General features: G+C 37.9%; 3 protein-coding genes and 1 long non-coding RNA gene across 5 annotated transcripts; 3 read left to right on the top strand and 1 right to left on the bottom strand.

Annotated features, from left to right (window-relative positions):
• Positions 1-16,347: 16,347 nt before the first annotated feature.
• On the top strand, positions 16,348-44,181 carry LOC117304878 (orexin receptor type 2-like). Of its 2 annotated transcripts, none has more exons than XM_033789516.1 (8): positions 16,348-16,408; positions 31,729-32,352; positions 34,876-35,394; positions 37,029-37,262; positions 37,922-38,023; positions 38,500-38,720; positions 39,775-39,911; positions 42,122-44,181. In XM_033789516.1, the coding sequence occupies exons 3-8, from the start codon at positions 35,023-35,025 to the stop codon at positions 42,322-42,324; spliced, it is 1,269 nt and encodes a 422-aa protein (XP_033645407.1). In that variant the 5' UTR covers positions 16,348-16,408; positions 31,729-32,352; positions 34,876-35,022; the 3' UTR covers positions 42,325-44,181. The 2 variants fall into 2 exon arrangements, with proteins under 2 accessions (XP_033645407.1, XP_033645406.1); XM_033789515.1 differs by having other exon boundaries at positions 16,367-16,408; positions 31,726-32,352.
• Positions 44,182-46,792: 2,611 nt separating this feature from the next.
• LOC117304561 (choline dehydrogenase, mitochondrial-like) lies at positions 46,793-54,237 on the top strand. The gene is made up of 2 exons (XM_033789087.1): positions 46,793-46,936; positions 50,847-54,237. The coding sequence occupies exon 2, from the start codon at positions 50,868-50,870 to the stop codon at positions 52,671-52,673; it is 1,806 nt and encodes a 601-aa protein (XP_033644978.1). The 5' UTR covers positions 46,793-46,936; positions 50,847-50,867; the 3' UTR covers positions 52,674-54,237.
• A 3,816-nt stretch (positions 54,238-58,053) lies between these two features.
• Positions 58,054-59,010, bottom strand: LOC117304282 (snaclec macrovipecetin subunit beta-like). The gene is made up of 2 exons (XM_033788656.1): positions 58,682-59,010; positions 58,054-58,498 (listed from the first exon to the last, which is right to left on the bottom strand). Exons 1-2 carry the CDS (start codon positions 58,947-58,949, stop codon positions 58,323-58,325), a joined length of 444 nt encoding a protein of 147 aa, XP_033644547.1. The 5' UTR covers positions 58,950-59,010; the 3' UTR covers positions 58,054-58,322.
• Positions 59,011-59,473: 463 nt separating this feature from the next.
• LOC117304894 lies at positions 59,474-70,742 on the top strand. The gene is made up of 7 exons (XR_004520627.1): positions 59,474-59,574; positions 61,130-61,238; positions 66,866-67,209; positions 68,087-68,234; positions 68,871-68,947; positions 69,609-69,685; positions 70,492-70,742. It is a non-coding gene; the product is annotated as an uncharacterized LOC117304894 (long non-coding RNA).
• Positions 70,743-72,089: the final 1,347 nt, after the last annotated feature.

Here is a 72,089-nt window from a genome sequence, read left to right as displayed (position 1 = left end):
GTTATCTAGATGTTCTTTAAATTACAGCATGGTGTACTTCATAGGGTAAAGTGAGTGAGTTGCTGTTTCCCACTTTCTACTGATACCTACCCACCGAATCGCTTTTTAAATTAGAATGTAATGACTTGAAATGTGGCGCAGAAGTGGGTGGTTGATTTAGGTTGGATCAAGATTTCTCGTCGGTCTTTGACCGTTTTGACTGTAGAAACAACGAAGTATTGATCTCACATCCAGGTTTCTTTTTGTCAAAGCCGTTGTAGGTGATGTTGCGAAAGCCCCTAGCTTGGCTCACCCAAATAACGGATTTGAACTCCAAGCATTTTAACGTCCCATTAGGAAGAGAAAAAAAAACCTCTATAATTTTCTAGCCGCCTGCTTCGTTGCTGTTGTTCTACTCGCTTCACTTCACTGCTCGACTGCTCTTGAAAAAATGCCGACAAAAATATCACTCCAAATGAAAAGTGTCTTGCAATGCACTTAACCGCTTCTTGGTGTCACACTGTCTAAAGGGAAAGATCAAACAAGGTGTAAAATAAATTTCCAGTGGAAACAACGATAAAATCGTTTATTTTTTGGAAGGATGCATTAGTTCATATATGGCTGATTTTGATCGCGGATATTGAAATAAGCGTGCTGTGCTATACGTTTTAAATGTTACTTCCTTGGCTTTTGATGTTGTAATATTTCCGATATAATGTTTTTCAGTGGAGGATTGACACTGATGTGGACGTAATAATTATTCAGATCGAAGCTCAATACAATTTCTTATACTTTGATTATACTATGAAAAACTATCACTGTGAACTAAAGAAGATAATTCTGCACTGTAAATCAAAAATCAAGTCTGAATGGCAGTTAGAAACAAAAAAACTTAAAACAAAAAGCACAAAGATGCCTTATCGCACACTTCTATTGGATGATTTAACCTGAATTTTTGAAATACTGGCTAGAAGAATTCGGAACAAAGCGCTATCTATCGATGGCGAGTAGCACTGTATATTATACAAATATTGACTGCTTCGTCTGCTATGGTTAAAACTATGACTCCCGATGTGATCCCGGAGCGTTCTATTTTCCCGAGGCGAAGCTAGTGTGCTAGTCTTTGGACTAGCGCGCTAGTCTTTGGACTAGCGCACGGAAAACCGACGCACTATCACACGGCAAACCGATGCACTAAAACTAAGACATATCATGTGACGCGCTCTAAACCAATGAAAAGGCAGAATATTGCTAAGGGGTGTTATAAACTAAAATAGCGAACTAGACATAGGCAACATGTATATAAATTTTAAAAAAACTTGTTCATTTTCTAAAACTAATGATAAAATATGCATAAATCTTAATTATTTTATATTTGCATTTTAAACATATTTTCACATGATAAAATATGCATAAATCTTAATTATTTTATATTTGCATTTTAAACATATTTTCACGTGATAAGTGCTACATAATTGTCTTCAATGGAAAGGTTCAATAACCCCTTATAAACAAGCACGTGACTGCCTGAAACACTTCGACAGAACAGTCGTGTGACATTTTTCAACGCTTCAGTTTTTTCCCATACATTTATTGTCACGAATAAAAAGCGTATGCCTACTATACAAAATTGCAGCCACCAGAATACGAATAAACCGAACTTCGTGGACCCTTAACCTGGTCGAGTACTGCGTTATTAGTTATAATCTCCACGGACTCGAGTCGCACATCATCACCGGGTCATCACAAGGAATCACCGGGGTGTGCTCCAACCAAGAGCCCACCCCCTAGTAATGAGAAATTCTCGCTCCCTCGCCGTAGACCGTCTCACCACTTAATAACATCAGCGGTGATCGGGAACACAGAGAAAAAAACCGCGCCTGATTATTCCCCCTTATCGATTTGGGAGGCAATTTGAAGTGTATGATTATTACCGTGGACGGGGTACGGACCGCGCGGTACCCGACTCGGCATCCAGGGGAAGGAGGAAACGGGGACAACTGTAACAAACAATATACACCTGTTCAAGTGGGTACTTTACCAACACCAGAATAGAGTTCAAATCTCTATGTCCCCAGTGCATACAAATAGAGGAAGGCAAAATACTCTTAGCTATTTCATGAGTGAATATTCTTTGCGTAAAAACAAAAATGCATGAAAATGCAGTCGGCTGATCAGATGCAGTTGATTTGAGTCAAATTTTTAGCTACGTTTTCTGAAGTTTTAAATATCTTATTCGATGTGATGACGTCAATTGTTTCTTTAAACTTCTCGTTATATGATACGAAACGTGCACAATCCCAAAGAACTTACCCTAACGCCTTTAATATCATGATCACCTGCATAACACAAAGGGGCTTTCCGTAATCGTACCGCGAACTTATAAGAAAGTACCGTAGTATGTTTCAGGTGGAGTAAGATGCCAGGGGCTCAGACTCAATCCAAATGGGGTTTACACGTTCACTTTCCCTGAGTCGCGGGGACGGTTCAACAAAATTACACTCGTTTATATTTTTGACAAAGTGTATTCGAGCAAAGTGATCTGTAATTTTTGTCAAATTAATGAGTGAATGTATAAATGGGACTTTTGGGACGCTTACCAGGAAATTACATAGTTCTCGGTAAAATGCGCATAAGAACAACGTAAACAATGGAAATTTACCTGGTAATAAGCACTGGTAATAAGTAAAGCCGTACATGCTATCCAAAGTCCCCTAGCCTAGATTGTTCAGTTTTGGTAGAGCGCCAGCACGTGAATCAGGAGGTCATTGGTTCAACCCCAAATCATTTGAGAACATGGTAACAGCACTGTTTCACAACAAATCCTGAGTGGTGTGGTTATTTAATATTGCAGATTTGGCGTGTCTCAGAACCGTAAGCTTAACGTATTGATGGGTAGAAATGTTTAACGACGAAAATTGTATAATAAAAATATAAAAAAAACTACAGCCCATTATTATTCGTAAAATACTCTGTACAGTGGATGATCTCAAATTAAAACGCCGACAAAGGCTAATGATATGAAAAGTAGAAAAGAGAAAATCCTCGCTAATTCTCTTTTCGAAGAATCATGGCAGAACCTTATTCCTGAGCATATATCATTAAAAGGTTTTGACTTGTCACTTTTTATTCATGCGTCATACGAAAGACAAGTTCACGCAACCTTTTTGGTCACTTTGAAATATGGTTTAAACTTTAGACTTTTTAATCGAGTTGCCAAGGACATTGTAATAACAAATCTTAGCTGAAAACAACTTTTGAATACAAATGTTGTTTTCCGAGGGGTCAATAACCTTAAACTAAAATTGTCGCAACGGACTTTCCGGAAAACCGGAAAAGACTAGAAAAATATCTAAGTGGTCACAATGACCGAAACGTTGAGTTTTGGAACAATTCGTTCTTTTAAGAACCACTTGCGTAGAAAGTTTCTCACACAAAACGCGTCGTTAAATAGCCGTCTGTTTTTCTCTCTCTTCAAACCAAACATTTGCCGACGGCTGCGGCGTGAGATGCTTTCAGGATGTACTCCGTATGTAGAAGGAGGAGGTACACGCGGCCAGGCGTGCGACTAGAGTAACCACGCACACGATACCAAAGCCGTCACACTGAGCGGTTAGTAGCATTCGACAGTAAACCTCGGTCAGTGAAGGTCTCTTTAATGATGAAAGAGTTGAGGGAATTCTGTCGCTCACAACGTGCTCATCAGCTGATGACCAGTTGAAATATTTGAAGTTGAAGAGCAGCTGGATGCCGCGTGCTGTTTTGTTTTTCCTAGGAATGGATGGACACCTTCGAGCAATGTAAGTTATCGTATTCCGTTTTAATGACCTGCCTATGGTTTTGAACAATGAAAATCTTAAAATATTGCGGTCATACAGCAAGTTCACACACTCAATCATGTTCTCAAGGTTCTAAAGTTCACATCTTACGTTACCTGTGATTTCTGCTCTCCCAAACCTAACCATCTTGGAAAGATGATTACAGTTCTTTGTGAACTGCACTTGTTACAATGAGGGACCATTTTAGTTTTTTTTTACACAGTTGACTTCCAAACAGAGATGAATTTAATTCACGAAAATTCATTTGATACTTCATCTCTAAGTTAGTTTTGATGGCCCTGTTATTGGTACTAGCTCGAAATTGTACAGTTTAAATTAATGTCTTTCATTCGGGACATTTTGTCTTTTCGTTATGGAGAACACAACAACACAAATTCTTCCCACTGCCTGTCCTCTTGTCCCATCTCTCGCATTTTATTATTTCAATCCTCACAACTCTGTCTTGTCATCCGTTCTCAAAGCCATCAACATGGTGACTCAGAGATTTTTCTGAGTCGTCCACAAAGTAGAAGGATTACGAAAGTAACATTTGTGCCGTTTAATTCTGTTTCGCTCTATATAGTATAAAGATACTGTAAATTGGTCACTCAGTACCTATGAATAACCTAAAAAGCTAATTTCTGCCACGAGGCTGACCCCCTGAATTGCTTGTAGGATCCCAAGATACTATACAATCATTCGGAAAAGTAATGGACGGTCAGAGAGGAGATACCCGGACAATCTGAACCAAAGCCTACTGGCTCTTTCTGTGTGTATCATGACCTGCGTTTGTATAAGGAGTAATTGCATCTAAACCAAATTGACGCGTTTGAAAGTACTTTTGTGTTAAATTGAATAAACGGACTTGGGGATATTACTGTAAGAACATAATACAGGGTTTTTAAATTAGGTCACTCCGGTCAGAGAGAGGCGCAAGATTCTGGCTAGAGTTGTATTTACAAAACTGGGTCCCTGCTTGTTATTTACTCTAGTAAATATAAACGATGGCTGACACAACTTGTATATTCACTTGCTTACAAAAAAACATATACTGCACTCGGGCTCGTGTCCTCTTGGTCCTAATCCATTTCTGTGTCAATGAATGACCCGAGATCTGTGCCAAAAAACACACGATTGGGTCAAACTGACGCAGAATCCGGGTTAAAATCTTCTTTTTTTTTGGGGGGGGGATAACTGTCCAGCCGTCGATGTCACCAAACTCTTCCTAACTTAGGATTAATCTTAGGACTTGGGACGTCCTAATTCGAGTTAGGATTAATCCTAGCGTTTCATGAAATCGGCCGCTGGGCAGCCTGACACGTTTATATGAGATTCATGATTGGGTAAATTCTTACCTGGAAGTTTTTAAAGTGTATGTTAAAGATCAGCATGCAATTCCACACAGAAGAGTGTTAGAAAATGTGGTTGGTTGGTTGCTTGCCTGATAGCTTTCGATTGTTTTACGTACTGAAATTATGGTTGCCACAGTTTGTCTAGTTGAATAAAACACGTGCTTCCTTTCCTGCTATCTGCTGTTGCTTGTTTAGAGTCAACCATGCAGGACATAAACCTCAACCAATCGTAACCGATAAGTAGAGTATTGTCGTACACCGGTCCACACTTAACCCTCTAAAACAACAAGAATGGATCAATCGTTTTTAAAGTCTTTTGTCCGATTGTTTAGCCTTTTTGCAATATCATTTCTAAGCAGGTGCCTAATAATTAATTCTTATGTTCCGCTGAAGTAGATGCATGAAAATGTGTCAGAATTAATTAGATTCCTCCGTTGTTATGCTTGTTGGTGTTCAATACGGTTTCTCTTTCGACCCCCCCCCCCCCCCTCTTTTAATCACACTTTATGCATGTGAAGAGTGCAAACAAAGCGTACTTTTTTCAACCATTTTTCTGAAGTTTTTGTGCTAGTAATTTCAAACAACATCACACGTTTGGGACTTGATGAACACGCAGAGGAGCGCTGTATAATATAACGCGACCGAATGTTCGTTTTCCATCGTTCAAACAATTCTTTGTCAATCATTATTGTAGTAATACTTAATAGATTTTGTTTAACAGCATTTACTTATTCTACACTGCGGCAAGGAAATATATTTTTTGAAAAACGGTTGACGCTAGCTGTCAATTATTGTTGCGGCTAACATTGGTGTCTACATAATGGATTCGGCTTCGGCTTCACCCTCGGACGGTTACCTTACACTAGAACCGGAAGTACGTGAATCGAAAATGGACGAATTCAAGAAGTTTGACGTACAAACCAATCAAGGCCATTGTGTCTTTACCCTACTTATTTATGGCATGTGCTATGTTTGAAAGACATCTTGGGTATGTCATATCTATACGCGGTATCTATATAACGATGAAATTCGGCCAAAATGGGAATTTTAAGTAAAAAAAATTCCTTTTGTCTGAAGCGAAGGTCGAGCCTTTTTAATCCCTTCAAGGATCTTTCATTTACAATCTTAGAAGAATAGCCATATTTTAAAAGATTGAGACCGCTGTGGCGACATTGTTTGGTGGTGTTCCTTTTTCATTTTTCTGTCAACGTGAAAAGTATCGGGGGGGGGGGGTGTAGAGAAATCGAGAGAAAAATGCAGTCGCAGCATCGATGAGCCTCTTGATATTGTTTTAAGAGGAGAACCTCCTGGGACTGGAGAGGGTCTTCGTGGAGTGGTAGTGTCTGTGTGGATTAGCCATTCGGATGAGATCGTGTTGAAATCAACGGCACACCATCGAATTAGGGGTATTGTAAGCCGTGCTTTATGGGATACAGACGGGCAAACCTTCAATGCCGAAGGTCTCTCACTTGTTTTCTCTATCTACAAACATAAACAATATTTGAACTTGAGATCTTATAAGCGTATTTGAAGTTAAGCTTAAAAGGAATATTGGTAAATACTCCAGAAAAGTTACCATACACTATGCAGATGTTGTCAGTATAAATTATTCTGAAAAAAAAGATTCTCTTCGAAAACGTTTAATGCATGAATCGTTCCCAAATTTCTGAGGGTTGGTGTCCGTTGGCGATCGCTATAACGAGATAAACTTTTACTGTTTCCCCATCAGGAAAAAGACACTGTGTTCAACTGAAACTTTCACATAATTTATTACTTTATATATACCTTTCATTATAATTTTGTTTATAAACCAGCAGTGCGTTGACACAAACCTTTACCCTGCCTTCATTTGCAGCGAAAATGATGACACTACACACGAATTGTTGATATATTCCATTTATCAAGCCTCTTTGTTTATAGAGTTCACTTAATTAAATCCCACAGTCTTTGAAAACATCAATTACCTGTTAATATATCACAAAAAGGGAGACGGTAGGAGTTTAATCTATTCTTGGAGATGAGCGCATGCTCAGAATTACATAAACAGCTAGAAACTTTACTGCTATTTTGCTGCTGCCACCCGAACGTAAGAAATGTACTTGTACGTTTGTCAAATAATATGTATTTTCGGCTTTTAAATTTAAAACAAGAGCAACAATTTTACCCCGAAAAGTGTACAATAATAACCAGAAGGTGAACACTGAAGACGAAGCAGGAATGTGTTACTGGTTAGTTTTGTTAAGGAATACGACGACAATTCATTTACTCTAGAGACTGCCAAATATAATTCTTCATTCACACAAGGTTAGTGAATGAAATTGAGAAATTAGTGAAAAAATTCCAAACCTCATGATGCGTTTTTTTGCCTGTACCATTATAATACTTGTATTGGCTGACTTAATTAACTCAATCCAAACCAAACCCAAATCGAGCTCCATATTCACTTAAAGCCATTTTACACTTTTGGAATTGTCCAAGTCCCACACTTCGTGTATCACAACTTATATATAAAATAACAAACCTGTGAAAATTTAGGCTCAATCGGTCATCGGAGTCGGGAGAAAATAACGGGAAAGCCTCCTCTTGTTTCCGCGCGTTTCGTCGTGTCATGACATGTGTTTAAAATAAATCCGTAATTCTCGCTATCGAGAATTGATATTGTTTTATTGTTTTCTCAAAAAGTAAAGCACTTCATGGAACAATAGTTTAAGAGAAGTCTTTCACCATTACCTTCTGTAAACCCTGTAAATTATTTGTAAATCTGTGAACTTTTTTTTGTCTGTACCGAAAGTGTATAATGGCTTTAAAGCATTGTGCCAGTCAACTTTTTTTATTGATGACTCATTAAACAATAAGAAGAAGACGTGATGCAAGACAAGACAATCGCAGTATCTAGAAGGAAGAAGGGTGAAGCAGGCCAAGGCCACAATTGATTAATTGAGAATTAGTTAATCGTCTTACCTTCATTCTTATCATGTGGTCTTCAAGTTATTAAATGGAGCCATTCAAGTCTCTATATTGCTGACGTACAAAACGGGTACTCGCAATTTTTTTTCCAAAACATATACTTGAATTAGCCTTAAACGGCTTCGTGTCTCGTGGGTGTATCTGACCTCGGCACATTGAAATGAAAGACTTTCAACAATCATTTTTATTTCATCTGAAACGAGCCACATTGAAGACTGAAATATGCTTAACTTAACACTCGAAAAATAATTTGTATAAAAATCTTAAAAACATGAAAATCAAACTGTTTAACTTGTTTAACTGAAACAAACTTCTAAACAACTTGTTCCCAAGAATGTGTCCACTGACTGATAAAACCTCCAAAATGTCTTTTAAAAAAATTAAGGGGAAAGGGTTGTAAACATATGTTTCATTACTGAATCTGATGTTAATTTGCTATGATGACTAATACAATTATTGGGCCTTTGTTAAGGATACCACCGTATGGCATATAGACACGCGTAAACTTGTCAACCAGATGATTTGTAATCGCTAAGTTTCTGTGGCGTAAAGTCGAATGATATTAATCTGCATTGAAGTCAATTAAGTTTTTCATTATGTCGTAATTAATCTCGTGTAAATAGTCCGCTTAGCAACACATTTTGAACCCTGGTGGTGTTCTTGGAAAACTGGATATCTATGTGTGGAATGGACGTGGTTATCATAATTTCTATAGGTAGTCATCAGGTTGGGTAATCATTTGTACTTGGGTAATCATTTGGACTGACCAAAATATGAAAATACAAATTCGTGAAGTGTTGTCATCATTGTATAAGTAGAAATGGGTGTCATTTTTAATTAGGTCCTACCCTACAATAGAATATTACAACATACAATATGGCTGTTTTGTGTAAAGAAAATGAATGATCATCCGATATTTTTATAGATTTGGCAAGAACTTTATGAAAAGGTTCGTGTATATCATTAGCATCGATGACGCCTAAAAGCCTTTAGGAAAACCTGTTAAATCAATGCTGAACGTAAAAGCTTGTTTGATTAGTGATATGTCAACTGTCCAGTCATCTGATTTTCATTAAGGTGTTTATATAATGTTAGATTTGTCTTATGGATTTAATTCTCCTTCACTTATAAGCGGCACTGGCTGTAAAAGTACTCTAACCTACCTGTGACGACATGGCTATTGAACACAGTTTGTTGATATTGCAAACTGCATCCGATTTGTCAAATGCTGAAAGTGCATTGTGCATGTCAGTTAGAAAGGGTTATTTGCGATGGTCGTATGAGGAGTGTTTATTGCGTTATATACGATCGGGACAGATGAAGTAATACATTAAAATGTCACATTCATTGTACGGTTTTGAATCATGAGGCTTAGCCAATTTAAATAATTTCTTTCCAAACGGTAAAGCGGAGAGGTGATTATTGTGATAAATGGCATTATGAAGTAAAAAGTGCACCCTTTTGGTTTTTGAAAACAGCATATTTACATCTTTATTTGACGCGAATAGAAAACAACATCCATGAGACGAAAGACACTTAAGCTCCAAGGATGGCAGTTCATTTTTAGCACTTAATTTTAATAACAGCATAATGATTTGAAATGTTTTGAAAAAGTAAAGTGCGGAACCATTTTCATGTTCTTCGTTTGGCAAGGGTGAGATATCATATTGTAATGTATGCATGAACTACTTCTGTCGAGACCCGTTTAACGGCTCGAGGACCCCGGCTAGAAAGCAGCGGCGCCACGACAATCGGTAGCGGAACGGTAGGAACTTATCGGAACGGTTACGGGACGATCATCACAACGAATCCCAATGAACAAAAAGGAATCCTTTCGGCCACAGGTTGTCACGACGGGCACTTAAAACACTCAAGTCTCTACTTAAACGCGAGTATGTGTTTCAAGGGTTCGAAGTCGAAAATGGATTTCTATAATATTCTTGTTGCGTAGGCTCAGGGGTATTTTCTTTATTATACTTTCAATCATCTGAGACCCAGTTTTCAGTGGCTGCCATAGGGTTCCACCACTTAACATCAGCTGACAATATCAGAGCCGCACCATAAATGTATTTGTTTCTGAGAAGGAGGCTGGGAAGTCCCTCAGCTTTCTGTCTTCCTTCAAATATTAGGCGTTGGAATAGAAGCATTGGGGTCGAGGCTATTTTGCAGGGATCAAATTGTAGCAATTCGAGGTCTGGCCATTTGGGGTTGTGTTAAAACAATAAAATAAAATAAAAACAATTCAGAAAGCAATTATGTGTAAGTCCATATGCAATCACATACTCCAAAATGGACACGGATTCTGTGGTTCATAAATAGGATATTAACTCCTTTGGGTAATTTTTACCCATATTCTGGATCATTGAACCAGAAACGCAGGGTGATTAAAAACAAACAATTTTCATTCAAGTTTAAGTTTGGTTGAGTATGCAATCATACTTTGTAAACCATTTTCCGGAATATGACTATCCGGAACCACCTCAGAAACACATGTCAACCTTTACTCCACCTTAAACCCCGTGCCATCTCCCCTGCAACCGTGCATCCCTTACCCTTTCCCAATCAACCGCTCCTCCCCCATCAAACCCCTTGGCAGCCGTCGTACCTTTAACTTCTACCCCACCACACTTCACGCTAACCCGGTACCGAAAGCGCCGACGGAAGACACGAGATTCAGATCATAAAATTAGAGAGATAGGGCAATCCATTTACAATCGACAGTGTAGACGGCTGTGTAGTTTACACAACCAGTTACACCTCATCGCCAACACTACACAAGCAGGAGTGTAATAAACGGCGTGGGGTAATAAAGTGGTTTGGATTTGCAGAGGCGGGCGCCTGACGTGCGTAGGAATACTTTGAATTCAAATTAAGGCAGTGATAAACAGTGATGCATAAAGAGGAGGTTGGAATACGAGAGGTGGAGTAAAGTTTATGATGGGAGAATCAATTTGTTACTTTTGTGTTTATTCTTAAAGTGTGCGTTCTGTCGGTACGGAGATTTAAAATGACGAACGATCTGTGACCATGACCCAGACTATCAAATGTCATCAACATTAGTTCAATATCCACAAACTGGATTGTTTTTATATTGACTAGTCATGGGTGCAGACATTTCACTTTGTTTCACTTTACCGAATCTCAATAAACCACAAGGGAAACTTACTGGATTGTTAAGTAATTTTGGAGCAATGACAAATTTTACTAAGGCGGGATTTGAACCTGCGACCTCCGGATCTAAGTGTCTTTAATCGGGATGTCAGTCAGAAGCTATGTTAAACTTGTAACTACCGTATAACTAAGGATGCCACCCACGTTTTAAATGTATTGTACTTCACGTCCAAGGGAAGTAAAAGTTGTACCCCTCAATGAATATCAGTACTCCTACATTGTTGAAGACAGGAAACAAGACACAAAGATGTATATTAAGAACAACCTCGGATGGCAACGAACTGTATCGTCCCCTCAGGTCTAATTACAAATTGCCGTACTTTGCCAGTTTTAAATTTGAAAATTTCAAGAGGCTGTGATGAAGCGAGGCACTGAGAGCCCGCACACCCATGGGGTCTGAGTTTCGATGAACAATGTTGGTTTGCACTGAAAGTAAAAATAGTAATAAAAAAAACCATGACCTAAAAAATTTGACTCGGCCAGTAACTGGTCTCTGACCTAGACATGAGTTGGCATCACAGATCGGGTTCTGGGTCGAATTCTGACAAGGAGTTTTCACACTTCCCATTTCAGGTTAAATTTTATTAACATAATTACTACTTATTGGTATGATAAGTCCCAGTTTGCATCTTTCCATTTCTTGTCCTCGATTTTGAATTTCTCAGAATGACTCTGAGAATCAATCAAAACTGTCCAACTCTGTTTTAATCAAATCAAAGTTTGCGCAGGAATTGGTTACATGCCAATTCTTCTGGCATTAGGCACTAAATTCAAAAATTACACATTTTTCTTTTGAAAGGAGGTTAAAATAACAATATTCTTAAATCATTATTTGATTTGATATCAAAACAACCAGCGGTGATGATGTAAGAAGCTGTATAAATACCTTGCCAGGGCCTTTGGTGTCTTTGTTCGAGTGCAATATGGTTACACTCCACAAAAGCCGTAATTCATTAAAGAGGTACTTTATCATCAATCTCTTTACGGTCAACGCTTACAGTTAATACAGACTCGGTAATTAAACCAAAATTCGCAAACCGACTTCTCGTTTGAAAGCGATAGGAGCTGACGTTTGTCCATATGGAAAAGTCGTTTTCTTTGATAAATCGCACGCCCTTTTGATCCGCCGGGCATAGAGAGTAGAGAAACGTTCCCACTCCTGAGATTTTTGGAAAAATACTGCCTTATTGCCTCCAACCATCAGGTTTACAGATTGTATATTGTTATTTGTCTATAAATATTTCTTTAGTTTTGATATTAGCTGTGAAGCCAGTGGTGTGGCTCGAAGGATGAACTTGGCACACGCCGCGGCATAGGAGCGAAACACTTTGAGAAAAGAACTTTTACAAGAACTTAATGTACCCTATTTTTGTTATAGAATGAACATATTGCCTGGCCTGTTCTTTCATGTTTTGGTGATCCTTTCAAAATTGTTTAATAATGTTCGAATGAAAGACATGAAACTAATAATGTTTTGGCAATCAGGGCATCATCCGGTCACTGTTTAATAGGACCGAAATAGAACTCGGCAAAATGATATCCCTATTTCCATTAAAAAGTAAGCTCATACCCGGTCCCCAATTGAGTGTTTTACCCTTTGGGAACCATCACTTTCTGAATTGGGATTTCTTAAAGGGTCTACGAGAATACCTGTATAAGTCTTAAAGACCAATATCAAATATAAGAAGCTATAAATTTACTATTAAAACAAAAATATATATATTATGTGGAAAGAAAGAAAAAGTAGATAATTTAACTGGATTGAACATTGTTGGTGCTGCTTTTAGTCTCGAAAAGCGTTGTCGCTATTGTGTTGTTTTCCAACACTTTATTTGTAAGTAAAGGCTTAGTGTACACCATGCTCTAGAGACTTTTGGAGATACATAGGACTATGGTACCAAGAACACCATCAAACTTGTATCGTGATACCACTATTATGACGTGAGATTGTATCTTCGAACTCTTTATTTTTTAAGTGTGGGTACTGTTCATTATGTGTACACGATGCTTGCGACTTGTGGATGTGAGACTATATAGTTACAAGAACGTCATAAGCGATGAAACGTGATACCACTAATATGATGTGAAATTTTGTATAGAGTTCACTTGACAGATGAGGATTTCTGATTTAAATTTCACTATTTTGAGCTGAAATATTGACTGGTCACCAAATCCATCGTCGTTTATAGTGGACCTCAGTATAAGCAGAGGGTCCCTGAATTATATTTTGGGAATCCAAAGAAATTGTCCCCACAGAGAATTTACAGGTCGAAGTTATTCAAGAGCGGGGAAGCTCGTTCAGCACCGGGAAGAATGAAGTGTTCTCACGCCGTTTAAAATGCGTCGTGGACAGCGGCACGTGCGTACGAGTCGGTCCTTTTGCCCGTCAAACTATTCCACTCGTTTTGTTTATGAGGCGTGGAAATACGTTCACAACCAGTCGATGTGCTTTATATACAAACTCAAGTGTAAGAAAGATGGAGTGTTCCTTAAAGTCAAGTTGCCGAAATGACTTGCGCATTAAGTTCGTTCAACGTGAGAGCATAAAATATTTCGGCTTTACCAAAAGTGTACCAAATAGCATGGTCTTTAGCAATTAATTTTACACTGCGTCTTTAACCCTTCCTATAGATGAAGATACAGCCTTAAATATACAATATTTGATCCAGGGGTTCTCTACGAAATACCCTGGAAAAATAAACTAGACACAAGTTGTTGTTTTAACACTCCAAGTTTAACAGGTCTTTCACTATCGGCCGTGTGCATTGACTTCCCAAGCATCTAATTCTGTTCGGGTTATGGTTTACTTTATATTCAAACAACGTATACACATCTTTTTTTAGATTCGACTGTTCACTTCTCAAACACTTTACCTTAATAACTATCGATCTTTCAAACTGAATCGTAGAAAAAAATTGTAATGATAACATACTTCGTGTCGACCCAGGGATAAGATAAGGCAACATCTTTGCCAAAAGAATCATGTATACGTGCAGGCGTTTGGCCTAAGAAGCATTCAGGAATCAGACCGGAAATGGAAAAACATACGTGCTCGGCCTGCTTATAATACAGAAATTGCAAAGTCTCTGATTTATTTCCAGTTGTCAGCAGAAGAAAAAATATTCGATGGGTCAAGATATTGCTGAATGTCTCCCACAAAGCCTCGAATGGTGACATTATGCCAAGTAAATGTTCCCCTCTAACGTGCGAATACAAGTTTATTAAATTTAAAATGTCTAACAATCTCCTCTTTTAACTTAGGCTGCCACACAATTTGTTTGCGGCTTTTAGGGACATCTTCATAGTCGGAGGGCAGCCAAATTTGTATAGAAAATTTGAAATGTCGACTGAAAGGTGAACTTGTTGTGCCTTTGCCGCCCTAAATGGGAAGCTCCCGAACTTTCAAAAAATACGCGAATTGTGTAACCGAAAAAACCCTTAATGGATGGCGGATAAGAAAACCACATGTATTTAATAAGATTTAAATGGTTATAAATTAAGTTAAATTCTTGCAAAGTACGATTAAAATCGAAGCTTTCGTACTGGCAGCAGTTTAAATTGTCGTAATGGAATACTTTGGTCATTTTGTATATGGTTCGTTTCACATTTCATGGAGCCCTTGAACAGTTTCTCTTTATCCTTATCTGTCTGAGTGAGATAATGACGTCAACGGTCCAGGGTTTTTAAATCTGTGGGATTATTGGACCTTAGGGGGTAGCAATGAGTGAGGTTGGGCATCAATCATAAGTGGTAAAGTCAGTGGCTTTATTGCCATTGACCCCTCTATCACTTGCAGCTACTACCTACACAAAGCTCGCAATCTTGGGGCTTTGCACGTTAGAAATACGCCCTAAGTGAACAAAATGGAGACATGGGGTGAATTTGTATAGATTTATTGAAAAATGGTTAATATGCATTTTTAATCCTTGTCATGTCTTGTTGTAATGTTTTACATACGATACGAAGTGTGGAACCGTTTACATACGAAGTGTGGAACTGTTTACATGCGAAGTGTGGAACCGTTTACTTACGAAGTGTGGAACCGTTTACGTACGAAGTGTGGAACTGTTTACATGCGAAGTGTGGAACCGTTTACTTACGAAGTGTGGAACCGTTTACGTACGAAGTGTGGAACCGTTTACTTACGAAGTGTGGAACCGTTTACATGCGAAGTGTGGAACCGAGAACAAGGTCCACATAATGTAAAAACCTGAAACATTTTTTGAAGAAAGATATTGTACAAACCAAGGAATGTCCACAGAGCAGCTGTATCACACAAGTGTTTGTGTCTGTTGGTGTTACTTATCTTTTTTGTAAAGAAAGTTAACAACATTGGTACTCTCTGAATCTGATGAAGATCACACTATTCTGATCGAAACGTCGAGTAAATGGACTCTTTTCAGAACAGATTAACAAAACGTAGGCAGCTGTTTACTTCCCTAATGCTTCCGCGAACCTCTTTACATCTTGTAGGCTATGCTCGTCTCTTTCGGAATTGGCTCATTTTCCTTATCTTCTTTTTCATGTACAAATTGAGTCCTAACATAAATTGAAGTCTTGGAACTCCCCAACTAACCCGCAGGGGAACACCCGTTTACTCTCGCTTCTAATTTACGCAGACAGCTCACATTCACATTTCCAACGGCCAATGTATGATAGTGATATGCGCGAACTCGCGAAGCTCTATTGTAAAAGGCGAGAATTTGTGTTGAAATTCATACGCGGTCCATTGCTTTCGGAATATAATATGGAATAATGGAACATCTCATTATAAGGCGTTCATATAGGTTCTGTCTGAGTAAATACATACGTTCCTTTGTACGCTATTCCTCCGTGTGATTCACATTATCTTGGCTAATAAAAAGGAATAGCTCAATGCGGCTTGGTTGACAATCGCAGCTAACAATGGTTTTTTTTTCTATAAGACTTCGTAATTTATCAATATCTTTATGCTCTATTTAGCTCTAATGGAATCCAATCTCAAATCACAACTTCCTCGATAATGTTTATAGCGTCCTTTTTCTAATAAATCTGGAACATTGTTTTGTCTTTGTTTACATAGATAGAACAAGAGCACAAGATAGAACATCGTTTTAGCAAAGGAAAAACTGCATCACTAAGGTAAGCCTTATTGTTAAATAAAAGACATACATAATTTATGTTAGAGAATACAAACCTAGGTAATATATTTATTTTGTTGCCAGAGTGACACGTTGATCAGGACGAATCAAAATAATCCATGGATTTTTCTATTTTCAAATCCTACTTAATAAGTTATTGTATAGTGAGAGAGCATGAATGATCTTATAAGGCCCGGTGTCTGACAGAGCCGTCAAGAACCTAAAGCTGGGTCAGAGAGTTCGGCTTCCTTGGCGGGTTGGTTTAGAGGGAATATGGATGAGCTCGGTCGCGGAGAATGTGGAGTATCCATAATCTAAACCAGATATACAACAATATACCTAGGAGATGATTTGAAATGACTCGAAAACACTGGACCGAGAAAGCTAAATGGCGGGAGCAGTGAATTAAGATGTTATTGAAGAAACTGCAGGGGACATACAGAATCATCTGAATGGTTAGAATAACTTTGGCAAGAGCCGATTTAGTGTAGAGATATATTTTAAAGGTGGCAGCTGAGACGAGGTGGCAGTAAGGGATTACATCCCAATTTGAGAAACGTAAACCTTAAAAAATCTGGTTTTAAAATGATTATCTTTGTATGTATAGATTGACAACACCGACACGGTGTTAATTTCACTAATTATATCAAAAATAGTTAAATGTCGATGTTGTCACATCTGAGTTTTATGCTTCGCATAAATGAGAAGGTACCAGTCCCAAACTCTCCGTGCCTCTCTATTGTTTGTACCTCAACTTTCTGTTGAAACAGCTCCCATTACAGCTTCTGTTGACCAATTACGGAAAGTCCCTTCTGGTTTCACACGATACATCGTGTGGTTGTGGTCTTCCTGTAACCTTCCAAGGTTGGCAATTTTAGCCGAATCATTGTTTATTTATGCACAATAACAGTTTCCATTACCTCACCATGTGTTCATTTGTTCAGCATGAACTAAGTAGTATCAAGTTTGTTTAATGTACAACTACATAGTGATAATATTTCCCTTTACTTCGTGTATCAACCAATTTACTTTCTTTATTTCGCGGACACGTAGAGCACGATTCTTTCCAAAGATTGTCCAACTCGACTTTGCCTTGCAAAATCCCACTCTCCGAACATTCCGAAAGCTATAAGAAACACAACATTCATTCTTTAAATTTTCTTAAAGAGCTATTCGATCTGTTTGACCAACGATGCTATGAAATGTGTTAGGTCGGTACCCCCGACAAGCTGGTCTACTATTTCGTAAAATTATTAGGTTTTATATAACAAAGGAATTATTAAGAATGCTGATCGACTTTTACCACCAAAAGTGTCAATTGCATCAACTCTTTTGGAAACATTGGAGGTCATTAGTGAAAACTTTCTGTTGAATTATTGCTAAACCTAGTGTCTGGCTTTAGAATATCAAAGTGAACAAAACTTATGCAAAATGCCGACAAACGGCAACATTTCAAGATGTTGTTCAAAAACAGAAGACGGATGAATAACAAACAAGTAGCATCAAATTAACGTCAAGTAAATCATCAGAATTTCCTTGATGTAGACCGTGTTAAATGTGACATCCTTGTAAGGACAAAGTGGGAACGCTTCACAAGAAAAACAAGTCTAAGAGTTTGAGGTTTGTGCTTTTTTCTTTAATTATGCACTATTCAAGAGGGAGATTGCTTTACTACGAAATCTGTTACGTCACATTAGCGTGGTAGTCGCGTTCATATCAAGCTTGACTCGACAATGCTTCTGTTGATGACATTTGTTGTCATTTTTGTTTTCTCCTTCTCAAAACTTATCTAATCTAAACTGTGAAAAGGGCTTTGCGCCGAACTTGGAGAGGTGTTTGTATGATTGAAATTATAATGTTTCTCGAAGACTTGTGAAGGAACGGGGATGCCTGTACTTCTCTCCCAACCTTTGATGTATATTCTCTCTTAAACTTCGTGAAATATGCTGCATTAGACAAATCCTTTTAATCGGCTAACTGACCATTCAGAACGATCGCTGTTAATCCGATAACCAATTTAGGTTGTTATGCGTGGGTCTGGATTACCATGGTTACCTGCGAATGCCTTGTTATTGAAACAGTTGTCAAAATATGAATTCGGATAATTTCTCTGTCTGTCCTGGTAATATTCATCGAGTGAGGGACACTTGTACTGTTGAAAGGTTACTTCTACACTCGTCAGAGAATTAGTTGAATGATTGTCACTTTCTGAAAGTTTAAATGCCGTATTTTGTAAGAAGAATAGATATACCACAAATAAACTCAATGAAATTGTCTTGCCCCATCTTATCTCATTCCATCTTACTATAAAATAGTTTCGACGAATCTGCTAAATCGTCCTCCGTTTCAGCTTGCACTATAAAACTTTGCAACCCTGTCTTCTTTACATGTACACGTCTATCCCGCGTTTTTGTTTCAAACATATCCCATTTTCCCCTTTTTGCTTTTTATAATGAAGATTTATGGACGTGTACATCCGAAGATACTATCAGTTTAGTCCCATTGTCAATTTGAATAACTTTCTACTACATATTTTCATAAGATTTTTACATTTTGAACAATGTAAAATGTCATCCCTATTTTGAAACTGAAAGCTTAAAGACATTGGACACTATTGGTAATATTGTCAAAGACCAGTTTTCTCACTTGGTGTATCTTAACGTATGCATATAATAACGAACCTGTGATAATTTAAGCTCAATTAGTCGTCGAAGTTGCGAGAAAATAATGGAAGAAAAAACACCCTTGTCGCACAAGTTGTGTGCTTTCAGATGCTTGATTTTGAGACCTCAAATTCTAAATCTGAGGTCTCGAAATCAAACTCGTGGAAAATTCCTTCTTTCTCGAAAACTATGTCACTTCAGAGGGAGCCAATTCTCACAATGTTTTATACTATCAACCTCTCCCCATTACTTGTTACCACGTAAGGTTTTATGCTTTATTTTGAGTAATTACCAATAGTGTCCACTGCCTTTAATCTACAATAAGCTCACCCTCATTGTCAGCCTGATTGGCAAAAAGCCATTTTCACCGATCGATATGTCTGAAACCTTGTCGATTTTTTGTCTTCTTGTCGAAATTATGTTAGTCCCGCCCGGTGCACACATTTTAAAGAGGTTTCTTTGCAATGAATAGTTACCCATTTAGCTACTTGTTAATTTCATTCGTGGCTGTTATGGGAATATTAATGACAACGGTGCATCAGGAAAAAGTGCACAACGCACTTTAATAATATCTCTTACAAATGGCCTTGGAAGTCATTGTACAAAAAAAGGTAAAACAATAAACGGGGGATAAACAACAGGGACATATATTCAAGGGGACTATTACGGTTGACCATCCAAATGAACACAAACTTTTTCTCGACAATAATTAACTATAAACAAAAATCAACAAGATTTATATTGTACTAACAAAAAGAACAGTTAAAGAGCTTTACTCATTTCTCAAAAACTACAGCACCCTAGCAAGTAATATTTTAAGAAAAGCTTTCTATATTCAAACCGGCTAAGTTTTATCTGTGGCAATGTGTGTTGTGTCCTACAAAAACTACCCAAATCCTTTAATGTAAATGCGATGTTGTGTCTACACTGAGAAGTTTGACAAATTGGTTCCGCATTGAATGAACGTTGTGAGTTAGAAACAAAATGCTTAAAAAGTACAAATATTTACATCACGAGCTATTAACATCTTCATGTATGTGCTTTTAAGTCAATTTAAAACAACATAGACTCATCAACTCTTATTATTTATCTTTTCTAATTACCTTTTAAAATATCTATCACAACCAAATCGAATTAAGAGGGAATGTTTGTCACTGTAATTGATATGTTAATTTTAAAAACGAACTATACTGCATGTTCGTTCTACCGCTTAAAAATTTGTTGGGTATCGTTATTTCTCTGAAAAACTCTTCCCTTATTCCACATAATTTTCACATAAAAAGACACTTCTGGGTGTTCCATCCATTAGTAACAAGACTGTAAATCAATTTAAACAAATTGGACTTATCACTTCTCGTTATCTCTTAAATGCAAAAAAAAGCACAAACCTACTTCAAATTGTTATAATATAACTAATGGTTTAGATTATATGCACTTAAAGTATGTGAGTTGCCTCTGGGTGCATTTGGGTATCACACGCGAAGGTTTGATATCGCCAATATTGCCCATGCGATACAGGACCGTTATTTCGAAACTCATTAAAACCGCGGGAAACCTTTACGACGCCGCCACTTTTTTTTACTCTCTCACTCTCTCTCTCTCCCCCTTCATTTTATCTGCGCGGAATATTATCTTGTACTAAAGAAATGAAAATAGAAATTGGAAAAAGCGCGAAGTGGAGAAGCTAATTTTATTAGCGTCACTCACGTCCCTTGGGGAAAAATAACATCGTGCAAAAAACAAACCTTTACAATAAAAATTAAAACTGACGTTTATGTGATTTCTTTAAGGGGGAATTGGGCACGCATTTTATCGACAAAATATTGACCTGAGGTAAAAAAAAAAAATTCTAAGATGAGAGAAAGAGGAATGAAAAAAATTCAGTCTTAATTGAGCTTTTTGAGTATTTGTTTTGGCTTTAAATGTGATTAAGTTCCGGCATATCGTGACGTGCTGATAAATAATGGCTAACAAAGGACACTTGAAAAAGACAAAAACGCAATTTTCTGTTTTTCTAAAGCCCCGTGCATTTTTGATATTGTGATATCGGAGAACAAAGGCGTGCTGCGCGATACTTGTAACTAAGACGGTAAAGTCTTACAGAATCATAAATAGACGACAAACGCTCAACAAATTGGACAGTAACAGACTACACAGCTTAAGACATGGGCAATTTGCAAAGCTACTTTTGAACAATGAAATAATTTATAAAAAATAACGCCAGAAAGCTAAGGAATATTAAGCTTAAATTATTTCATCTTTTTACGATGATAGTAACTATTGAAATTCTACATTCATCTAAGGAAATCTCCCGAGGGGATATCATGGGTTTTTAGAAGACTAAAAGTGACATGTTCACATCCGCTTGTGAGTTAAGAAACACAACATCAAATCGACCAGTTAAAGCTTCAAACCACAGGGGATTCGTTTTAAGGTGACTCATTAGTCAGTTACTTTGGCTGTCCATGCTTTCATCAAATGCTGCAATGGAATTTAGCAAGGATGGTTTCAGGTCTTTAAATGATGGTTTGTCGTCTTGACAGTATTTCTGGTAGAGCTTAATTTAATATTCAGTGAGATTGTGACTGTTATTGTGTATAGTCACCACTCCTTTAAGTTGCCTTAATAGTCGAAAGTGTGTTTCTTAAAGTTTGATTCCACGTTGCGAACTATTTTACACTAAATTTGAACTTTATAAGAACCCGTTACAAGCATATCCTCTTATTAAGAATATTGTTTATACTCTCAACTTTAAATTCAACCAACGACTCTTCATGGCTGTGAAGGGTTATAAATGATAAACCTATAACCCGAATACACGGTCAGCTTTTTACCCGTAAAGAACCTATTTAGTTTCAAACAATTTCAATCATCCTGCCACCTTTCCCATCATCAGCGACCCCTGCCGTAAACCTAAGCTGTGTCTCACTCCACGACGTTTGCTTGTTTCCCTCTTGGAAACTATTTGGTTTCAACTTGCCGGACGCAATCGTCCTATGATAACGGTGTAGCAATCGTAATTCGATAGTTTCCGTATAGACGTCTTTCAAGACTTCAAACACGGACCCTCCCCGGAGTGATGTTTACTCTGCACACCTTGTCTATCAGACACCGCCGCCCTGCAGCCATCAAAACAAAATCTTACTCTTCTCTTGTTTCCGTTTAGAGGGACACCAACCTCCTTTTAACAAAAAAGACATCCATTTTCTTTCTTTCTCTCGTTGCTGAGTTGACACGACTGTGGTTAATGACACCGAATTCAGACGGTGACTGTCCCCCGTACCCGGGAGGATATTACAGGGCGGTAAAGACGCAGCAGGACACCCGTCCTATCCGGTGACCTCCGGGCTCTGATCGCTGATGAAGTCGTCTCTCCCCTCTTTCTTTTTCTAATTCGATCGGTCGAAGAACCTTATGGCTATCTTTTGCTCTTCTAAAAAAGTATCAATGAGTTACTGACTTTTTTATGAGCTCAGACGCATTACGGACAAGCAACTAATAGCTATTTCGCTTTGATATGTTATTGAACCTGTTACGATCGGAGTCTACAGTTTTGATGGATAGTGGAATGACCGGCGGATATGAGAAGGTGTACGGGCATAATTATAGACTCTTATCTTCAATCACGCTCTATAAGTCAACGTGTTACCCCTTAAATTACATTTCCATCACTTTTTCTTTAAAGTGAGACTAGCTTAATGTTGTTGTTTTTGGTCGATGTTTGTTCCTGATCGAGAAAGTGACCTTGGGCCAAGTATCGCTAAATGGAATTAGCTATACCAGGAGCCAAAATATTATGTCATTTATAGCTTTTGTGACAGCTCTCAGTTACAACTTTAATTGATTGATAATAAGCAATGTCCTTATTTTGTCGTGCAGATCACCAATATTCAGCATTTAATTTGTGTATAACTTTTGTTTTAGCGTTGGGCTAGCTCAATATTGTTGCTTTTTGGCTTGCATATGGTATTGATGCACTAGCACTGATGGGATTAGTGGCCGAAGGATGTGGATTGTTATGTGTGATATTGTGTCATCTTACCGACCGAATACTGACCTAAGGTGGTCAATCGTTTGCTGGAGGCCGCCATGTTGTTTACGTCAATTTCCAAATCCGCCCATGGTTCTATATCTTATGGCAAATATATCATCCAAGTGAGTGCTTGAAAAATTTGAACTGTAACTCAAAAGCCTACGTTTGTATTACTTCAAGTGCATCTTAAAGATTGTAGAACTTCTAAACATTGATAAAGTTAGTGTTTCAATAGCATAACGTCACAAATGAATACATAAATTAAGAAACATATTTTTGCAAAACGGTTAAAATAATGTTCCTTTCCTAGCTTATGATTTAGTTAGTCGTGTCAAAAGCATTAGTAAGTTGATATTAATCCAAGTTTGATCTCAGAACCAGGGATTTAAAATTCTATCCTATCAGGCAGAATTTCAGTTGATGCAATAACAACAACTGAGCACACAAGAGAGATTTCACGAATCTTGTCTTTTTGATACCCCTGAAATTTGTGTCAGAATTATGCTCACTGTTGCATCTTGATCCGTGCATGCTGACCAATGGGAAAAATCCTCCAAATGGAGAGCAGATTATGGGTTGTTTAACTTAGGGATAACAGAAAAAGTTAAGTTTCAATAACTGTGACATTGGGTTAACTGTGATAACTGGTCATTGTCTATACTACACACTTTGCTATTTAAAAAAAAAATCATTTAAAGTTGAGAGATTTTGAAGAAACCAATCCCCTGAAAACTTGAAAAGAAATGTTGAGATTTAAAGATTTGTTAGATATAATCCTCTTGTACATAAATTGATATTTTGGTTGATATTTATATCCAAAACTTCACGAAAAAACACGTAGGGATATTCTTAGTAAGTTTTGCATTTTCATTCATATTGCTTTTATTCCCAAACCTTCTCTGGTAACTAGATCCAAAATGTAGTTTGTGTATTTGCTTTGAGTTGTTTTGTTCTTGTTTTTAAAAAGCCTTTCGCGAATTGCTGGAAATTTAGTTTGCATAGAGCCTTTATGCTTCAACATTACTGTGTTTTCATTGTCATGGATAACACATAGGGCTACCACTTGCATCCAAGCCTCACCTATTTTGTGGGCGTCACTTTTTTTTCTCTCAAAAATCTGAACACTTATTTAATCGACTTTTCTTATCCGTTTGACATGGAGGACCCTCGGGTCTAATTCTTGCACATTCATTGGTTTCCATTTCCAGCCAGAAATATATTACGGTATACCTACTAACTGAAATGATAATCTGTTTTATAGTAGGTCTATTAATTGAGATATCTTCAAGGAGTTGACTAACGACATGCTTTAGATTTTTATTTTAATGTTTTCAATTTGGGTTGGTGACCTATATCTTGTCAGTGATTGATACAGCTTGACGTCTGTCAGTTTTTTTTCTTCTGAGGTACCACATCTTGCATGACTCCTTTAAATTTACTGAGCAAAACGAGGCAGGGTGGATGATTAAGCTGATTTTGGTGGCGTGGTTGGTTAGGCATACTCTGAATTGCAACGGTCGTGGGTCCGAATCCCATCCGAGGTATAGGCCTATTTCGCAGCTTCAGAATGTACTGAGTATACAGTGCCAGTAAAATTAATGAGCTGATTTTGACTTGTGGTTCACAAAAAAAAATTGTAGTCGTCACTTTATAACATGGTATGGACGCGAAACCTTTTAAAGATATTGATCAAGTCTCGTGCTATTTGGGGGACCTCGTGTTCCTGAGAACATTACTTCGACGTTTGAAGATAACAAACTCGCGCACTTTAATGTTTGAGAATATACGCAGTAGAGTGCTGTTAAATATTTCAAGATGCCCCCGCAAAGATTCACTTCAAACTACTCTACAAATGACATGCATTCCTTTACTTTGTTGCTTCATAGCATACCAGCGATATGATAACGAATTGATATCATCTAACATTACACAGGTAATTGATGATAATAATCAAAACATATAAAATGCCTTCTAAATTAACTTCGTTACGACTTGACACAAGACTAAAGCCGGCAATGGCGGGATGACGATAACGTGGTTTTGTTCAACCATATCCCATGGCATATCGCATGTGCTTTCTATCAGCGTACGATGATTATTAGACTTCATTCTAGTCCCCATGGGCTTCCTACCCCTGGATACGGCGCTCGTTATTGCTCTTAGTACTCTAAGTCTGTCGAAGAAGTTGTCGTTAAATCTTAAGACGATTAAAAGACAGACAAAATTAGTAACCGTGAAACGACGCGCATTGTCTAAATACACCTGTTCACAAATCATCGGCCTTTATGATGCCATTATCGAAATAATCACCATTATGAACGTGTATAAAATCCTAATAAAAGATGAACCCATTTTTGCTGTTTACTTATTGCGTGGTGAACGCATTTGGTGATTTGTTACTAAGTCGTTTGATGTGTTTGTTATAAACTAGATGACAGTTTTAGAGTTCCACTTGCCAAAAACAAACGATGTTTGTTATGGTACTAAACCGGTACCATAACGCAGCTATGCGCAGCTAAACCGGTATTAAGATAGACACCATGGGTGTTGACACCTATGTTTGAGATACCGAACAGAAAATCAAAATTAAACATCACTGTTAAAAAACACATTATTTTGGCAATTTTAACACCTCCCAGTTTTTGCAGTATATTCAAGCTTCAACCAAGCTGTTTAAAAAAGTTAGCCATTACACCATCATCACTGTACCTCACTGTCAGTGATCGCTTGGTAAAAACATTACCAACTACAAAAAGCACGTTCACTATGCACACAAAGTGTGTATTTGGACACTTTGGAGTTGTATTTAAACAAGAGTGTAGTTCAAAAGCAGCATATCACCAAGGTTGGAATGTTTGAAGTGTTTCGATTCACCCTCCTCCAAAAAGTTCACCCATAGATCGCATAACCCTGCAATGGGCTTGAAAGGGTCAGGTACCCATTATTTACACTTCTAAGAGGGTCGGTGACCGGGTAAATATCATGCCTAGCAACCACACACTTATCTATCCATTTCATTCCGAAACATTCATTCTTATGCTTTAAGGCTCTCTCCTACGATGAGGGTTTGGATACAAGATGTCTTTGAATGTCATTTTCACACATGAGCCTGAATTATGAAATTTGTAGTCAGTCAAAGGAGACTGGGACTGGGAGACGTCGGAGGCACACCAGGGGTAACGTTGACACATAATAGAGAAGTCTTTCAGATAGGCCGTCATTCGACGACCCATTTTGTCAAATTATATTTTTAGAGCAGGTTTAATTAAACAGCATTTAGATAATACTCAACATGTCTTTGAATGAGATGAACATTCAAACGTTTTGACGGCAACCCTGACAGGGCAATCTTAGCTGTTGCGGAGGAAGTTTTCATTTTAGACGCTGTGATGGCCTCATACCAAATCCCCCAAGACAAAGACACAGAATCAATACGAGCCCTGAATAAATGTATTTATGAACTCCAAGTTAAATGTGATAGTCCAATTGCTTTTGCAGCTGTCATTCATGCACGGGGCATAACTAGGGCTAATAACGACGGTATCATTCGCCCTGGGGTCGAGGGAAGAACACGTGCAGTTTACTGTTGACCGGGTTGATGGAGAAAGGTATCATTCTTGGCGTTCAACTTGTTCAGTTAACAGCGAGGTTGCCAGCGGTTACTTAAAGGCACTGGACACCCTTGGTCATTGTCAAATACTAGTTTTCTGACTATGCATAAATCTGTGAAAATTTTTACTCAATTGGTCTACGAAGTTAGGGAATAATGAAGTGGTTAAATAGTGCGTTTTCAACTCGGATTATTTTTCATTTGCCCCCTTTTTGGGTCATCTAAACACAGATCCTTGGTCAGACATTTTGTAAATATTTTTGGTTGAATATGTGATAGTGTTTAATGAGCAGTCGTTCTTTGGGTCAGACACCCTTTAGCACTGACTTCTGTTTAACATGTGGGCTCTATAAACGTTTTCTCATCTTAAGAAGTTCGACCTTAAACTCCAAGATAAAATTAGCTCCCTTAAGGTTTGTTTAGGAAGTGTGTCTGACGTACACCATGCAGGTTCACTATACGATGTCATTCAAACCGCCATTTGTTTTTTTCGTCAACACAATATTCACTGATGCATGAAAAGAAGGCAAAATTGTCAAGCTTCTTTAAGGTACAATATGGTCAAAAAATTATGATGAAAAAGGAAATAGTCAGATTAATATTGTGATGGGCAGTATGGGCAGTATGGTGTAAAATTACAGTTAAGCGTAGACTTTGAAGCCAGTTCTTGAGGGGATGGAGCTCGGCTGCACTCGATGAATGGTTTTCTTTCACCGTTTAAAATCAAAATGTGTGTTTGCTTCGCAGTTTGACCAACAGATGAGTTTTTCTCAGTCACTTTTTGACCAATAGCAGAGTCTTTCTCGAAGGTCAGATTACCTTTCTAATCTTGTGGTTTGAATTAAAAGACACAATGTTTTATACTAGATGGGCACTGTGAGGGAAGCAGTAGTAATGTCACATAAAAAACGTGCGGGATATACAACAGTATATATTTTACTAAACATCCTAATAATTTGGAAATGCTGAAATTTTGAGTAAAATATTTAAAGGATTCTCAAAACATTTTGTTGAACTGATATTTGTGATGCTGCTTTGATTCATAGACAGTTGAACATGTCACCGGGAAGCTCATGGGGTTTAATAAATGCATAAGCCGTTGCTTTTTTTTAGGGATAACTGTAAAATGCAATTTTCCTCAAGAGTACAGCGACCCATACTCAGCTGAAAATTACGTTTGTCGGCGCTCATACGAATTATTCAAAATACGTTTACTCCGTATTTCTCAATTTGTGTGAACACTTTGCGGATGTGAAAAAAATAACAATATCCGAGTTTGGATACATTGACCAGAAGGCCTATACTGTATACAGTTTTACCAATATTTTAAATTTAAATATTTTAGCTTATTGCTTGAATAACACGAAACCTTCTTAAAGGCAGTGACACTGTTGGTAATTGGCCAAGACTAGCCTTCACAGTTGGTGTATCTCAACATATGCATAAAATGTCAAACCTGTGAAAATTTGAGCTCAATCGGTCATCCAACTTGCGAGATATGAATGGAAGAAAAAAACACCCTTGTCACACGAAGGTGTGAGCGTTTAGATGGTTGATTTCGAGACCTCAAGTTCTAAATCTGAGGTCTTGAAATCAAATTCGTGGAAAATTACTTCCTTCTCAAAAACTACGTCACTTCAGAGGGAGCTGTTTCTCACAATGTTTTATACTGTCAACCTCTCCCCATTACTCTTCACCAAGAAAGGTTTTATACTAATAATTATTTTGAGTAATTACCAATAGTGTCCACTGCCTTTAAGGTTTGTATAAATGTATTGGTTTTGGTCCTCGCCTACCAGGCTAAAGACATTCCACTTGAGGGAAATAGGGAATCTTGCCGATTTTGCCTTTACCTATTGTACATTAATTTATACATATCACGTATTACAGTTATGAATGTGAAGCGGAGTGGGTGGTTGGTTAGACGCCTTTAACTCCCATGAGCTTGTAAAGAATGATGTACTCTAACGCTACGTATTCGCAAGGTCACAGTGTTTTGTCAATTTACAAAGGTCAAATTTGCTGTTGGTGAATACGTAGGCCTATGTTTTCGTTTGAAACTTCGACGAATTAAAAAGCATTCACGTTAACTTCTTCCTCAGCAGACAGTAAAATGAGAAAAGTATGAACATGGGACCTAACCTGAAACATTTTAAAAAGAGAGCACGGGTCCTAAATTTAGCCCAAAACATAAATGGAGTAAGGGATCTTAGCATAGCCCAAGACCTCATAAGAAGTAAAAAAGGAAAAACGGGTTTAAATACGAGACTTAATTCACGGACCCAATCCTGCACCCACACGAAGCTCCTTTTGCTAAGTGTTCCTCCAAAATCTTCAAATTTTCTTCAGAACTAGAGCTTCGATTAGCCCATTTCGTCTGATAACATTAACAATACAACAATGTATTAAGTAACATTGTATTGACGGTCCATGAACCCCGGGGCGTCACTGAGTTTACAACAGTGTATTGGTTAGAGGGCCCATGCACCGGGCACAACAGGCAGATGTCGAGTCCGCTTGAATTGCACTTTTCAAAAAGTGATGACATGAACCGCTCTGAAATAAACTAAGAAGACGTGGACGAGCTAAATATAATTTGAGTGTTGTGTTATATGTGTTTGGGACATGTATTCTCTGCTTTGGGGGCTTGATGTAAAAGGGGGGGGGGGGGGTTGTCTCATGGATATTTTGGATAATAAGTTGTCAAGCTTTAAAGGCATTGGACACCTTTGTTAAATGTCAAACACCAGTTTTCTCACTTTGTGCATCTGAACATGCATAAAATAACAAATCTGTTAATATTTCGACTGAATTGGTCATCAAAAATGCAAGAGAATAATAACAGAAAAACACCCTATTGTTTTCTTCTTGCAATAATGATAAAGTAACCGTTGAGACATCGGACAATATGTTTTTAAAAGTGTCGACTTTTATATAAGGTAGAATTTTTCATTGAATCAGATATATATTAGACTACTGCCAATATTTTGCAATCACATCTTATTAATTATGTCCCAAATGAAAGCATGCCAATTTAAATGAGGTGTTGTTTTGGGGAGACAGTGTGTTTATGAAGACAAAGTCAAGGACGATTAATACCATCGCGAGTGTCACACTGAATAAATATATCATTAGCATTTAAAGAAATCCCATTCAATGTGTCATTTGGGAACTGTCAACTGATACCTTCTCTGAATCTTTCTGAGCCAGTTTAGTCCACGTTGTATCATGTATCCTTTAAAGTAATGAATTGTTCCTAATAGAGGCCTTAATCTTTTTGAGAATTTACCATTCGGAAAAACCCTTTTTTTGTGTGTGTGTAAAAGTGCAAGTGATTTTTCTCTGGCTTTAGATGAAATTTGAATGATCCTCCTTTTTTGAAGTGGCCGGTTTGAGACAGTTTGATTTTGATATCATGGTTGTCATGGAACACCAGATAATTGCACACCGACAATTGAAACTCTTGATCCATCTTTTTCTTAATACGCCAAGGCATCTTAGACCCCTCCTCCGATTTCAGTTTAGGATCCACGTTAAGATGTGGCCGCTTTTACTTGTTAAACGTGAATAAGGGAGATTTGGTATCAACTTCGCTGTTCACAGTGTGTGCTTTGGTATAACCATAATCTTTGCAAAATGGCTCCAAAATAGATACAGGGCGTTTAAAGAACCTTGATGGGAATTTCGGCGTTCTGTATGATAAAAAATGAAGTCAGATGCTCAAAGATATAGGTTACTATATTATTATGATTCTCTGTAAAAAAAAAAAAGAGGAAGTGTTCGATTAATTTGTTTCGGTGATTGTCTCTTGTATCCTGACTTTATATCATGGGCGCTTATTTGGTCTAATAAAATAGTGAATTCTCCCTTTAAAACCTTCTTTCGTAATATGTGTGTAGAAGTGTGATCAGCATGTACTATCACATTTAATCTTAATACCCCGCAGTTGTAACATCACACGTCTGGTTTCTAGACTACCACATCCCCATCTTCCATCCAATCTAGGGAGAAAGAGGGGTACCTTAGTATTTCCACAAATGCATGGCTTGGCGACTTAACAAGATCCGTGCCAAAAACCAATACATGCCACCGGCAAGAATGAATTCGAAGATAAACTATTTCCCCAGGACATAATCCTATAACAAACCATTGATTTTACTTCTCGAAGAGATAATAAAAAAACATTCATCGACTGTATTAGATACTGAGCACGTATGTACATGAAGTACCACCGCAGGGCATGAGGAAGATACAACCCTAATGGCACTCACGAGGAGCAATCCCAGGAAAATGGTTCAGCAACAACAAATGAAACATTTAGCCTGTTTTTTTTTTTTTTTTTTTGCTCTCCCCCACCCTCTCCTTTCAGACTAGTTTCTCATATACAAGGGGCCTGGAGTGAATTGACTTTTCCTCCGTTTATACACGCCCGTTTCGACGACTTGTAAGACAAGCCGTTGCTTTGCGGATGCGGTCGATGCAATTGCTCTTTACATCCGACTGTGTTCAGCCAAGAGTAGTCCCCATGGCAAAGCGGTAATTAGTTTAGTGGGACTATTAAAGAGATTGCCCATCGATCGGGCTTGTTTCATCTCAGAATTCTATTTGTTTGCAATCCTAACTTGTAGACCACCGGGCAAAGACATTAAACAGATTACTTTCCATAGAGATGCTATCATTGAATTACTACCTTTTTTCTCATCTTTTGCAGAACAGTTAGTTAGTTTTATTTTCATTTATCAGGCAGGGATCTTTTAACGCATTAAAATACACTCTTAACAGAATGAAGACTGTTCCAAAATGAAGACTATATTCACTGGAATGTTTGTTTCTGTAAAAAGGGTCTTTTGAAACACGTGTTGAATCTTAAATGAAGAGAAAGGTAAACACAGGGGAAAGGAAAGAAGGTGTTTTATTTTGTATGAATATTTTAAACACTATTTACTTTGTATCAACCTCGGTACAGAAGTGTCCCACTTAAGATGTCAATTATGTTTTGTTTATACCCTCAGCAGTTCAATTACACCGGTGACTTCTTGGCGCCCGTTCTGAGTTCGCGGGGAAAGCAGCCCGATACCCGCCGTGGTTTCAACAGTACTCTGCCCCTGATTAGTCGCCTCGAGTGATCAGCTGACGGAAGACTTTTGATTGGTGGAAAGGGATCGCTTTAAAACAAAGAGAAGAGACTCTGTGACGTGGAATAGAAGCGGCTTGGATACTGAGGGTGTCGGTAGGCGGTCAAGCTGTTCATGGGGCAAAGACAATTCAGGACAAACTCCTGCGATATCTGTTTTCCATCTGAGCATTATTCTCCGTCAATTGTTTTGTCAATATACAGAAAGGTTTAAGAGAACTACTTCATCAAAATACATGCACGTCAAGTCTTCGAAAGCTTTCGTGCTTACGTTCACCGGGGAATATCTGTTGTAAAAGCTTCATATGATGTATGATCAATTTTAAAAGAACAGTCGTAGATTCGGCGAGGGAATATGAAGATAGAATGATCGCATATGTTTAGGGATTCAGAAAAGCCATCATCACTATGTTGCTGACAGTTTTGATAAGTCGCGTCATCTTGAAACGCTGAAACCTGCTCATCTCATCACCTGATGGTCCACATCATCTGCTGAAGACTGAATGTAAGTCTTTGTATTCTTCTCATATTCGTATAGTATATCTTAAAGAATGTTCTTAAATTACATGTGTAATGACACTGTACCCGAACAACTGTTATATCCACATGCATATTTCATAATGATCAGAATATTTATTATAACGGTGAAGCCATAGCGTGACAGATTTCCCTTGTCACTTTTTTCGTTAATTTTGCTCATCTGCATCTGTATTAAAAAACGTCATGTTATTAGAAACAGTATACCCTAGCGATGCAACTAAACATAATTACTGTATCAAGACGCACATTGCGTCGGAGGCGGGTACTTGAGACATAGTTCCAACTTCCTTCTGAGCCGCCTCTCGCTGAACTGAAACGCCCACAGCTCCTTTACCCTTCCCACACACTCCCCACCCATTCCCTTCAGATACTTTCCCGGCGCATGCTACTTTAATATCTGTACCCATGCTGATTAATAGGCACTGGACACCTTTGGTATTGTCAAAGAACTATATTCTTACTTCCCAAAATATGCATAAAATAACAAATCTGTGGACTTAAAGGCACTAGTGGACACTATTGGTAATTACTCAAAATAATTATTAGCGTAAAACCTTTATTGGTGACGAGTAATGGGGAGAGGTTGATGGTATCAAACATTGTGAGAAATGGCTCCCTCTGAAGTGCCATAGTTTTCGAGAAAGAAGTAATTTCCCACGAATTTGATTTCGAGACCTCAAGTTTAGAGCTTGAGGTATCGAAATCAACTATCTAAACGCACACAACTTCCTATTTAAATAGGCCGCCTTTCTTGAGTGAGAAATTACCTCTTTATCTTTCTCAAACTACGTTACTTCAGATGGATTCTTTCCTGCAATGTTTTATACTATCAACAGCTCTCCATTGCTCTAACAATTATTTTGAGTAATTACCTATAGTGTCCAGTGTCTTTAACTAAACATAAACAAAAGAAGCTCATACACCATAAGGATAGCTAGCCCTGGATCTGCGACTAGTGTAACCAAATGTTATTACCGACTGCTGTTACCTTGAATGAGATTTCAAATTTTCATCAATAAACATTTCTGGCGGCGAGTTATATTTCAAGGCAAAGGTAAAGTGAAACCTAGTTTAATCGCAACAACACCAACGGACCCGTATCGCAGCGTTCCTGTGCCACTTAAAAAACAAATGATACAAGCTTTCTCATTAAAAATTGTCAATTAATGTTTCAATCATTTACTAATCATGTATCATACCCTAAGTAGTTGCCTGGTTCCCGGTGGACCATAAAGTAATCACTGGGCAATAAATAATTCATGAAACCAGTTATGATTTCACGACGGTCGGTCGTCTGTGTCTTTTGATTGAAGTGCACTGATTGTCATAAAATCGCAGCTTACATACAGTGGATGGTAATTAGAGGTCTTCTGACGTCACGCCTAGACTGTATAAGTAAGGAGTGGGCCCAAATTGTTGTCAAAGATTTACTAAAGTGTGCCCTTGTTTATCGAAGATTAATTGCGGGGACCATCCAATAAGCCCAGATCTGAGCTCATGAGAGCTACTTTATAAAAAAGAGGATCTCGGACGACAACCATGCTCTCTTATATAACCTACTATTATGACAAGTACTCTGTCTGTTCTTTTTAATTTTGTATTATTATGGTTCATTTATTAACTGCACTGGCGGCCAAGCAGGCCGAAAAGTATATTTACGAGTAAAAATAGTTTGTTTAAAACAACATAAATATATATGTATAAATATGTAATTACTCTAAAACTAATTGCAAGAACAATCCAAAAGCACATTTAAAAGCTTGAATCAACACTGGTGGTCAGGCAGAACGTACTACAAGTAAAACTGAAAAAGCTCCTGGGTCAGAACTGACCTGGTTCCCCGTCTCACGGGGCCTGACCCAGCTAGATCCACTTGACCCGGAATCTGTTTAAAAATGGCACGGAAATGGGTCAAGCTGACATATAAATCCAAGCTAATATTCAACTGTTTAACCAGTTCCCTGGTCAGCCTTGACCAGGAATGAGTCAAGCCCCTAGAATTCGGAACAGCCATTTCGACCCGAGAATTTTTACAGTGTAGACACGCCCAAACCACACGAGTCCACAGTTTAAGTATAGCCATGCTCTCACCTTTTTGCTTGCACATATCCTGCTTTGGATGGGTGTTTTATATTAACTGTTTAGCGTCCTTGGGAAATGGGACGTGAAGCCGCTAGGTTTCCCCTACTGGGGTAATGTGCTGTAGTTCCAAATGAGAATTTAGGAAACTTTGGCCTACATAGTCAAGGGTTTGGATGTACCTTTGGTGTTTTTACTTTTGACAAGTACCCTGTTTATTCTTTTAAGGTAACTTGTGTTGAGCTTCCCCTCTTCTTCTTTTGTTTAATGTTTTGATTTGTTTGTATTTTTATTTGTGATAAACTGCCATTGACAGGATAGAATTAACCCATTTTATCAGTGTGGTAACATTCAATTGATTTTCAACTGTGGAACAATATTTTAAGAACAATTTTGTGTTTCTTTTCAGAACCTCTGCACTTCTGTTTCTTCTTCACTTACAACAACCTTATATTTCCGCCGCCTGCCACGAGGCGACGAATCGTTGACTCGTCTTTTGGATCCAGCATCAACGGTCTTTGATTCTTAGCTAATATAGCTGACTTTGAAATTCACCATGGAACCGGAAATGGACATGGAAAACCCTGCTTTCAACTCGACTCTTTACTCCAGTATGCAATTAGACAGTGAATACAACCAGTACATCCTCGACTTTCTGAAAACTAAAGTCTTCCCTGCTCCATATGAATACCTAATAATTGCCATCTATGGATTGGTGTTCCTGCTAGCGATCATCGGTAACACGCTAGTATGTATCGCCGTACTGCGTAATGAACACATGCGTACTGTTACCAATTATTACATTGTGAATCTTGCCGTGGCAGACATCTTGGTATCTTTAGTTTGTCTTCCTGTTACTGTGGTTGTGGACGTCTCAGAGACTTGGTTCTTCGGAGGTGTTTTGTGTTTAATCATTCCCTACATACAGGTAAGCGTGAAATTCCATTGCAAGCCCACCCCCCCCGTACCCTCCCCCAAGAAACAAAAAGGGGTCACGGAAAACTACTTCAAAAATCCAATAAAGAGCACTTGAATAAACTTGAAGTATCCTAGAGTATGCTGGAGATGTTTCTAAGGAAAAAGTTTTGTATGATTGTCGTTTTTTTTTTTAACAAACAAATTAAGGGGCCAAAATTGTTGGTGCCACGTGCCATCGTTTTCAAACAGACTTGACACACGCCTGGCGCGGGAAGCCTAGCTTCTTCGTGTCCGCATATCTTTGATATCTTTGTTGTTTTTAAAATTTACTCTTTCTAATCTGTGTAATTTTTCATCAAATCCACTCTTGATTTGCTCCTCAAATTTGCATTGGTAATGAGCCGTATTAATCCGATAACGAGTCCGAATGATGTTCATTTATAATTTACTCAGCGAAGGTGTTGATAATAATGCGACGGACATCCAGCGCGTATCGTTCTTAAGACTGGCCGGGGCCGAGGCGCAATTCCCAGGGGCAGCGACTTGGCATTGACGCGGTGCGTTAAGTGTCCATTATAGGCCTTGTAATGTGTATGAAGGACCGCAGGGATTGTTGCGTGACGGTGCTGAGCCTGCGCCGAAGCATGCCTCGAAAGGGGCAGCCGTACTCGGAAAATACGAAACTAAGCTCTCGGAATACTCCACAAGATCTTCGTGGGAAACAAAGTTCAGTCGTTATATCAGTCGATATTTAGAGAATGATGAAGAAACGCAAGCTGGCAGCAGACTTTTAAGTTAACAATAATATCGTTGGATGCGCTCATGCATGCATAGAGTGACGTAAACAGGGACGAAGGACAAACAGAGTTGCCTGAAAAGGCCAAAAAAATGCGCGCAAATGGCTTGCAACTATTTTAAATCGCATGACTTGTATTTACATATTCATTTTCATTAGGTTAAGGAATGTTGGTATAAACAAAAATGAAACCAGTTTTCATTAGGACAAAAGTTCACTTCACAGAATCAAGGTCATAGTTCAATAGTGATTTATGATGGTCTTCACTGAAGAAGTTTCAAGGGGTTGCTGAAGAGTGCTTGAAGTTTTACAAGTATACATTGCGGACACGCACTTCTGGAAAAGTGATACTACCTCAGAGAATTGCACAGTACTAAGGTGTGATCAAAATATTGAATACCAAACAAGGTCTGCTGTCCTTGTTCGGAGAAAAACAAAATTCTAAAAGGTACATACTATTATTTGAGTTCATGAATAATTTAAAGTATTTTTTAAAATTGCATCAATATGTTTGATAAACTTTAACAAGAACTATAATGTTTGGTTTACAGAATTTGAACTCACTAAATACTTTCATGGTTTGAAGTGAGTTGGGGTGTTTTATGTTTTGTTGGTCGGGTTTGGGTTTTATACGTTTTGTTGGTCGGGTTTGGGTTTTATATGTTTTGTTGTTTGGGTTTGGGTTGTATATGTTTTGTTGTTGTTGTTGTTGTTACTTTTTCACAATACGCCATGTTTGGTTTGTGTTCAATACATCTTTACATAGTCAATGAGTTCCAATATTGCAATCTGTTACGATCCACTTTTCAAAGTTAATAATGAGATTTTGTAATATCTTGCTATTTCAGAACACCTCAGTGTGCGTGTCTGTTTTCACGTTGACAATGATCGCAGTGGACAGGTTCCTGGCAATCTGTTACCCTCTGAAGTTCCAGAGCTCAGCCAGACGTACCATCATCTCAGTCATCGTCATCTGGTGCGTGTCACTTGCCATCACTCTGGCCAATCCACTCACAATGGAAGTAACCAGTCAACAATGGATGGATGGCGCCAACCCAGTGTGGCTTTCAAAATGTGTAGAAGTGAGTGAAAACACAATCAACCAATCAGTCAATCAATTGGTCAATCAACCAATCAGTCAATCAATCAACAATCAGTCAATAAGTTGGTCAATCAATCAATTAGACATAGGGCTTTTTGTAGAGCGCCATCATTTTATATTATTTCTTATTCCGAGGAGCTTAGCAATGTGAGAAAAAAAACTGTTAAATTTCACAAGTAGCTGGGAAGTGCAAGGAGGTTTGAGAACTTTAAATTATTGTTGTTCAAGCATTTGAAGATATGTGATATACTAGTTTGATGTCTACTTTGAGCTGTAAATACATAACCCTCCTTCACGGGTCGTACACTTAACTTTCATGTTCTGGTCCAGTATGACTCAGAATCTGTTCTATAATCTCCCCCCCCCCCCCCCAATAACGAATAATCTGAGTTAAAATAAAATGAAGTTTTACCACTTTCCAGCGAGATAAGCCTGGCCCGTAAATGGGTCAGGCAACCGAATCCAGGTCAGGTTTGACAAGTGGGAACTTTGTTTAGAGTGTGTGTGTCTTGCATTGATGTTGGGTAATAGGTTTGACTCGTTTTCTTCCACGGAATTAGCGAAGAGAAAACATGTAAAACGAAGACAACTTTTCAAAGACTTTGTTTTAACCAAGTGCTATTATTTTGTCCTTTCTAGAAAAAATGGGATAAAACCGAAGGGAGGAAAGCATACTATGTTGTTATGCTGGTGTTTACGTACATCATTCCTCTCTACATAATCGGACTTGCGTACATGATGGTGAGTAGACACACACTGCCCTCTGTTGGCCGTATTTCTTTATTACAGAGGTGTCAAATACCACAATATCTCTGATATATTATAAGACTATCGTTGCTGTTTCTTCAGTTCATGGTGATGCTGTGACAGTGTTTCGATTTGCTATTACACGTTGTGTATATCTACTTTGCTATGTAGTTCTTAGGGAACTATATCTTGCCTTGGTTCTAATGCAAGACTTACCAAAAGAACAACATCTACACAAAACTGTAATGGTACTGTAATTTGCCATTATTGTGTCTTAATTTTCTTTACTGTTTATTGGTCCCTATGTAATGTCCTCATCTAAGTAGTAAGTAACGTCTAACAGACAATGACTTGGTACCATCAAACCTTTTGTGCTTAAATTGTTAATGAAATGTCACCAGGCTCTCGGTATATAAACCCTTTCTTATGACTGTGCTCCCCTGGTCTGGTGCCCTTGTTCCGTTTTGCAGGTTTGTGTACGACTGTGGTCTGGTATCCCAAGTGACGAGACAAGTTGCCAAGGTAAAAAAGCTGGGAACAACAACTCCGGCCATGCAAAGGGCAAAAGGGTAATGAACAAGAGCGCCGAAGCCCAACTGCAATCTCGCCGTAAGGTAGCTCGTATGCTGATTGTGGTAGTGGTCATCTTCGCTGTATGCTATCTTCCAATTCGTGTGCTGAATGTTTTAAGGTTAGTAAAACCAAAGGAACATTCATTCGTGCATAGTGCATCATGATTCCAATATAAGGCGACCCAAACAAATAGTTTACATTCAGTGTTTTTCTCATTTACCTGTGCTTAGGCCGTGTACGAATTGGTGTATATAGCTATACGGCTACAGCTATACTTGTGCGTCATCATTTCGGGAAGAAAGTATGTCAGAACCCTTAGCAACAGTCGTAACTATAGCAGCTAACTTGGATACGGCTAAAACACAGATAGTCGGCCCGTGACTTTAAAACGTGGCTGGACAATTTCTAATTCTCCACTTCATTACTCAAGCCAAAACAGTGACATAGCGAGACGATTACCGTGTCCTCAACCAGTAAAATACATCAGCACTATAAATTTGTTTGACTAATTGGAAATTGGAAAATCCCTTGGTTATGGTCGTCGCCGATACAAAAATAATCTATTTCATGTCTTAAATTAGTTGCACAAATGGTACAAACGTCCCTGGCCCAGTTTCATAAAGCTGCTTAGCACAAACATTTTGCTTAGCATGAAATGTCTTCCTTGATAAAAACAGGATAACAAAATGTCCATTTGTTGCATGTTGTTTTTCTTACTGGTATTCAGCTGTTGTTTACTTGTCCTGAAAATCACGTGGAAATTTGGTTGACATTCCTGTTTTTATCAAGGGAGAAATTTCATGCTGAGCAATTTGGTTATGCTTAGCAGCGCTATGAAATTGGGCCCTGCCCATTTGAAACAGGAAAACCCTCTAGATGTGTGCTCGACAACAATAATTTGAAATTTCTATTCTGGAAATGTCTTTACTCAGATGATTAATTTGACATATTTTGTTTTACCCATTTATAGAAAGGTTTGCGGTAACACCATGTAATGACTATCTCTAATGAGTTGGGGTGGTTCTGAAAAGAACCGTTGGTTTCAACTCGACGTTTCGATCAGTATGCTCTGATCGTCTTCTAGAGAAAGCTTACATGGTGTTACCAACTATATCGTATTTCCACCATACACAGTTTCAAATCCTACTTTTACCCATTTGTTATGCATCTAGTGCGTTCGGTGCGTTCTCCCAGGCGAACGTTGATATGATGGCTCACAGTGCTAACCTTGGCGTTGCTTATCTCATTGCCCACATGATGGCGTTTATCAACAGTGCCATCAATCCTCTTATATACAACTTTATGAGTGGTAAGTTTTCATAATGCAGTGCATGATGACGTCATGACGCAGCCATGATATTCCTGACACTCAAACCAATAGTATGAAAACAGTATTTATATAGCGTAATAAGAATAAACATTTTGAAAGTATTACGAAAAAAAGAAAACCAAAACTTAAATTAAATTATTCATTTACAACTCACAACAGAACTATATAAAATTAGGCCAGATCGGCTGTTAATCTAAATGAAACCAGTAAAAACACTACGAACAACAAAATAATTTGAACTATAAAGCTAGTTTCAAAAGGTATCATAAATTTTAAATATATTATATTGATTATAGTGACAGGAAATCCCAAATGACTGCATCATGAAATAATGACGCAACTTAGTCTGGGCTCTTTTAGCTATGAAGGGGACAAAACTGTAATGCACACAGGGGGCAAGACCAAACTGTGGTTGTGTAGTAAAAATGATTGTGTGCAAGGTTTACGTACCTTCTTCTACGGAGCTCTAAAACTTCCATCCAGTTTTAATTAGAGTAGAGTGTACTATTGAATATATCTTGGGATGACGACAGACAAAGTGTGAACTCTTTTTTCTCGAATATGTCTAGATCTCCAACTTGCGTCTAATAATTCCCAAGATTTTCAGAACATAATGAAGACACAGTATTGGTTTTTTCTTTTTGTCTTTTCTTTTTTTTGGGTGGGGGGATACACCATGTCACATAATTGAGCACCTTGTAACTATTTGCTTTGGTTTTGAACCGACTTTCTCCATTCTTGTATTGTATCTATTGTCTCTGTGTTTAAAATGTATGTTCTCCTAAAATATTGAATCATTCAATCTATTCTGTCTACAAAGGGTTTCTTTTTATGGTTTGAGAACAAATGTGTTGCTTGTGAATTAACTTTAACATTGTATGTTGAACAGTCACCAATTTTTGTTTCAATTTGTCTGTTTTCTAACATTTCATACCCTATAATATTCGTATTAAGTGTCCAAACTGCATGTTTAACATTTTGTAATGAAAGAAAAATAACAGATTCCGTGGGTTGTGGTTTTGATTAACGATACATTATCTGCTAATAGGAGAAGCTGTTAACTAGGGTGGTTTATCTATAATGGGGAACCTTAATAGGGGAAGGAGGGGGGGGGGGGCACACAGGTGCGACCTAGTCTCATCTGCCGCCATAAACCCATCCCAGCATGTCAACGCGGAGTTTTCCTTTTAACCCTATCAAACACTTAACCCACTGCAAGGTTGCGCCACTGCATGCACTTTAACCATCATCTCGTTCAGGCGTGCCCATTTTGTGTTTATGCATTTCGTCACAGTGTTCTTGCGATAACAAAAACTGCTTCCAAATTTTGAGTTGAAATTTTAACCAGTGCATGAAAACTGCGAAAGTTCATAACCATCTGTTGCCATCATTTGTATTCACCAGAGCCCATAACTGTTGTATGTCGCGATTCCAATATCTCAAATTCATCCACCCTTAGAAAAATTCCGGAGAGAATTTCGAAGTCTTTTGCGCTGTCAGGGAAGCACCGGTACATTACGTCATCATAACGTCACTGCTCCCAAAAGATGGATTCCAACGAATAGGAATCGTAGCGCTGTGGTTTAGGGAAAGTTGTCGTACTATGTTGTTAGAGTAAGTGTCATAAGGGTATACTTTAAAACGACTAAATGATTGAGGATGTGTAGTCTGTGGAGATTGCATTTGAAATCTTTTTGCAAAGTAGTTAAGCTTTGTTGAAGCTGTTATAGGAAGTCACACGGGGTAACTTGGAGGCAACCAACTGCAGTGCATGCTATGAGTAATTTCTTTCTTACGACCCCCAAGAAAAGTACCTGACAAATTCAAATGCAGACGAATTCTGTTTATTTTAGGTTGACTGGAACTGGTTACCTGTAAATTGCCTCGCGTGACATGACTCTAAAGGAAAGCAGATTGCAAACCCTTGCTCATGATGGAACTTAGTTTTTGGACTACACCAGCCCTACTCTTGTATTACAATTGTGGGCAACAAGTGGTGGCTTTTGAGACAATTGAAACGTGAGCGAAGATTCGACTCTGCCTTATCTAACCACTTTTTCCATCTGACCACTTGTTCATATAAAGCACAACTCAACGCTTGACCATCTTATTGAAATATTGCTCAAGATGTAGACCCAGACTGAGTGATAGGCAAAACTTTGAATTCTACCTTGTTCCTTTCTTTGCAGCAAAGTTTCGTCAAGCATTCAAGATGACGTTCAACTGTTGTGGTTCCGACTCCAAACGGCACTCCCGTTACACCCAGCGTTACACCAAATGCCAGTCCTTCAACCAAAGCTCTGCGATATCAGACAGCCGCGCAAACACCAATACGGAGTGCTTCTCTATGGCTAACCGACCCAATTCTATTGTACATACAACCGAGGCTTAGATTAGAGTGTGTCTGTGTGTGTTTTTCGGCAGCATTTCTGGAGTTCCCCCCTGCGCACTTCATAGACTTTTGTTAGATCGAGTTAGCTGTCTTGGTTGTGTGTTTAGACATAGGCCCTTTTCGAAACCACGGCTTCGGCCCCAGATTCGGCTCAGGCTAGCTTTGCCCCGCGGTTGTTTTGACAATTTGAACGTACTTTGCGTACGCGCTAATAAGGGCTTTAGACTATAGACCGGAGCCTGCAGCCAAATCCAAAGCCGAAGCCGTGAGTCGAGAAGGGCCAACGGTGTGTCAAGTGTGAATGAGATGAAACTGCCCTCAGGGCTTCAGACTATAGAACGGAGCCTGCAGCCAAAGCCGAAGCCGTGAGTCGAGAAGGGCCAACGGTGTGTCAAGTGTGAATGAGATGAAACTGCCCTCAGGGCTTCAGACTATAGAACGGAGCCTGCAGCCAAATCCAAAGCCGAAGCCGTGAGTCGAGAAGGGCGAATGGTGTGTCAAGTATTAATGAGATGAAACTGCCCTCGGGGCTTCAGACTATATATAGAACGGAGCCTGCAGCCAAATCCAAAGCCGAAGCCGTGAGTCGAGAAGGGCCAACGGTGTGTCAAGTATGAATGAGATGAAACTGTGGCTTTAGTCAAATTATAGTATATCCCCGTATGTATTCGTTTGAGAGCACATTGATTACATGAGGAACCTGACATTAAGCTCTGTGTGCGAACAATTAGTGGATTATTTTTATTCAGAAAAGCTTGACAATTAATTTGTTGAACATGTTAGTTCAAATAAAAACAAATACAAGTTGATCGTCTCGGGTGTTTTTTTTTTTAGAAAAGAGGAGGATGAGGGCCTTTTTATTTTGTATTTCTTTTAAAGATGGCCACCAAGCATCTTTAATTTAAACTGGCACAAGTTGGTCAGTTTAAAGCAACCACTTACTTCGTGTACTTACAAGTTTAATGAGAAATGCACCGACAATTTGGCTTTTTGAAATAGAACTGTAAAATAAAAAATAATACAAAAAGATGAGGGCGGGGCGATACACTGGTACTATGGTTATTTTGTCTTATCTTCCCTATACTCGTACTAAACTCTAGGGGTGGATATTGAGTTCAACATGATGACCATTTCACAGCTTGCATTTCACGCACTTCACTTTACTAAATAGACTGATTTAAATACCTCTTTGCTTTTCAATATCTTTATCTAGCCACCACAGAGTCATAGTCCTAATTACTAAGTAATCAAAGCACACTGTGTTTTTATATGTCCGATTTGTGATTGTGTTCTCTTAATACGTAGATTTATGGTTTCATGGTAAAAGTTTACTTAATATATCGACCTGAATAAGTGTTTAATATTTCCCTTTTTTACAAAGTGTACAGCAATATATGTATAAATTATTAATCTATATGTCTATAATACCCATTTAGTTTACATTCTTATACGTAGTGTGTGGGGCATACACATAATTTGAATACGCCATGCCAGAGAGTCCTTGGCTATAAAACTATACAATAAAACGATGTCTTTGTCTGGATAGAGTAGGATCAGTCCGTTACTCGCTAGCGAAATTCAAACCCAGTTTCTGTCCACGTGGTCGTGGATCAACCTAACTGGCAAGTCTAATTAAAACAATGCAATGGCATTAGTTTTGTTTTAGCAGCTCCATACAATTTGCCACAATCAAATTACTGGAAGTCTACGTATTCATGCATAGGCAACAACTTTAGGCAACAACTTCGGAAAACTATAATAAGCTCAAGGAAAATGATGATTATCATTTTTTATTTATTCATTTATTTATTTTATTTTATTCGCCATAACAGTACAAAACAAAATACATTGACAACATTATACCCCAAGATGGGCAAGGGACAACAAAAGCAAATACATACTATGATCCGTAGATCTGTTGCCCCACACCTGGGGTACACAATAAAATTAATATAGATTTAACATAATATAGTACACAAAGCAATAATAAAAGCAGAAAATTAAAAATCAATAGAAAATGCTAAATATATATTAAGAATAAAAAATAAATTAAATTAAAAATAAATAAATAAGTAAAAATAACAGATGGGGTAAGGATAAACAATAAAGGGAAATAAATAAATAAATAAATAAAACCTAAACTTGTAGATAAATTAAAACGACTTAAAATATTGCACAAGTGATAGGGCTCAAGCTACTATTCAGTAGATTCATGAGGTTGACAGACAGAAAATCTAAGTGATTTGAGAAAGCTGTGGAAGGGCAAGAGCAGTATACCAGTCTGGATACCAGCTCTTGATTGGTTTTCTGCTTTATGAGCCGATTTTTGTTTTCCTGTTTCTTTAAATTGTTTAAATGTTTGGGACACTAGTTGGCAGCAGACTTACTCGGGAAACAGTACAGGGGGATAACCTCTTCCAAGTCAGTATAATAAAGATCAGTGGCTGAATTATTTACATTTTCTCGAATATGTGGACATGCTCAGATCTACGATCTTTAGATTAATGATCTCCGTAAGTTATTACATTTTATGTTTGGTTTTACTTATAATACGTACACCGGTTTAACAACTTGCACTCTAAAACTTCCCTGTCAGAATTGACCTGGGTTCCGGTCAGGGGCCTGGGCCCAATTACCTAGCGCTGCTAACACAACAATTTGCTTAGCATGAAATTTCTTCACAGGATTACCAACCAAACTCCATTTGTTGGATGTTGCTTCTTACTGGTACTCAGCTGTTGTTTGCTTGTCCTGAAAATCACGTGGAAATTTAGTTGGTATTCCTAATTTTATAAAGGGAGAAATTTCATGCTAAGCAATTAATTTGTGTGCTTAGCAACGTTTCAAACGTTGCATGTTAACCTTTTCATATGTCATTTTGACAAAGATTCCCAAAGTCTCCAGATGGCCGAACGAAAATTGTAGTGCTGTTCAAATTAGTATTATGTGTTGGAGTATTCCATTCCTGTCATTTCCATCCCGCATGATAATTTACTTTTAAAGGTTCTAATTTTATAGTTGCACCCTTTTTATACCACTATCTCCCCTCCTAAAACACAAGAAAAAAAAGAAAATCACAGAGATTGTACTTACAGATATTGAAACTTTGGTTCAAAAGGAAATACACTTGATTGTTGTTAAGAACAATTTTGAGAGCACTAGTTGAACACGATATTATTCAAACCACTTTTGTGATGCCAATTGTTTAATATTTTGATATCCGGAAAATAAAGAAGATTGTTGTCTAACTTTGGTCGGCTTGGAGAAAGTTTACTTGCAAGCAGTGTTTCAGAGTCTTCTTTTTTCTTTTCTGCCCAATCGGTAACTTTTGTTTAAAGTTGTATGTTCAGACAGTATTCAAATAAATTATTTACTTGTGCTTTGGATGGGTTTGTCATCAATATAATTGAAATAATACACCGATTAATACTTGGCTGGCTGTTTTTGTTGAAATTATGCTGCTCTCTAGATACAAGTGATTCTATGCGTAATTTTAATCGCAAATAATATTTTTGTTAGTGTCGTGCAAAATTATTAAATTATGAAAACGCCAAAACTGGCCCTTTTTTATTATAGATACACCAAAACAGATTTGGTTGGAAAACACACTTTATTTGATATTTAACCTAAAGTGGATCGTAAACCAATGATCAATTTGAATTTGTATTTGTTTTCCGCTGAGAAATATTATTATATATTGTCTGTCATCTAAACACCTATGCTTTATCCCTTTAAGAGAACTTACAAATTCTATTTCCTGTCACAAAAGCACGGTTGTCGATAATCCCTTGAGTACAAACATTAGAACAGGTACACAAGAACTGTGTTGATAACAACTTAGAAACACCAATGTGGTTTGATATAGTGAAAATGTGTACTTAGAAATGATATTTATAAAGTAAACAAATAAAAGTGTTTACAAATAGTGCATGGTTTGCATAACTTCATGACGAAGATGGAACTTGCCAAAATGTATTCATTACCAAATGTACACAGCTCAATAAACTTGTACAAAAGTGAGTGACCTTTCTTAGGGTGATTTGACTTTCCTTACTTTGTATTTTGTCTCTTTTACAGCTCTGTGTACAAAATCTCGTTGAAAATTCTTTACTGACATTAATTTTACTCTTATCGTCCTGTGTCTTTACTTTTCTTTATTTCAGAAATAAAATGTACTGACTTTCTCAAAATCTTTGAGCTTAACTTTGTTTGAACTTTTTTCCGTCTTTCGATTTCGGGACGGTAAGGCCATGGAGTTTTCCTCCATAAGGCACACGTTGTTGTTGTACCCTCATCTTCCCTGGGGGAAAAAAACACGCTTAGATTTTTATACCGTCCTGTGTGTGCTACCTACCGACCGTCTCAAAATTCGAAAGATCGCTCGCCTCAGCTCTTTTTAAAGAGCGCCCTCAAGAGTAGGAGTAAACTTATCGTCTTTTGACACAAAAACAACAAGGCGAAGCGCGAACGTAAAGTCATGTACGTGTGGGGTTGTCGATCGTCCCCCAGATTTATGTAAACAGATGTAAACAAAAATTACATCCACTGACTTCCGAGAAGTTGTGAATTGATGAGAAGAGGTGCCTGAGCCGAGCAGGAAGGACTGAGTAAGGTTTGTAACTTTATCTAGAACCTTTTCACCGAACTAAATGAACAAGCTGACCTTGACCGACTGGGACTACCGCGCGCAGAACCCACTGACTGACAGGAGTCATCAGTGACCCTGGACATTAAATTAATGTCCAGGGTCACTGATGATTCCTCGTTGAATAGAACATTCCATCTTTCAACTCATGAACATTATTCGCACCATTGCACTCATAAACATTCATTATGTGTATATTGTTTGGAGGTAGAAATTGGTTATATCATGGAGGAATTCCTCCATGGTTATATATAGTGCAGTCGAATGCTGGTCAACTCGCACGCACGCGAACTCGTACACACACACACACACTGACCAACTCGTACACGTACCAACTCGAAAAACGCAAGTATAATCATCATAGATTAGATTGCTCGATGACATGGTATTACTCACTACTTTCTGACATATTACTACAGTACTCGGTAGTCACTACTAGTACTTAACTACTGGAGTACTTTGGCCTACTACTTTTTTACTAGGTTTCGCCGTTTGTATGGAAAGTATAATTTAGTAAACAAGTTGTTATGTATGGAATTTGAGCCATTGGCATTGCATGGTGAGGTATCAATATATATTTGGCTTGCGGTAAACACCATGTCACAAATTTATCAATCATAATTTTTTATTTTACAATTATCTATTAAAAATCAGCACTTTACTTTTGTATAACAACTAATTGTTGTAAGTTAGTGGTTTCACCAAAGGCTGCGCCGGATGGGAGATTAATTAATTAATTAATTAATTAATTACCACCTGATAAATATATGCAGACACAAGGATTTGTTGTTGTAGTGAACTCTGCCAAGAGTTAATTTATTCCGTACTTTGAATTCCGTGGTAAAACGCCAATTCATAATAATATTATATAAGGGATTTCCCTTTATTTAATTCCATCCAGTGATATCCACTCATAAAGAAGTATACCAGTTCCAATTATAAATACACTTTGCAGCCAGTCCGCAAAGGTTCCCAATTACACTTTGCGAACGGTAAATTTCCAATCCGCAAAGGTTCCCACTTCTCGGCGATTTGCCAAAGAAGGTACCAGACCATTTACAATTATTATAATTATAAATGCACTCATTGACTGGAGAAAACTCCGGGTCAATGAGGTTCCCACTTCCAGCGAGTTGCCAAGAAGGTACCAAATTAATTTACTTCTTTATATACAATCACATCATTTTATTACCATCATATTTATCCATATCAATTCACATAAATTAATTTACCACTTCCTCACAGGCTGCCATGCCTATTAGCTTCTTGTTTATAGGAACAACCTAAACTTACCGCTTTATTAGTGTAAGTTGTAAGATTACTAGTCAATTCAATCTGTATCCCGTATGCCGTAATACCCTGACCCTTCCATTAACCCCAGGGAGGGAGGGAGGGAATTTTGCGCAACTATACAATCTATCTTAACTCCTCGGTGGCAGAATATTCAATGACGGTTCCCAGAAAGACAAGCACCCTTTCCCCGAAATGCATTGCTTTGGTTGGTTGAAAAGAACAATGGAATCCCGTCTGAATGCGCCCCGACAATCCCAATCGCTTAGCCCCAACTGTGCAACGTTACTATAGTTATGCATATTTCCCGGTGTTAAATCGGTTTACTGTGTTAGGCATTAAACCCTATTAGCCTGGTAGAACCCAACAATTGATGGGGTAAATAATTATCACTGGCAGTTTCTTACGTCTAGTTTCACTGCCGCATGGACTCAAGTGTTTAGAAGAAAGGTGGCATACTAGGGTCTTCGTAGTTGACATTTCAAATCAATCGCATGACTGTGGCGTAAAACGCATATCGGGTCCTTTAAAAACGACCCCCTCCATAACAGTTGTTATTCGTCGGCGTTCTGCGGCCTTGAAATTCTCCTTTCAGGTGGGCTATGACATCAGACAAATAAAAATAAAGCTCAAAGTTGTTCTTGGTTCTGTAGCCTATAGGCCTAGAAAATTCTATCTCAAGTATTCAGTGTGTGACTATAGGGTACAGGAGGAGACAAACTTGCTAGGTGAAGAAAATTAGAGAAAATGTCAGACACCATGCTAGTTGAGATGTCCCTGTAATATAAAACTTGAAATAGGCCTACATCCTCGATAATTTTTTCTATAAATTTATTACAATAATGAAGATAGTAATTATAACCGTGGCTTCTTATAAATAGCGCTCATATCCTTCACACAGTGATGCTCAGGGCATGGGACTATGTTTGAATTATGAGACATAGGCCTACTCCTTATACATCTGCAACAATACTTTATAAATTACAAGGTGTTGTGGTGCATTACTTTTACAATGAGTCAAATTATTATTGTGCCTGTGGAAGGTCAAGGTATGAGTTCAGATTTAAAAGCAGATTTTAAAAGCATTGTCTAATAGGCCATTGTTTACCGACAAACTTTGGAACCAATATTAATCAGTAGGCCCTATTTGAGTGGAGCAAACATTGTGTTATCACCCAATCACACAATTGTCTTGCGTAAACAGTGAAGTGTACTTTGTGAGCAGGGCATTAGGACTATAAACTTAAACACATTGTACATATTATGTAATACAGAGAAAAAGAGAATTTGAATGGAGGAAGGAATGATCAGCCCGAGCCCATGTACAAGGAAAGTTACTTGGCTTTATTAAAAATTAGTTGTTGGTGTGGGTTGTTTTCATCACCATTAAGGTTGCTCTGTTGGGGTGTTTGTTTGGTTTGAGAAAATTTATTTTTTAATTTATGCGTTTATTTTTGCTGGAGGGGGGGGGGGAGTGGTGAATTGTTCGCACCATTAAACACATTTCAATTTAAATAATGAACAGCTGATTGCCAAGAGTTTTTATGACTGCATGTGATTGATTAACCGAGCCTGTCACGCTTGGAAGAATTTGTTTAGTGAGATAATACCACGGAAATTTGCTACTTATAGGTCACCAACAGTGTACAAAGTTTCAACCTTTGTTCAAAAGGGATCATAACAAGGTTGGGTGGAAGTAGATTGGACTCGCAACTAAATTTGCAGTGTAAAAGTACCTACGTACATGTAGTTGTAGTCTTTGTTGAACAAGTGCCACAAATATTACAAACACCTCATTGTGTGTACATGTATGTACAGCACATGTACATGTAAGGACGATTTATCAAAATAGTGCTTTCTTTGTTTTAAGTGCTGTAGGTAAGTGCCCAACTGTTTTCATGGTAAAAGCTTTTCTGGGGACAATTATTGCCATGAATAGGCCTTGCACTGAATTTTTTTATATTATTTATTATTTTACCTGGATTACATGAAGACCTGATCCTAAAGCAATGATGTTGTCTAAACAACTATTCGAACAACGTCTATTCAAACTGCATAGCACGTAGGCATACATGTATCAGTCAGCTTATCTCACAAAATAGTAATGTGGGTCTCAGACGGTTGATGATGAACACTGAACAGTCCCCCAAATTGATGACAAATTCGTTAAAAACAAAGTATTTGATTGAGTGCGCCCTAATGTTGAGAGCAAATTTTGTGAAATTGCACAGAACTTCATGATTTTGTAATATGCACCTATTATAAGTCGCAGATCAACAAAAAGCCATTTTAATATCACAATGCACAGAGGACCAGTTACCAACAAATTATATGTTGTTCTGCGACTTATTAGGCCCCTATTTGGTAACCAGTGATGCAACCAGCCTCAACAGGCTGAGTCAACAAGACTAGTCCAACCATCATCAACTAGTTTGCATTAGATCAGAGTTAGTCAAATTTCATATTCGTGGATATATTTAGCTCTAGGTCCTTGATCGAACTTGCTCTAGACTTTAACCCTGAATTCTTTTTGCAGTTTGTATTTACATCACAAATAATGACATGAAACTTTTTTTTTTCTTTTCAGAAAGTGCCTTTTTTAGCCAAGATGATGACTTGCAGATCAGGCGGACTTATGAGGAATGCACATCGATGGGGCCTGTCACTATGGCAAAATATTCAACTCAGACTCGTCCCAGATGTAGGATGCTGCAGACACAGGGCCTTCCATGTCTCAAGCACTGTCCGCAAAGACCACAGCGAGTACACCCATATCATAGTAGGTGCTGGGTCGGCAGGGTGTGTCCTTGCAAACAGGATCAGTGCTGAGCCTTCAAACAAGGTCCTTCTCCTAGAGGCTGGCCCTAAGGACTACTCCTGGAAGATCCACATGCCTGCTGCTCTCATGTACCCTCTCTCTAACGACACCTACAACTGGTACTATACCACTGAACCAGTACCTCACATGGGGAACCGTAAGATGTACTGGCCACGAGGTCGGGTCTGGGGTGGCTCGTCATCAATTAATGCCATGTGTTATGTCAGAGGCCATGCACTTGATTATGATCGCTGGGAGAAGGAGGGGGCAGAGTCCTGGTCCTATGCCAACTGCCTTCCATATTTTCGTCGAGCACAGACTCATGAGCTTGGATCTGATGACTACAGGGGAGGTGATGGACCTCTGCATGTTTCCCGCGGAAAGACAAATAATCCTCTCTTTCAAGCTTTTATAGATGCAGGAGTTCAAGCCGGATACCCAGCCACTGATGACATGAATGGGTATCAGCAAGAAGGCTTTGGTTATATGGACCTTTCCATTCACAAAGGCGTTCGTTGGAGCACTGCTAGCGCTTACCTCCGCCCTGCCGCTAAACGTGAAAATTTAACCGTCACTTCCAAAACTTTCACAAATCGTGTGCTCTTTGAGGGCACTAAAGCAGTAGGAGTGGAGTACCTTGAGAAAGGTGCGGTCAAAACGGCTAGAGCGTCCACCGAGGTCATCTTGTCAGGTGGAGCCATCAATTCGCCACAGCTTCTGATGCTCTCGGGTGTAGGAAACGCAGATCACCTGAAGGAACATGACATTCCAGTGGTAGCTCATCTTCCCGGAGTTGGTGAAAACCTGCAAGATCATCTTGATCTTTATGTGCAGTATGAATGCACTCAGCCGATCACACTGTACAAGGCACAGTGGAAATTCCCCCACAACATGATACGTATCGGTCTAGAGTGGTTCCTGTTCCAAACTGGTCTTGGTGCCACACCCCACTTGGAGGCAGGCGCCTTCATAAGAGGTCGCCCAGGTGTGGAACACCCTGACATCCAGTTCCACTTCCTCCCATCTGTTGTGATCAACCACGGCCAAGATATGGGCAACTGCCATGCATTCCAAGTTCACGTCGGATCGATGAGAGAAACAAGTAAAGGCTACCTCAAACTACGGTCTAAGAATCCAACGGATCATCCAATCATCCAACCCAACTATTTGGACACTGAAATAGATCGTTGGGAGATGAGGCAGTGTGTCCGTCTCGCTCGAGAGATCATTCAACAGAAAGCTTTGGACCCTTTCCGTGGACGTGAGCTCCAGCCGGGACCTAAAGTAGAAAACGACGACGATCTGGATGAGTTTGTCCGCCAGACAGGTGACTCAGCCTACCACCCATCGTGCACCTGCAAAATGGGAAGTTCTTCAGATCCAATGACGGTTGTTGATAGCCAGACTAGGGTCTTAGGAGTCGAGAATCTGCGTGTAGTGGACGCCTCTATTATGCCAAGTGTTGTCAGTGGAAATCTCAATGCACCCACAATCATGTTAGCTGAAAAGGCAGCCGATATTATACTTGGTAAGAAACCATTACCAAAATCAGATGCTCCGGTGTACCATCCAGCCTCCTTGGAGACCCAACGCTAATCTTCAATTTCGTACTGTCGGTAAATGTTCGGTACCATGGCTCAAATTTGGCAGGGAAGCCCACAAGACTGCGGGGCTCGAGCTCAAACTTTTAACTGGACTTTCTGACTCAGTTTTTTGCATCGTTAACTATTTTAATTTGATCAAACACCAAGACATAATGTCGTCGTCTTGCCTGTGTCACTCCACTGCATGAGGAAAGCCTCTTTACCAATTCTCCATCTCATTCTATCCTGCGCTCTCTGTTGCCAAGCAAGGGTTAACATAATGCAACATAATGTACATGCTGGTAATAGAAAAAATAGGACTGTCTCTATGGGTATTAAGATACACATTATATCATCACTCAACAGGTTTTATAATCACACTCAAAACGAACAGTTTTTGTGAGAAACTGCTATTCTTCTGAACAAAACTAACTGTCCTTGGGACTACCTTGAAATGAGCGTAAACTTCAAACAACTGTAATGGCTTCAGATTTTATAAATCCTATCAAGTAACAGTTTGATTATGGAAGACTGATACTTCATTGTTTTGAGGGCAATGCAGATTTTCCTTTGTAAAAAGAACCTTTGTGAAAAATTTACTAAAACATTTCAAGGGGCACCATAGCTGTGGCCAGGTGCATGGAGGAATTGCCTCTGTTGTTTTTCACAAAGTATGAGGCCAGCAGCCAATTTCACAAAATGCTGGGATTAATCCTATATCTCAAGATAGGACGAGTAACTTGATCTTACTAGGGATGGGTTCAATGCGCCCTAACATGGATCCATGTATGGAACTTTTAAACTCGTCCTAAGTCCTAAGATTAATCGTAAAGCCACATGTACAACGTACATGTAGGAAGAGTTTGTTGAAATCTACACCAAATGTGTGTCAGGCCTGTAGTTAAACAGAGGCCATGGATGACCCTGGGTGCCCCTTCAAAAAATGTCATTAGACTTTACGATGCATACTCTTTGAAAAGGAAAATTGCCTTGCCCTCTTTAAAGATGAAATTCCAGTTACTAAACAATAGATGGATTGCACATAGATGCACATAGCATCATCGACCGCCATATTTTATGATAATCAATGGAAAAGTGCATGCATGTACTCGCTGCTCACAGCTCTTAGCCAATGCTAGCCTTGAACGCATGCAAGTTTCATCAAAGATGGTGGTCAATGATTACATGTGCAATCCATCTATTCAGGTGGACCTTTACAAGTATTTCACACAAAGGTGTACAGATATTTTCAAGAATTTTTTTTTTATTATATTATATTTTCTGTGACATATTTTTAGTAACATTGGGATGTTTGTGATGGTGTACAGTTTATTATGTTTCAATTAACAAAACTGCTGCCACCAGTATGCTACACTGTAGTAGTTTCATTTAAACCCGCTCTACTCATCGGCGTGATAACAGTTTTGTTTGAAATTGCTGCAACCAGCATACTTACAGTTACAGTTTTGTTCAAACCTGCTGCCGGCATCAGCATGCTTTCTTGTTTAACACCAACAACAAACATTGTTAAAGGAACACGTTGCCTTGGATCGGTCGAGTTGGTCTTTGAAAAGTGTTTGTAACTTGTGTTGTTAAATGCATATGGGTAGGAAGATGTTGTAAAAGTAAAATACAATGATCCACACAAACATGCCTCGAAATGGCTTTCCTTTTAATACCTCGTCGACTTACACGGTCGGCTATTTATGGGAGTCAAATTTTTGAGTTCCATAAATGGCCGACCGTGTTAGATTGCGAAGTAAAAGGAAAACCACGCAATTTCGTGGGCAAATTTGTGTGGATCATTATATTCTACTTTTAAAACATCTTTCAAACCATATGTATTTTATAACAAACGGTTACGAATGCTTTTTATAGACCAACTCGTCCAATCCAAGGCATTGCGTCACTTTAAGATCAATAACAAGTGGATGTAAAAGATAAATACATAATTATTGTAGATATTTTCCTCTGCAGTTTTCTCAGAAAACTTTGCATGTTTTTGTGTTTTTAATGTTCCACTCTGAATTTTTTATTTTTTTTTTTTTCAAATTGCAAGCAAAAACATTCAGAGGATTTAAACAGAATGAGTTGACAGTATAACAAGGAGGAAACTTTTGGTACATTAATTGTATTCTTATAACAAAACTAAAAATGGACAATCTTAGAAGAGGTCTTTAAAATAGTATTGTAAAATAACAAAATTAACAATTGACAATTTACTAATCTCTGATCAAGTGTGTCTTCATTTATAAAGAAAGTTCCGTCTGAAATTTTGTATTCATTTGAATACTGTATCCTTCGAAATGATAAAAACAATCTGCTTTTGAAATATTTTGTAATTAATTATCATAAGAACTTAATCCTATGCAACTCAATTTGAGTAAACGCCTAAAATTTATGTTGTAGAATCTCTAATGTTTAAATAGAAATGCCTTTCTGATCAAGTGTGTCTTCATTTATAAAGAAAATTCCGTCTGAAATTTTGTATTCATTTGAATACTGTATCCTTTGAAATGATAAAAACAATCTGCTTTTGAAATATTTTGTAATTAATTATCATAAGAACTTAATCCTATTCAATTCAATTTAAGTAAACGCCTAAAATTTATGTTGTAGAATCCCACTGGACAAATTTTCCTTGATATCTAGATTTTTGTATAGGACCTTCTTGTATAGGGCAAGAGAGTTTAACATACATGTAGCTTAAAGACAGTGGACACTATTGGTAATTGTCAAAGACCAGTCTTCTCACTTAGTGTATCTCATCATATGCATGAAATAACAAACCTGTGAAAATTTGCTTTCTGATGCTTGATTTCGAGACCTCAAATTTTAAATCTGAGGTCTTGAAATCAAATTCGAGGAAAATTACTTCTTTCTTGAAAACTTTGTTACTTCAGAGGGAGCTAGTTTCTCACAATGTTTTATACTATCAACCTCTCCCCATTACTCGTTACCAATTAATAAGGTTTTATGCTAATAATTATTTTTGAGTAATTACCAATAGCGCCACTGCCTTTAAAGGGCAAACTCATGAAGGAAATTGTTAATTTATGGGCAATTGCCTCTGTCTGAAGTATCAAGGCTGAGCTTGAACAGTGTACAGATAATTGATTACTATTTTATCCCCTTACGATAACATTCAATGTGTACATACACTTCTTCTATATGGAAAGGTTTGTGATAAACACCATGTAATGACCATCTCTAAATGAGTTGGGGTGGCTCTTAAAAGAACCATTGGTTACAACTTGACTTTTCGATCAGTATGCTCTGATCGTCTTCTGAACTTTCCTTGTTAGGGCAAGAGAGTTTAACGATCAGAGCATTCTTTAGAGATAGTCATAACATGTACATGGTGTTACCGCAAACCTTTCCATATATTTTTCCCAGCATGCAAAGTTTCAAATCCTACTTACATGTATTGGACTTCTACAATAAGCTACTGTTGCTATGTGCATAGCTCACTGGTTGCTATGGTTACAATGATTGCTCTTGGTATCACACTATGATTGCTATTGTTATAGTTTACTGATGGGCTACTCATACCCTACTATCTTCCAACAATGGAAGTGTGCTGGCATGTACACCCTAAACAATGAAAGTTTCCATTATTATTATTATTATATGCAATGGGTCAACTTAGTGGTTGCTATAGGTACAGTGCATCATGCTTGCGCGGCTTTCTAGTTAAAATAAAGATGTATCATAATAAGTCCTGCTTTAAACCAACACACCTAACCTAACAGTATGGATGTTATAAAATATAAAATAATTTTTGTTTGTTAATTAAATTTCAATTAGAAAGATTGAATTGCTGAAAATGTGTATAATGTATTCCTCTAGGCATTTTGCATTCCAAAGTTGATACCAAAGTATGTTTTTAAAAGTGACAGATATTTCTATTTTCTATCAGAGTTAAATCGTTAAGTTTTATTGTATTTTGAGACCATTCTACGGATTAATTAATTAAGCAAGCCTTCTAACGCAATCATTTTGAACTATTGTGTTTTATCATTGTGCATTTTGGGCATTCGCCCCATTTTACATAACCTTTTTACATTTGTTTTGTTTTATATGGGCTGTGTCAAAATCATCTCTTGGTATTCAAATTGAAAGCAAATGTAAACACTTTTTGTGCAAATTAATCTATGCTCTAACTAAAAAATCTGTTTTGTGTTCCTTCAATATTTGTTTCTGTATTGATGTTCAGGTTACTTGTCAGCAGAATGAAAACAATTGTTTTTGCATCATCAATCAGACAAAAAAGTGTGTCTTTAACAGCAGACTTATCAATTGAATCCATTGTTTTCTGAAATGTGCGCATGCTCAGAAGGGTTCGATGCTGCCAACCAGTATCCCCATACTCCTCCATTATGAACACTTCCTTGGAAGAAATCATCTTAAAAAAAAATAACTACATTCCAAATAAATTTCTTGATGGATTTTGTATGAATCCTGTCAAGTACATGTAGCTAAGCATGTTGTTTTCTGCTTAGCCAAAATACTGAGTTGCACGAACAATCTGACTGTGACTGGTAGACTATCTTGCCTGCCAATTATTGCATGTTTCCTATTCACATCCATGTGCATGAGAGATGCTTAAAGCAGATATTATTAAAATTGTGTAGTCCTACACAATTTTTATAATTATTGTGAAATGTTTTCAGTAGACTAATAGTGATAACCTTGAGAATTATCAGAATCAAATGTGAACATCTCTTGTTGTTATTTAATTATACATAGATTCATGTTGATATAAGTACATCAGTTTCAAATAGTGTGCCTTTGATTGTCTTAAAGTGCTTTTTGTAAATATGCCTCTAAAACTCTAAAACTCAGCGATGCCTCTAAAACTCTCTCAACTCAGTGATGCTATTACTATGTTATTTCCTGTTGTGATGTATGCATTCTTGATTGAAATTGTAGTGCAGAATAATGATATTAAAACCTTTTAAAGCAAATGATAATCTTATTGTCTATTAATGGGTGATTTTTCCCAAAAAATAAACACATTTTATTTGAATAATAACTTGTAATAATTAGTAACAGCCTGGTACTGTTCTTATATTTTGTTGTGCTCATAACTATGTTGAAGGGAGGGTCATAGATTGGGTTTTGTCATTGTAATGCTAATTTGTTCTTCTTCAGAGGAACAATGCATCTGTTCCTGTTTAGCGAGGTGATGGGAATACCAAATCGCATCTCTGGCCGCAGCGTCTGCGAACGGTCATCAACCCTTGGAAATGTGAGATTTGATTCATACATGAGCCAATAGGAGACTTTCCAACGCTAGGAGGCAGCAGACATACCGGGTAAATTTCCATTGTTTACGTAGTTCTGAACATGCGCATAATTCTGAGAACAATGGATTTACCCGGTAAGTCTGCTGCCCTCTATCGCCCCAGAAAGTCTCCAATTCTCAGATTCAAATGTTTGTGTGTGAAAATTATCCAAACTATAGAACTTGAAAAGGAATCTTTTCTTTAAAAAGTTTATACTGTTAATTCCAATCTATGATCGAACCTTGAACAAAATTTGGTCTCTTTTGCATTCTAAAAAAGAAGACTGATTAAAAAATAACAATAAGTAGTTACACGTATGATTTAGGCATTGATATTTTAAGCAAAGCCCTTGTCTTCAGCTTTTTTCATAATGTTCAAAAGTGTAGAATTGCTTCAGTTTTCTTGCATATTGCATGAAACAGGTAGTGACATTCAGCATCATTCCATTTTTTGTCTGTGAATTGCATTAGAGTACAATTGCCATCACCGGATGGTTGATTTTCTCGCCACTGCGTGTCAATTGAAACACCCTCCCCAACAACCCAGGTACCTGAATGGTACAAACAATGTAAAAAAAAAACAATTAAAATAATGGCCTTTTAACAAATCCACATAGTAGCCCTACAATAAAAAATAATGTACAGTTTTTTTTTGTTTTTTTTTCTTTCTTAAAAACAAAAGCTACACTGAACAACATTACGCTTATCAACTTTGTACATTTGAGTTTACGAACCTCCAAAGTTGCTGCAGTCAATCCAAACTTGTTTAGAGAAATTCAGATGTTCTATCTCTTGCTCAGATTGAGGCACTGCCATTATGCTACCCAACCTGATGCATTCTTGCTTTGCCTCAGACCATGGTAGGGCTGCATCAGTGACTTTGTAGCAATGGTTTCCCCATTTACTCCAAGAAGGCGGACATCCACCTCCAATAGAAGCCAAACACTGCCCATCACCAGTAGTGAGCAGGCTGATCATTATCAAGCCCAGCAAGAGCTTCATAGTTTTTATGTGTTATCAAAATAAACTAATTTTCAATAAATATCTTCCTCTCCCAACCAGTTCAAAATAGTTACTGTGCATTAGCAAAAATAGCTGCGTCACACACACACACACATACTTGTCAGGCAGGCACACTGTGGTTTCACATACATCAACGTCATGAAAATGGGCTGTTTTGATCACTGAGCTGTGAGTAATATTAACAATGAGCTGTGAATAAAAAATGATCACACAAATTAATTAGACAATTAATGTTGAGAAAATTGATGTTTCATTGAAAAAATATGGGGGGGTTGACAGTGGTTCCATTTCAAGGAAGTTACCTATCAAAAGGTGTTTGGGGCTTTGCACCAAAAAGCATTTGTTGTCATGTCAACCACCAACAACCTGTCTCTATTAGTCAAACATTCAACCAATAGAAAGTGAGAATGCAAAAATTAAGGGGGCGGGGCATTGGTGTGAACTGGCTTCAAATTTTCTCTTGAGGGCGCTCGAACTTTCCGACGAAAGCATAAATTAAAAAGGTTAATTTCTGGAGTTCTGTCACAGAGTTTTGACCGCAAAGTACACATTAAAGTGAAACTTAATGCTTATTGTTGTCTCCATGCAGTGAAGAAGAAGATTGGTATGCTATTCTTGCATCATTTATCTCAGTAAATAGCGCACAGGGGATGTTTTTTACTACTCACAAATTGCCAGTGAATGATTCAATTTCAATGAACGTAAATTGTACCTGTTAATAAATTAAAGTTATTGTTACCCTACTTCTATCTGTCTATTCTATTTCTAGTTCTAACTTCTATTTCTACTTTACTACGAACACAAGCATAGAGGTAACCCTTGGCGTGATATCCCATCTGGGACTTTGCCGAGTAGCGCAGTAGAAGTAGGTACAAGCTAGATTGGTCAACAACCCCACACCACACACTGTTGTTAGTGTTAGTGTTGCAGTGGTTAGTGATTTAGTCAGATGTTTTTTGTGACACTGACCGAGTGAAAAATAAACCACTTGCAAGTTGCACGACTTGTGTAAGTTGTGACACAAGGGCTGTGGCGGTGCATAGACACAGTACAGTAACTGGGGCACTGTATTCCTTTTTTTGAAATTTTGACATTGTCGGTCATACCGATAAGGCGATAATGTCAAACTTTCGAAAAAAAGGAATACAGCGCCCCAGTTCTGGGTCTAGCTAGGCGGTGCAAAGAGTTGGTCGACCACACAGGCATGACAAGTGGGGCCACCAAGCCAAGGCAAAAAGGGCAGTTGTGTGGTGTCCGCCATCACGTACCTTTATGCCAAGGGCTTGTTTGCCCTCTTTTAGGTAATAATATTTATAACTTATCAATAATATAGGGAGATTCACTAAACTTTAAACAACATCTGATTATACAAGGAATATGTAGGAAACTCGATTGGTAGACCCAGAATTAGCTTTAAAATTGACATCTGCTGTCTTGACTGCAGAAAGACAGCAGATGTCATTGTCAGAGAAATGTTTTAAATTTATAATAAATCAAGTGTCTCACCGAGCCTAGTTCAGGCACAAACAGCTTAGCAGTAAAATTGGTGAGTCAGTAAGTCTGCTTCACTGTACTTAAAAATCTTTAAGGAATTTTTGACGTTGGCGGTCATTATTATTAAAGGTTAGCCTATTGTTGCATCAGGGAAAGGAAAGTTCTGTTTTTATAGGCTGTAATAGTATTGTTGAAAGCAGTTATCATTCCTGTTTTACTTCTTTCAAAACTGAAAGCTGAAATTGTTGAATAATCTTAAAAAATAATTGCGGTACATCATCCCAGGCCTGATACTTTACAAAAGCAACAAAGGCGATTGCCTCCATGCCCCCTTGTCATTGCCTAAGGCTTATTTCCATTGAAATGTTACAGTAAACATTTAGAATTTCCTCACACTAAGGTTAAAATGCCTTGGTAGCCTTGTCCTTTCTAGTTGCGATAACCTCACCCTCCTGCCGACGGCGTAGCCTCCGGCTCCGCCGTCGGCAAGAGGGTTACATTATCGCAACTATGTCCTTTCAAAAACGAAGCATACAGGCCTGAATCATGTTCTTATTAATTTTGCTTTGTACACCCCAATTATTGTATATTAAAACACTTCAACTTCTAAGTTTTATTGGTCTGGTCTTTAACATTTTCTTTCAACTTTTCTATCCATATACCAGGCATCCTCAGAATGATGACCGTCCCGAGTGACCTTAATCTCAGAGGGACCATTGCAGGCAGGCTCACCAGAAACACTTAGTGCAAGAGAGCAGTTATGAAGACAGAGAGGTAAGGAATTTTCTTGTTCCAAACTTTTACATGCATGGCTTTATGTCATCTGAGTCATATTGTGGCCCAAAACCCGGTTCATACTTCCTGTGAATGCGAAAGCGATACAAATTTTGACAACACAAATTTGCAACAAATAATTTGCAACAGTGTGCTGCGAAAACAGCCATGTGACGTCAAAATTTGCTTACCATAAGCAGGAAGTTTGAGCGGGCTTAAGGAAACAAATAACTAGCTTCTCCAATGGGACCTAAAAGAATGTCATGGTGAGTCGACCCTCCCCTACTTTTGCAACCCACTTCCCCCCCCCACCCCACCCCCCCACCCCCCCCCCCAACCCCAACCCAGGCAGGAAAAATGTCGTCACTGTACCCATATGTACATGGGAGGGGGGATACTTTACTTCAGAAGGAGCTATTTCTCACAATGTTTTCAACAGCACTCCATTGCTCGGTACCAAGTAAGCTAATTATTTTGAGTACCAATAAAGTCCAGTACCTTTAACATCATTCCCAGAACGTTTAATGTGGATCCCCTTTAAAGTAAATAAAAGAGGATCTTTCATCAGACACTTTGTTTTGTTGTACTTCAGTCAACTTCTTGAGATCGTGTAAGGGTTTCTCAATGAGACGTAAGATTTCATAGCTATTTTCTTGTGCCATTAGTTGCTCTACTTCACCCAGCTTCTGCTCAACCTGGATGACGCTTTTGGTATTTGTCTTATCAGCAGTGTTTATTGCCTTGGCTTTGTCATGATAAAATCTTGCAGTATCTTGTATGAGCTTTTTCTGCTCTGCTCTTATCCTTGCAACCTCACTGTCGGCCCTTTGAGATATTGTCTGGTTAGTTTCTTCAACCTTAGATAGGAACTTCTTGTAAGACGTGACTGCTTCTTCTGTATCACTGCTCAGGTCGCCAATCTTTTGTTTGACTTTTGGAACCAGTTGTTCAAGTTCTTGCTTGTATTTATTCAAAGCTTCCTGTAGTCCCAAGAAAGTATGATTGGTATGACCTTGATCTATATTCAGTACAATACAAGTTGTACATTCCAACTTTTTACCGGTGTCACAGTAGCTGTTAAGACCTTCATTATGTCAGTCTGTTACATATAAAAATCCTTTTCAGTCACGCTCTTTCATACAAGTCAACTTCATGTAGGAGGGCAGTGAGTTTTATGTCTGTGGGTAGATCAACAACATTCTTTCCGGTCAGTGATTGTGAAGTTTCTCGTCTGTAAAGTGGACATGCAAGCGATTGTTGTTGTATCCCAAGTTTCTCTTTCAGTTTTTGTAGACAGTGCAAACAAAAGCTGTGCTGACCATTAAGCATTTTTGGTTCTCGTTCAGCACAGATGCAGCATTCAAGGTGTGCTTCACTGATTTTATCTAATAGCGATTTGGAAGTTCCAGTTGCCATAATACATCTTTCTTTTAAGATGAAGGAACAATCTTGATAATCTGCAAATCTATCAGTAAAAAAAAGGTATTTTTTTCTGCCAGTTAAAAAAATCTACTCTGCAGTAGTAGAAAAAAAGCAAGACAAGTTCTCAGAGAACAATTACTTTGTAAGTAGATACACACAGGGTGTTACCGTCATACCTCCCCACGTAATGCATAAAAATCCCTTGAATCACCATTATTTGTAACGCTAATGTTTGAAGTTTAAGCCAGGCCCAATATGAGCAATAAACAAATTGCTTTGTAGCCAAAATTTGCACGAAACCATTACAAATGAAAGTGTAATGTTATTTTGGCTGGTTAAACTAATTCTGCCAAGCAGTTTGTGTTGTGCTGTAGATAAAAGAAAAAAATGCGGCATTTAATTAATTAGTATATGTGTAAGTCTTGACGATGAAGGTTTAAGAGGCTCATAATGATGAACAGGGCATGCACTGCTTGAAACGTCATTCTTTTCCGACACTTAGCCTTTTAATGGGTACTGTTGTCTATCGTTCTACAGTGATAATTTAAACACAAATTTACCAAAGTCCCTTGTTTATTGGGTGGGTGGGGTGGGGGGGGGGTGGTAAAGTCATGCTTGTTCATTCACTGAGCACTTTCTTCTCATAGGACCAGTTCCACATTACTGATGCTAGTTTGTGTTCATAAGAACAATGATATTGCCATGTAGGGTCCTCTGTTGTGGCGAAGTAATCGTTTCACACTACATCATGGAGGAGTCCGAGGAGGAGTTCTGAATCACGGGCCTTTGGTTCTTATTTAACATGGAAAGCTTTTTCACTCGACTGGAATTTGCTACGTTTTTAACAGATGGTAATTTTGATTAATCTTGTCTGAAAATATTACAACTTACCTCAATTCTTGTATATATATATTCTTTGACAGCCCCTGTACAACTTTACACATCTTTTGATTACAGTTTTTATACTTTTGTTTTAACCTTGACAGCCCCTGTACAACTTGTAACTATTGTGTATGTCTAAAGATTAAAAATAAAAAATAAAAATAAAAAATGTTTTATTCTTGTATATATTTTAAGTCAGGTTCTGAAAGTTGTATACAGACCATTTCTGACAGGCAGTAGACAGTAAAGGCCCTCTAATTTATAATCTGGAAATTTCCACTTCATTGTTAAATCAGCGGGGTGTATTATGTACAATTGGATCATTCCAAAGAGTGTGTGGAGAAAAGCACGTGTACATTTTGTTTCAAAAAAGTAAAATATATTGCTGATCTTTGTTCAAAGATTTAAAGGGGATCATGAAATGTAATGATTTAAATGCAACACTTGGAGATGCGCCCTTATGTCCCATTTCAACATTTTATTTTTGATGCAATGAAAAACTCCATGCTAATGAGCAAAAGTGAGATGGCATGTGTTAATGCAAAAAAAAACTCTTCTTTACTGGTTTGGTTAGTGATTTGTTTAGTAAAGGATATTGTCCGACTTCTGTGCACAGTAGTCCTGAAATCGTTGGTTTGAGTTCCACGATAGTAAATTTGCCCATGTTCCACCCCAAACAAAATTTGAAATATTTTATAAAAAGGTAACAAATCCACCCAAAGTGTTTATGGTGCTGATAAATAAGAAGAATGATTGATAGCTTAACATAAAAAACAAGGATGCAGAAACAACCGAATCACAACCTCCTGCACTAATGATTTACAATGATATGAGGTTCAATTTGTTTTGATTTGGAGAAAAAAAAATTGTAAAAACAGTCACTCGAATGATTTCATTTAGGCAAATCATCATCATAGGCCTAAAATAATTAATGTTTTCGTACTTTTTTTTTTAACATTAACATAATCTGAAACCATTTTGTTTTTATTTTGTTACTTTTTGCCTATGATAAATGTTATAATCTTGTTAAAAACGATTATGACCATCTTTTACTATAAAACTTCACAACTCTAAAAGAGATAGTGGTTTAGATCATAGTGATGAAAATGGTGTAGTATAGCCATTTTATGCAACATTTTTGGGTTTATTTAGCATCCACAAAAGATACTATTCTCTTATACTGCGTGATGGGCTAAACCAAAATAAATAAGGGATTACGAGAAAGTTTCCATAAACTATTTTAAAATGTACTTTATTTGAATGTAAAATTACCCTCAATATCAGAAGCCAACCCCACTTTTCCTTACTTGAACTGTTTTTTCAGATTATGTACACACAAAAAACACCAAAATTCAAGAGATAGTATTTGCTGGGCCTCAATAGGATCCCCTCAAAAAAGTATAACACCCCCGAGTGACAAGTGCTGTGTGCCAACAAGTTGGGGGCAAAAATATATATCCCTCCGCGAGCTATAAATCATATCTAAAATTGCATTGTCGTAGAAATGCTGCGCTAAAATGAATGCCCTTAGCATCTGAATGTCGAAATAAATGACAAAATAATATTTAGACAAGATATTTTCTTCATAAAACTTATTAGCAAAAAATATTTGGAACTATATGATTATGTGTTTGACTTCTGATGTCAAGGGGCCTAATTCTAAAATGGCGCCTGCCCTCCTGCACATGTGTTGAACACTTTCAAGCCTTAGTCGACTGGAAAACATTCAATACATTGAATTGTTTTTTTCCCATATGGACACGGTGGGTTATTCATGTAGAATTCAAGAACATTTTGGTAAGTTTGTGGCTGATATTTTTGATTAATTAATGATAAAAATCATATATTTTTGTGTAATGGGATCATTTCGAGCCGCCAGTTTCCAATTTGCCGGGTGACCAGCGCCCGCTATCCGGACCCAAGGGCAAGGCAGGGTCTGACGTCACTTGTTGTCATTCTCAACTCGGCACCACAAACCCAAGGGTAGTTGTGCCATACTGTCTGTCACTGACGTTTTGAGTGTCATTTTGGGGTTGCCATTTCACGTAACCTATTTCCTTGCCTCGTGAAATTAACTGAAACTTTATCCTGTAAAAAAATCACATGTTTTATTTTTAATTTTATTTACAATACAAGACTCCAACTTCCAAGAATACGAAATAGGCCTACATTTAAAAATTAAAATACACTTGCTTTTTCGTTCATATGTATGTTCAAAACAAATATTTATTTAATCTTAAATAAATGAGGAACCGAAGATGGACATGAAAGTTTCAGTTGAATGAGATTTGGGTTCCCTTATGCCACATTAATTGTTCATTTTTTTAGGATTTTTATTTAATTGTCATCCCACCAGCGCCTTCAGATTTTGATGAAATGGGCAAAATAAATTGCCATCATGATCACGCACACTCACATGTCACAGCGGAGATGATAAAGAGACTGCACTTGCTTGTCTCAACCAAACCTTTTAAATATCTTATGAAAATGTAGAGAGTCTCAGTCTAAATTTTCCCCCAAAAATCCCATGTATATTCTGAGGTCTCATCTTCATTCAAATTTCCAAGGTTTTTCATTTTAATTAAATTAGTCACTTGTGCACAATTAGAAACAAACTTTGTTTGTCCTTTTTGTATTCCCTAAATCAAGGAGCACGTGGAGTTTACTTTTGTTTATTTTTGGACTTAACACAGATGTGTTTATTATGAATAATTAATAACAATTCCTTAACTTTTTGCAAGCTAGTTGTGGTGCTGTTTTTGGGGTTTTTTTTGTGTGTTTTTTTTTCAAATGGCACACGAAGGTGACTAAAATGACTAACTGAACATTTTATAAATGAATTGATGCAAGTCAGTGGTTTTACATGTGAATAAGCTCAACATTTTTGTGTCCTCATGTTCATGTTACAGACTTGGCAAACGCTTCACATTTCTACACCTTGTTCATAGGCTGAAAAGACTGTGTTTCTAAACCCTTTTTATTTTGAATATCTTTTTTGTTCCCCCATATATATTTTCTGAGAAAGACTTCAAAATGATATCCCTTTACACCTGATAATAACATCAATTTTCACTCGGGTTATCTGGTATTAAAGTTACTAGGTGGTATGTCGATCTTGTTCGGCCTGGGTTATACAATGTACCTCATTAAGTTTGACTTTTCAGTTTGCAGCGAATGAGTCAAGTACTTCTTCAAATTATTAATTGCTTTCAAGTCTTAAAAATATGTCAATGTGAAACATTTCAGGAGGAAAAGAAATGGCATTTTGATTCATCTTTCCCTTGTCTAAATCTCTTCTTTAACTTTTGTTCTCTAACATTCAGATGTTACTGTTGCAGTTCTTCTTGGTGTACATCATCATGTAGCCTCATCTTTGAACACAGTTGTTGTAGAACCTACTCGTAACTCCTGTTTTCTCAGCATTCACAGTGTGGAGGTATACATCCAAGATGATTTTTGTATGAGGGTTCTGAAGATCACCTACTCACCCATCAATAATACATGTAGTCACAGTCATCTTCCTCCAGTGCATTTATAATGGGTCCTACTTCCATGGGTCACCCCTCAGTGATGAACTTTGTGCCCTGCGGTGAGGTAATGCAATAACACCTGCTTGATGAAGTCATTGGATTGTGCTCGTAACATGGAGACAGGGCATTTAACCAAGGTAAGTCATGAAAATGAATACTTGTCAGTATGCAGGGTTCTCCACAGCAGGAAAAATTCTCAAAATACCAACTGTGTCCATTCAAAAATGTAGCGCCCAGACAAAATCATCCAGGGTGATTTATTTAATTTTGTACAAAAATTTAATCATAATTCTGGACACATTTTTAGATTTTAAAATTGTTGACCTAAATTTATACAAGCTGGACTATTACTTGTGATTTTTGTATATATTTAGGTGACTGAAATTTTGTGAAAAGGCAGGACTTCTTTAATTCAGAGATGGCGTATAAAATCACATTTCTGTCTTTGCGCTAGATTTATTGACTTTGTCACAGTTTACATACCAAGAAATACTTGCAAGATTCACCACAATTCTGTTTGTTGTAACCCTCCTACAGTTAGATCACCTCATCCAATTTACCCACAATTCACCATTTGGTGTTGCTGTTTCAATAAAAGGGAGTTTTCGGCGACGGATGGTTCTGCGACGGTTGTTCAGCTGAACGTTGTCGTTTTCAGCACAACGAAATTTCATCCCAAATACTGTCGTAGAAATTGAGGGACGACTGTCCTCAAAGCCGACGCATGCGCAGATGACGCCAAATGTCATCTTTACCGTCGCAGAACCATCCGTCGTTGAAAACGAAAAGTCCCTAATGCAAGTCCACCAAGTGCGCAGTAGACAATAGAAATATGGAGAACATAGTTACACAAGTTTTGAAGGTCGGAAGTTTGTGTCACACTCTAGTAAAGTTTTGCTGTTCAAACCAAAAAATTTAAGATTGTTTTTGCTTTTAAATGTGATGGCAACATCATGTGGCAATAAGTGAGGAAGTCTGTAGGTATTTTATGTTTTCATTCCTTTACCTCTTCAGCAGGTCAGTGACAAAACCCGGAGTTGCTCTTCTAAGTACTAACAAGAGTTTAGATCCTCCACTTCAATTCCCTGAGTAGATGTCAACATGGCCTTATCATCCATGGAGCAAATCATCAACTACAGGGGGACAATGAAGGCAGGCCAAGGTATGGTTTAAATCTTATTCATTGAAATTAAGGGCTTTGTCTACTCAATCTGAGCTCATCATCCCACCTTTCTTTTCAGACTTTGTACAGGCAGGGTCTATTTCTTTGGCCCTATATGTGACCCGCTACGTGAAAATGAGTCAGATGTCGCCCAATGCATTATTAAGTTATGGACAGTTTAATGAAAATAAGGGCTTTGTCTACTCAATCTGAGCTCATCAACCAACCTTTCTTTTCAGACTTTGTACAGGCAGGGTCTATTTATTTGGCCCTATATTATTTCTTATTTCTTACACACTGAGCGACCTTAAAACTCTCTGTGAAAGTTCAAGTAGTGACCAAAATAAAATCTACTTTTTTTGTAGCCACCACAGTGGTATTTAATTACTGAATATTGAGCTTTCAATGTCTGTAAAACAAAGTAGTCATTTGCATCTTCTCCACAGTTTGAAAAAAAAAAACATTTTCCAGCCTCACAAAAGAGCTTATTCTTTGAACATACTGAAAGATGGGATTTTTGTTTTAAGGTTGATAAGTGTTTTTTTCCTCAACGTTAAGAAACTAAGTAATCCAGTAGCCCATCATTTTGTCGTATTCAAGACAAATGTTTAACTGTTTTTTAATATTGTCTTTTAGTTGTCACTGTATACCGACGAGCTAGTCCGGAAAGAGTGTTTGAACTTCACTCAGAGTAACATCAATCAGCCAACAAGGTATGGAACTTTTTTTATCATTTTAATTCTGCCATTTGCCAGACATTTGTCTCTCACACTCCTCCACTCAATTTCTTGTTTTTGTTTGCACAAAATTGTGATTCATATGAGGGCCCGACCTCATCAAGCCTGTAAGCCTAACAAATTGCTAAGCACAGAATAGCGTTGTTGCCTATGGTTTTATTCTTATTCATTGAAAATAAGGGCTTGTCTACTCTCAGCTCATCTGAGCTCACCAACCCACCTTTCTTTTCAGACTTTGTACAAGCAGGGTCTATTTATTTGGCCCTATATTGGTTCTTATTTCTTACTCTCTGTGAAAGTTAAAGTAGTGACCAAAATAAAATCTACTTATTTGTAGCCACCACAGTGGTATTTAATTACTGAATATTGAGCCTTCAATGTCTGTAAAATAAAGTAGTCATTTGCATCTTCAAATGACATTAAAATATGTAACACAAATTGTTGTCTGCAGTTTAAAAAAACATTCTCCAGACAAACATTCACAAAACAGTTTATTCTTTGAACAAACTGGAAGATGGAAGATTTATAGGTTGATAAGTGTTTTTTTTTCCTTCAATGTTATGAAACGAAGTAATCCAGTAGCCCATCATTTTGTCGTATTCAAGACAAATGTTTAACTGTTTTTATTGTCTTTTAGTTGTCACTGTATACCGACGAGCTAATCCGGAAAGAGTGTTTGGACTTCACACAGAGTAACATCAATCAGCCAACAAGGTATGGAACTTTTTTTATCATTTTAATTCTGCCAGACATTTGTCTCTCACACTCTTCCACTCAATTTCTTGTTTTTGTTTTCACAAAGTTGTGATTCATATGAGGGCCCGACCTCATCAAGCCTGTAAGCACAACAAATTGCTAAGCACAGAATAGTGTTGTTGCTTTTTAGCAGAAATAAGTTACCCAAGTTACATTAAGCTTGCAGTGGTGTGGCTGGTGCCAGTCTCAATTTCTTAACAAAGAAATTTTTCCAGAAGTATTTTGCTTGGCAGAGAACTGGCAGAGTCGTTGCCACGGCAATGACCCTGCAAGGTTTTAAATGGCCGTTAAAGAACGAGTCAGTACTCTTTTATTCCAAATCATAAATGCCTTTTTGGTTAAAAGGCGTAACAAAGTAAGAAACTCTGTAAAACTTATCCGTTTCCAACGTGCTTAAGCTCTGTATGTACATGAACATGTACGACGTCCGTACGTTGCATTGTTATGACTGAGACACCTATTTCCGGCAGTTTCCGGCTCCGTTCGTGTGCGTATAGTCTTGGTGCAACAGGTTCTCTTTTTCCTTTCACACACAGCGCGGCCAATTCACCGACAGTGCATGCATCGCCCGTAACAAGAAACGTCTTGCACCAATACTAGCGCGGAGTATCCGCTCACAACCGGTTATAAACACTGGTCGTTATCAAAGGTTTAAACACCCCCACGTGACGCGCTCTCCACCAATAGGAGTAGCGAAACTGTCTGAGGTATTTATGAATAACTGGTTAATATAATTTCTCTTTCCTTTCTTTCATCCTCTACAGATCAACTAATCGAGACAGAGAGTGTCGGATCTCCATTCAAGTTCGTGCCCATCACCAGTGGAGATGCCTTTTTCTCAACAGTAACTTAGTGTTTGTAGGTTTTAATTTGTAATTACTCGTATCTGGGATGGATCTTTAGGTTTAATCTAATATCACCAAGATAATGGCGGCTTTTCTCAAAAGAGCATCATTGTCGGCAAGATTTAAATGTGCACATCCTGAGTGTGGTGAATCATTCATACTTTCTTTGTGTGGTGATCTACCTATATTTTCCTTGTATGGTGAGTCATTCATACTTTCATTGTGTGGTGATCTACCTACATTTACCCAAGGTGAATCATTCATACTTTTCTTGTGTAGTGATCTACCTATAGTTACCCATGGTGAATCATTCATACTTTCCTTGTGTGGTGATCTACCTATATTTACCCATGGTGAATCATTCATACTTTCCTTGTGTGGTGATCTACCTATACTTACCCATGGTGAATCATTCATACTTTCCTTGTGTGGTGATCTACCTATACTTACCCATGGTGAATCATTCATACTTTCCTTGTGTGGTGATCTACCTATATGTTCATGGTATGGTGAATCATTCATACTTTCCTTGTGTGGTGAGCTACCTATAATTGTATGGTGAATCACTTATACTTTCCTTGTGTGGTGATCTACCTATATTTTCATGGTATGGTGAATCATTCATACTTTCACGGTATGGTGAATCTTTCATACTTTCCTTGTGTGTTGAGCTACCTATACTTGTATGGTGAATTACTAATACTTTCCTTGTGTGGTAAATCATCCAAATCAAAATTCTGATTTGATATGTCAAAGGCTTAGTTGTATGTAGTTATGTTTCTGTCACTACTCGTTTAGGCCATTCAATTTAGGTGTGCTGATGTATGGAGTTGACAAACTTGGTTGCCATATAGTGGAGCCGGCATGGGAATTTTCCCTCCTTTTAGGGAGGTTTTCGCCCATCTCATATATCAGCAATTAGCAGCCATGCAACTCTTCAGCTGGTTAGCTGATTTTGTGGTTTTGGTTGTCTCTGCCATTGAAAATTCAAAAACACAGTACAAAATCTTGCTGTGCCTGTTTCTGAAATCGTCAAATCTTTTGCAAAAATTCAGAGTTGCATGTCTGAAATAGGTGACACTTTAGTGTCTAATAGGTTCATTTGGTGTCAAAGAAAAAAACACGGTACAAAATCGTGCTGTGACTGTTTCTAGAAAAACCTTCTTTTCTTTCTTTTTTTCTCAAAATACAGAGTCGCATGCGGACACTTTAGTGTCTTATTAGGTTCATTAGGTGTCAAAGAAAATTTGACCCATTATTTAAGGTGTATTTAATTTATACTGTTGATGATAAGTTAACATTTCATTACTATTTTGCATGTGGTGAATAACCCATACTTCCCCTGGTGTTGCGTATTCTCTACACTTTCAACTGTGTTTTGAACTACCAATACTTCCCAATAATCTTGTCTGGTGATCTACTCATTCTTTACTTTGTGGTTAATGACCCTTTCCATTGAGTGGTGATTTGCTTACACTTTTCCTTGTGTGGTGATCAACCTATTCCTTACGCTGTGG

The sequence above is a fragment of the Asterias rubens genome, chromosome 21, assembly GCF_902459465.1.
Source record: "Asterias rubens chromosome 21, eAstRub1.3, whole genome shotgun sequence".
Lineage (NCBI taxonomy): Eukaryota > Metazoa > Echinodermata > Asteroidea > Forcipulatida > Asteriidae > Asterias > Asterias rubens.
This window is presented reverse-complemented; position numbering and strand designations above follow the sequence as displayed.

What these genes read in the sequence shown, in the direction of transcription:
- LOC117304878 (XM_033789516.1), top strand. Translation starts at nt 35,023, where the DNA reads ATGGAACCGGAAATGGACATGGAAAACCCTGCTTTCAACTCGACTCTT. An exon ending in TCGGACTTGCGTACATGATG is followed by an intron (nt 38,024 to 38,499) that starts GTGAGTAGACAC and finishes TCCGTTTTGCAG; the next exon opens with GTTTGTGTACGACTGTGGTC. An exon ending in CGTGTGCTGAATGTTTTAAG is followed by an intron (nt 38,721 to 39,774) that starts GTTAGTAAAACC and finishes TTATGCATCTAG; the next exon opens with TGCGTTCGGTGCGTTCTCCC.
- LOC117304561 (XM_033789087.1), top strand. Translation starts at nt 50,868, where the DNA reads ATGATGACTTGCAGATCAGGCGGACTTATGAGGAATGCACATCGATGG.
- LOC117304282 (XM_033788656.1), bottom strand. Translation starts at nt 58,949, where the DNA reads ATGAAGCTCTTGCTGGGCTTGATAATGATCAGCCTGCTCACTACTGGT. An exon ending in TGACTGCAGCAACTTTGGAG is followed by an intron (nt 58,499 to 58,681) that starts GTTCGTAAACTC and finishes TGTACCATTCAG; the next exon opens with GTACCTGGGTTGTTGGGGAG.